Consider the following 72,089-nt stretch of genomic DNA (forward strand, 5'->3'; position numbering starts at 1 on the left):
AAGTATCAAGAGAAACAAAGTAAAGGAAATTAGATGCTGGAGATGGAAAGAATACAAAATTGCATTTGCAATATATTTTCCAAATAGTCTTGTAATGATTTGGAAACTATCTACTGTAGATATATTGCATATTCCACTTCAGAATATATTTAACACTTTGGTCTCTGAACAAATTATAATCTGAAAAATATGGAACATAATTTATAGATGTCACATCTATTTTTAAAGAGTATTTTTGGAGTGGCCTTCAACAAAAATGCAAAGGGTGCCAAATCATTGTGAACTTTTAGATGTAAGATTCCCACACCCTGTGAATCAGAACATGCAGTAGCATTAAATAAGCAAGTGGTCCAGAGTGTTAAATCCCATGTGATTACATTCCACTTCCTCCCATTCTTCAAAAGGAAACACCAGAAATAATCAGAGCAGAGCCATGCATTTATTCAACATTTCCACTTGCAAACCAACTAGGACTTGGAAGTACATTTATGTAATGCAGAAAGCTTAAAAGCGTGAAAAAATGACAACTTTCAACATCACTATTTTTCTGTTTTTCAGCTTCTTTTTGAAAGGTAGGAATGTTTTATTCATAGACTATTCAGATTGGTAAAAAGATAATAGTAAATGTTCTGTAAGTTAGTTTTATATCAACCAATTTTAATTAGCTCCATCTTCAGTGCCTGGGCTTCTCCAGCAGTATTGTTACATGTGCTTGTAACATTTTCTATATTTCTTGCACCTTGAAATGAAAAATTAATTTTAGGTTTATCTCTTCAAAATGTTAATTTGAGAGTGATCTGGAAAATTCCATTGATGAATGAGAATTGGAAGTCTTTGCTATTTTGCTCTGTAAATTTAAAATGCTTTACTTTTACAAGGTAAAATGTCATGATTTTTTTTACCTCTTTTGCACTTTCTGAAAAATATTTTTATATGTCTGCAAAACAATTGTAATGAATGTGCTTCAGGTAAATTTCATTCAGCCTGATTTATTTTTAAAATATTAAATATGTGGCAATTCTGGATTAGGTATGTGCAATGAGCCAAGTTTTATTAGCAAGCTTAAAGGTAAAGGAGTCCTTAGAAATTAGTTATCATAATATGATAGAATTCCCCTGCAGTTTGAGAGGGAGACACTAAAATCAAATGTATTATAATTGATTAAAAGTAACTACAATGGCATGAGGGAAGCTGACCAAGGTTAATTGGAAGGGGACTAGCAGGGTTGATGGTAGAGTAGCAAGATGGAACTTGCTGAGCAACATCACACACAAAATGCAGGAGGAACTCAGGAGATCAGGCAGCATCTTCAGAAATGAATAAACAGTTGAGGTTTTGGGCCGAGACCCTTCTTCAGGATTTCCAGCATTTGCAGAAATTCTCATGCTTATGAATTGCTGAGTAGCATATATGTTCAATAGAGGTATGGGGGGGGGGGGTGATATGTTAGACAAAAAGCAATGATCATTAAATTTAAATAGTTGTATTTATATTCCTCAAACTTCAAATCCAGTTTTAGGTGCGGTTACTATGTGAGCTGAAGAACAATTGAGTTGAATTTAGTTTGAACATTTTGATTGCAGGAGGAATGTTGACCAGAAATTGAAAAGACCTTCCTGATTCCAATGATACCAATATCTCTTTCACGCATAGAAAGTAAGCCTTGGAATAACGTATGATATCTGCTGGGGTTTTGTTCTCCTCTGCCATAAAATTCAAGCAATGTTATATACCTGTTCCTCACATGCAACAAAATGTAAGCAGTGGGGAAGATGCACAGACTTATTTGGTCAATTATCTTTGTACCTGCTGCTTGCCTGGCAGGCATGCATGGATGGCATCCATAAAGAGGAGGAGTCCCAGGAAATGCCATCAGAGTGTTTTTTGGAGCTTTGAACTCACCACAGAACAGAATCCAAAGATCTTGAACTATTGTACCCAGATAATTTCTTGCCCCAATCAGTGTACATACCCATGACCATCCCTGCCCACCCCATCCTTTGCAGCTTGATTGAGTAGCATGATTGAATATGGGAGGTCACTGAAAGCTACCTCATTTTTCATACATTTCTTTCTGCAGAGAAAGAGCAGTTTGCTTTATGTTACGGGATGAGTAATCCAGAGACTTGGATTAACGAACTGGACACAAGTTCAAGTTGCATGAAAATTTGAATTCAGTTAATAAAATTTTAGATAAAAATGACAATGAAAAAAAGTTGATTTAAAAAAAAAACATCTTATTTACGGATATTGCTCTGGGAAGTAGTATCTCCCATCTTTATTCTGTCTGGTCTTTTGGCCATAGACCCATCATTATGGGAATTCCTCTTCTGAAATGGACTATCAAATCTGTCGTTAAAAACAAAATGCAGGGAATGCTCAGCTGATCAGGCAGTGCTTTGAACAGAGAAGCAGAGCTGACGTTAACTCTGATTTTATTCCAGATTTCCAGTATCTGATGATTTCAATTTTGAATTTTCTTTAGAAATTCCATTGTCTAAAGCTGGTCCAAAATCAATACAAGGTATCTACGCCTTGGCGCAAGAAATGGGTTTATACATGGTAAAGGCATGCTGAATACAATGAATCCTGCAAAGTATTCTAGCATGCCCCAGTACCTTGGAAATGTGAAAGATATGGAGGAGTTGGATACCTGCTCATTGGCCTGTTCTTCCTGCCAATGATATTAAAATGACTATTCCAGTTACATTTCCGGGCAATGTCGACCCCAGCTTGTTGATTGTAGGGGAGTTTGCAATCAATGTTATTTAATGCCCGAATGTTATCTAAGTCTTACTTCAAACAGCCATAGACTGCTTCATTGGCTGGGGAGTTGCCAATGGAATTTTAATAGCATGTGACTATAAGAAATTGCCTCACTGCTCATCACTGGTGAAACAGCTGAAGGTGGTTGGGTTTAGGGCGTTGCCCTCAGGAATGGCTGCAGCATGCCTTGGGGCTGAAATGATGAATGTCTGACAGTTTCAAACATCTTCCCCTTTCAGGGTGTGTCTCTGACAACTAGTGCTTTCTCCTGCTCAGTATTTAGATTCAGATTCATTTATTTATCACACATACATCAAAACATTCAGTGAAATGTGTTGTTGCATTAACAATCAACACATTCGAATGAGAAAGAATGAGTTGCAGGACCACAGGGAAATGAGGAGCAGAGAAACGGAACTAATAGGTGTGCTTCTTTGTGAGCTGTCATGGATCCAATAAATTGAATGGATACTGGATGAAGCCAAACAGTTAGGCTGTTTTGTTTTACAATAAATTCCTTTCCTATAGCTCATTCACTTTCCCACCCAACCCCAGTATCTATTGATGAACACAGGGTCTAAACGTCTATCAATATCAACCTGGAATACATTCAGTAATTGTACATGAACATCTCCAGGTTGAGTTTAAAAGGTATTTCTCCTCTTTCCCATCCTAAATGGATGACCTTTAGTCTGAGATTATGACCCCAATTTTAAACTCTACTACCTAAAGGAAAGTGCTGGCAGTATCTAACATGTGAATTACTTTCAGCTTATTGTTTTTCAAACATCAGTAACTCAGCCAAACATTGACCAATTCTCACTATTCTTAAATGAAAACCTCACACCACATTCAGTCTAATAAATCTACATTGCACGACTTCACAGGTAAGTGTATTCTTGTCTAGGTATGAAGTGCTAAACTGCACCAATTGACACATCAGACCGGACAAAGTCCTAAGGAAATTCAACATAGCGTTTTAGACCATAAGACCAAAAGACATAGGAGCAGAATTAGGCCATTGAGTATGCTTCACCATTCAATCATGTCTGATCCTTTTGTCTATATCCTCCTCAAACCTAGTTCCCAGCCTTCTCCACGTAACCTTTGATGCCGTGTCCAATCAAGAACCTATCAAACTCTGCCTTAAATACACCCAACGACCTGGCCTCCAGAAGTACATGTGGCACCAAATTCCACAAACTCACCACTCTTTGGCTAAAGAAATTTCTCCACCTCTCTGTTTTGAAAGGGCACCCTTCTATCCTGAGGCTGTGCCCTCCTGTGCTAGATTCTCCCACCATGGGAAACATCCTAACTACATCTACATTGTCTAGGCCTTTCAATATTCAAAAGGTTTCAATGAGATCCCCCCCATCCTTCTGAATTCCAGTGAGTACAGATCCAGTACCATCAAATGTTCCCCATATGATAATTTGGCCAAGAAATTCAGACATACGGAATTGTTTTGCTTTTAGCAACATAGGTACAAGTCATTCTTTTTATGAAGCACAACTTGATTATGACAATTTCTTCATTGATCATACTAACTGGGCACTTTTGAACCCCTTTAATGTATTTACTAGAATCTAGTCCCTGGGGCTATCCACAGTAGCTTTACTACTCCATCCCCAAAACTCATAACCAAAAGAGACCTAAACTTCTCTCTAGCCTTGCAGACCATGATCCAATCTATCCAAGCAATGATCTTCTGATCTACTCCCCAACAGCTGGGCCTTTCTCCCACATCATTCTGCACAAAAACAAATCCAACACAAATCATGGACTTAGCTGCCATTTTCCTTTCTGTATTCCCAAACAATGTGGAGTGCAGCTAGTCAATGACCCATAAACTATCCACATTTGTCATACTCCTGTATCTTGCCAATGAATTTCTAAACCCTTTACTTTGGATCTTCAGCTTCTTGCAGTAAAAATCAAAATACTACCTGCAGTTCAGATTGCTTACTGCATTTATGTGTCAACTTTGTTTCAAGAATTCAGTACACCAAGATCATCCTGCACACTTACCGGTTTCTAAACATTAAAACTTACAAGGATTGTTTTATTTTCCTCTCTTCATTTGATCAGATAAACTCCCATTATTTCACACTTCTGTAGGCTTCATGCTAAAATAATGGTCCACTGGAAGCAGTACTCATTTATACTCCAGCCCTGCCCTGCTATCTTCAATCTGATGCAGATACTAGTAGCTCTGGGAGCTCATGATCAATTCTCGTATTTTAGCTGTGATTTGCATGGCTGGATTAGAGATAATCTGAATTTACCTTTATCATTAGAGACAAGTTAAGGTTTCCCAATTTCTACCCTGTGACAAAGGTTTCTATCTGAAATTTCTTAGTCATTTTTGTAACTCACACATTCATATGAAGAAGAAGAGTGAATCTGTTTTAGGTTATTCATCCTAACATGATACAGCATTGTTTTTCTTCAAGTATTTAGAGATACTTTCCTTTCCTGTACGCATCTGATGCAAGATGGAATATCCATAAATTGAATCTTCACTTTATAGAAATACAGTATATATAAAATATTCTACTTATTTTCAGGTTCGTGACAATATTGATCTGCAATGCTATTTGGTAGAATACTGCAGAAATGCTTTTCCTATAAAATAAGATGATACCTCAGATGCTTCCTTGATATCCTGTTTTTCCAAATAACTCAGAGACCTGACATTGAAGGATAGATTTTTTCAAGCCTTTCGCTATGGAAAAATAACACACTGCTGGAAGAATCAGAAAAATCTTGTTTCAGCTACCACAGTTTCATAGCCAGTAAATTCAAGGGTGAATAATTATCCCCAGTAAACCTATGAATAATCTTATGCAGAACAAATGGCAGAACATTATACTTTATGGCCTTTTCAAATTTTTGTTTTGCTCTTTGCAACTCAGTGTCAAAATCAAACAGGTACACATTATACACCTCTAGCCTACCATTTTATCTATGTGTTAAGGCTTTTCATTTAGTTTGATTATAGTACAGCTATTTTAGAATGTGAAGTCCTCAATGGAGTGCCCTAGGGCGTGGTATTAAGATTCTGATTGTTCCCAACTTGTATCAGGAATACAATGGAAAATTGCTAAAAATGTCACAGACAGGGAGGGGCAATACTGGGGAAATTATTGAGCAGGGAGTGCATTTACTTTCTGGTTGCAGCATTAATCATAAGCTGGAACAATTTGATTCCAACTAGAAAAATGTTTTAACTACATAATGCCTCATAGGCCTGATTTAATTCTCACAAATCAATGAATCTTAAAAGACTGTATTGTATCTGCTTCCACCACTGCCACTGGCAGTGAATTCCATGCACCCACCATTCTCTGTGTGAAAAACTTAGCCCTGACATCCCCTCGGTACCTATTTCCAAGCACCTTAAAGCTATGCCCCCTCATGTTAGCCATGGAAAAAAGCCTCTTGCTATCCACACGATCAATGCCTCTTATACAAATCTATCAGACCAGCTCTCATCCTCCGTCACTCCAAGGAGAAAAGGCTAAGTTCACTCAACCTGTTCTCATAAGGTACGCCCTCCAATCCAGGCAACATCCTTGTAAGTCTCCTCTGCATTCTCTTTATAGTATCTTTCTTTGCTCACTTCTTTCTGATGGGTTTCTACCAAATTTCAGTCTACCAGCTCAAGATATCTAAAAACAAAATTGGGAAACTTTAAATGTTAGTACTTCTGCTTGCATTTGGTGCGGTGCTGTCTTTGCAGTTTAAGATTGCTTGGTTGGATCAACCAATGAAACCAGTGACTATTTTTGTTCCAAATGCCAACTGACTGTACTGACTTAGGTAAATCTTGAAATTATACTCGTGTTTTAGTTTCAGAAACAGGTATTCATTTGCACAAATTTATTTATAAGGAAATTGCTTTGTGCACTGCAATAAAAGTAGTAACAGTCAATGTAGTTTCTAAAAATTATTTTATTATTTGTAAATATTAATCATGTATAAGTGATTGAACAATTTTCTTTCACAATAAACCCATGCACAGCTGTTTGTTTCAAACAAAAATGTTACCTGTCTGAGAAAGATCATGGATAATTTAAAAAACAAAATAAATGTATTCTATTGCCGACTTGTGAATGTCTACACCTGCCATTCAACATGTTAGAGGTTTCAAAACACACAGTACAGCTGAGACGTGTGCAAGGAAACCTCTAACCACTCCAACTAATGTCATTGTTGTGTGCAATAAATATTCTTTAAACCTCTTCAATGGACCTACATATGGAATTAATTTTCTCAGAAGACAGCAAAATGTTCATTAGCGTAGGTATCATGTCTGCCAGTAAGTAGCTCAGGACACACACCTCAGTTTTGACCCAGAGAGAAGAAATTCTACCTCTACAGCTGCCAGGAAAATGCAAACTATTCAGGGAAGAGATCTGTGTGCAATACACAATAGAGTTGGTGAGGCAAAGATTCCATTGTTTAAGCAGGTTTGGAGCAGTGTTCAATACCATCTGGTAAATGGTCTAAATATGGCTGTACTCAGCAATTTTGAAGTCAGCTGCAGCAGTTCAATTACTCTCAAAAACTCTGTGCGAATCAGGATATGCAAAGAGATGAGTAGCAGTACATGGTGTTCAGTGCTGGGGTCCCAACTTACTTAGCTTGCCCAGCATTTTAACAAGGGATTCACTTCTCCCTCTCAAGGAGGACTAACACTCAGAAATTAAGAGAAAAAGAGTTAATTATTCACATATTCTAATTTAATGTTTTTTTTTACTGGTTCCAAATACAATGTTGGAAAATGCATGGTCATGCACTTTGGTAGTAGAAATAAACGTGCGGACTATTTTCTAAGCAGGGAGAAAATCCAGGAATCTGAGATGCAGAGGGACTTGGGAGTCCTTGTGCAGAACACCCTGAAGGTTAACTTGCAGGTTGAGTTGGTGGTGAGGAAGGCAAATGCCATGTTAGCATTCATTTCAGGAGGTCTAGAATACAAGACCAGGGTTGTGATGCTGAGGCTTTATAAGGCACTGGTGAGGCCTCACATTGAGTATTGTGAACAGTTTTGGGCCCCTCATCTTAAAAAAAGATGTGCTGGGATTGGAGAGGATCCAGAGGAGGTTCACAAGGATGATTCCAGGAATGAAAGGGTTATCATATGAGGAACGTTTGATGGCTCTGGGTCTGTATTTGCTGGAATTCAGAAGGATGATGGAGGATCTCATTGAAACCTTTTGAAGGTTGAAAGGCCTAGACAGAGTAGATGTGGTAAGCAAACTTCTCATGGTGGGAGAGTCTAAAACAGGAGGGCACAGCCTCAGGATAGAAGGGTGCCCTTTCAAAACAGAGATGCGGAAAAATTTCTTTAGCCAAAGGGTGGTGAATTTGTGGAATTTGTTGCCACATGCAGCTGTGGAGGCCAGGTCGTTGGGTGTATTTAAGGCAGAGATTAATAGGTTCTTGATTGGACACGGCATCAAGTCACTTCTCATCCTCTCCACTTTAAAGAGAAAAGCTCCCTCTCACTCAAAGTAACCTCATGAAACATGTGCTTTAACCCAGGCAGCATCCTGGTAAATCTTCTCTGCACCTCTTTAAAGCTTCTACTTTCTTCCTCTAACGAAATAATCAGAACTGGACACAATAGTTTACGTGTGGTCTAATAAGAGTTTTATTGAGCTGCGACATTACCTCATGTTTCTTGAATGCAATCCCCGACCGATAAAAGCCAACACACCATACACCTTCTTAACAACCCTATCAATTTGCACTGCAAGTTGAGGCATCTATGGATATGGACTCCATGATCCCTCTTTTCCTCCACACTCCTAAGAATCCTGCTATTAACCCTGTATTCTGCCTCCAAGTTTGATCTTCCATAGTGTATTACTTCACACTTCCCCATGCTGAACTCCATCTGCCACCTCTCAGCCCAGTCCTGCTGTAACCTTCGACAACCTTCTACACTATCCACCACACTACCAACCTTTGTGTCATCTGCAAACTTACAAACTCAACCTTCCACTTCCTCATCCAAGTCATTTATAAAAATCTCCAAGAGCAGGGGTCCCAGTACAGATCCCTGCAGAGCAACACTGGGCACTAACCTGTAGTCAGAATATGCTCCATGTACTACTACCCTCTGCTTTCTATGGTTAAGCCAATACTGAACCAATATTCCTTGGTCCCATGCCTCCTTTCTGACTGAATGAGCCTACCATGGGGAACCTTGATGAACACCTTACCAAAATCTATATACAGAACATCCACCTTCGTCAATCTGTTTTATCACTTCCTCAAATAATTCAGCCAGGCTCGTGAGGCAAGATCTGCTCCTCACAAACCAACTGACTATTCTTAATCAGTCTATGCTTTACTAAACGCTCGTGAATCTTGTCTCTAAGAATCCTTTCCAACGGTTCACCTATTATTGACATATGACCCATTTGTCTTTTATTCCCAGGATTATCCCTATTAACTTTCTTGAACAAAGGAATAACATTTATCACCTTCCAATCTTCTGGTACTACTCATGCAGCCAATAAAAATGTAGAGGCCATTGCCAAAGGAGCAGCAATCTCTTCCCTCACTTCTTGTAGTAACCTAGAGTAATTCCCATCTGACCCCACAGACTTATCTATCCTAATGTTTTTCAAAAGTTTCAGCACATCCTTTTTTATTATTAGCTTTTTCTATGATAGCTTCACATTCCTCAAGGTCTCCCACACTGGTGATACTGAAAAAATATTAATTTACTTGAACTTCAAGCACATTTCCTTTTTTATCCTGATTGGCCATCATCCTGTTCTTCATGCCTTGTGATTTTCCTTATAATCTTACTAGTCTAGGCATTCTCATGCCCCGTCTAGATATCTTAAGTCACTTCTTAAGCTCCTTCCTGGTTACCTTGTAACTCTCAAAAGCCCTGTCTGATCTTTCCTTCCTAAACCTTAAGTAAGCTTCTTTCCTCCTTGTGATGCCACATCTCTTGTCCTCCATGGTTCCATCAACCTACTATCTTTTTCCTGCTTTAATGGAAAAGACATATCCAAACCCCCATGCAAGAGCTCCCTAAACAACCTCCACATCTCCATTGTGCATTTCCCTGAGCATTCCCATCTGTTTTCATCTATGCTCTCAAATTCCTGTCTGCCCCCTCCTGTTTGATACTTTCCCATACCATCTACTCCTATCCCTGTCCAAGGCTATGGTAAGATCAGACAGTTGTGGTCAAGGTCATCTGACCAATTTCATTGACCATAAGACAAAGGATAATAATTGGGCCATTCAGCCCATCAAGTTTCTCCAGCATTCTATCATGGCTGACTTATTCACCCTCTCAATCCTATTCTCCTACTTTCTCTCTTAACCTTTGACATCCTGACTAACCAAAAACCTTTCAAACTTCACTTTAAATATATCTAATGACTTGGCCTCCTCAGCCATTCCACAGGTTCAGTACCCCCTGGCTAACGAAATTCCTCTTTATCTCTGTTCTAAATGGATGTCTCTCTATTCGGAGGTTGTGACGTCTGGTTCTAGACTCCCCCACAATAGGAAACATATTTTCCACATTGATTCTATGTAGGCCTTTCAATATTCAATAGGTTTCAATGAGATTCCCCATTCTTCTAAACTCCAGTGAATACAGACTCTGAACCTTCAAAGGCTCAGGTGCATGGGCCATTCTTCTTTCTTTTTAAGGGTGGATATTGGCTCTCTCTTTTCATTGGGCTTGCTTTTAGTTCTGTTTAGTGTCCGCATGTCTGATCCAGACAGAGTTGCCATTATTAGTCAGCAACAACCTGTAAATGGAGCAGATTGCTTATGGCATTAGATAGTGTACTCTGGCCTTACAAGGGATACATTAAATGGTCATTGTTAACAGCCATGCAAACAAGAAAAATTGTTGTATATTATATTCATTACTGATCTTAGTATCAAATATTGAGAAATTGTTTATTCACCCTGTAGGACTTGTTGAGTTCTATGTTCATTAGCTTCTTTGTAAAGAGCTTGCTAATGTAAAATCAGAGTGTGTGCTAATATTGCTCAGTCATTGCCCTACTTTAATTGGAGTTCACAACAACCATATGTGAAGGGTGTATGCAAGGAAAGTAAGACTGGAATGCTGTTTCACTGGTCTCTTCTCCCTTCAGCCATAATTCTCTGAGAGTTATGGACTAGCAAATTAAACATAATAGTCATTAAATTTGTCACTCAGAACCATTCAGACAGTTTAAAAGTATTAAACTCATTTATGCAATACCATTACAAACGTGTTAAACTTGCATTCATACATTGGGGAAGAAAATAATAAAGAAACACCAACATGTATTTTAGCTAAAAAAACAATAGCATCTTTTGGGCACTTACTTCTTTTGTATCTAGAGTGTATATTTAGCTCGACTCAAGATAAGTATTAGTTATATAACTTCCAATATAACTCAGAGTCCTGCCATGTGCAGAAGTTTGCTGATGACACGGCCATAGTGGGGTGTGTCAGGAATGGACAGGAGGAGGAGTATAGGAAACTGATACAGGACTTTGTGATATGGTGCAACTCAAACTACCTGCGTCTCAATATCACCAAGACCAAGGAGATGGTGGTGGACTTTAGGAGATCTAGGCCTCATATGGAGCCAGTGATCATTAATGGAGAATGTGTGGAGCAGGTTAAGACCTACAAGTATCTGGGAGTACAGTTAGACGAGAAGCTAGACTGGACTGCCAACACAGATGCCTTGTGCAGGAAGGCACAGAGTCGACTGTACTTCCTAAGAAGGTTGGCGTCATTCAATGTCTGTAGTGAGATGCTGAAGATGTTCTATAGGTCAGTTGTGGAGAGCGCCCTCTTCTTTGTGGTGGCATGTTGGGGAGGAAGCATTAAGAAGAGGGACGCCTCATGTCTTAATAAGCTGGTAAGGAAGGCGGGCTCTGTCGTGGGCAAAGTACTGGAGAGTTTAACATCGGTAGCTGAGCGAAGGGCGCTGAGTAGGCTACGGTCAATTATGGATAACTCTGAACATCCTCTACATAGCACCATCCAGAGACAGAGAAGCAGTTTCAGCGACAGGTTACTATCGATGCAATGCTCCTCAGACAGGATGAAGAGGTCAATACTCCCCAATGCCATTAGGCTTTACAATTCTACCGCCAGGACTTAAGAACTTTTTTAAGCTATTATTAATGCTTTTTGAGATGGTGATTTAGATGCATATCATATTTTTTTTACTGAGTTAAGTATTGTATGTAATTAGTTTTGCTACAACAAGTGTATGGGACATTGGAAAAAAGTTGAATTTCCCCATGGGGATGAATAAAGCATCTATCTATCTATCTATCTATCTATCTAGTTAGATGGGAAGGTGCCAATTATAGAAGAGACCAATCAAAATAAAAACAAAAGAGTGCATTTCTTCATGTGCTGGCATACATAGTCAGATTGTGCCACAATTGTAAAATATTCAGAGCTGTGTTACTTAGGCAGGGAACACCACAAGAGTCATTTTATTCCCCTCATTAACAGAGATATACAGTTTACAAACAGATAGCTAGGAAAAATACATCTTAATTCATTATGGGTATCTTTGTATTGAAGAAGCTTAAAGTTTGCTAGCTGTTGTGATCTGATACATTAACTGCACAATAAAACAATTGGTTCAGCAACTCCAAGTTTAAATAGAACAAATCTTAAAATGTCAATGGGAGTGATAGTAAAAGGCTAGGAGAAATGGAATTCAAGTACATATTCAAGAGTACCACATTCATTTTTGTTTTATTTTAAACATGTACCAGAAATTCAGTAGCTCTTAATGTGGGCGGAGGACTGTGGGAAAAATCTGCTGTTGGTGGGGCAGTGGAAGTTTTGTGTTGCTGAGTGGGACCAGCTGGATGCTCTTGCATACAACATACTGGATGAGCCAATTAGTTTATGTCTATCATTTAAACTCTGTGATTCAGCATTATGCCACTAGATGGCAGATGCTCCCACAAAATATAGACTAGAGTATAGCAACACAACAAACTACCAAACCCTTTCTGCTTCAAGCCTTGCAGTGTCTTGAGATAAGTGAGTGGAAAGAAATAAACCATTTGCTTATTTATGATGGCAGGGGAGGGAAGAAACCCTCCAGACAACCCAGAAGCTTTAAGAAGTAATAACTGCAGCACCTAATGAACCCATCTAATTCCTTTGGCTGGATATGGCTCCAAATCATTACAGGTGATCAAGTGCTATCTTAGCATGTCAAAACTCTCTGGTATTTAACAAATTACATACTTCTATAGTTTGTGTTAATGCTGCCTAAATCTTCACTTATCTAAATCATGCTCTATGTTTGATTCGCATTTTAATCCATAAACTGCAAGATCTTCATCCTTGTACTCATCCAGCTCCCAATTAAAATTATTTGTGGAATTGGTTTTCACCCATATTTTCAGGTAGAGGGAACTAGGACTTTACAAATGAATTGTTATCTCCCAAGGTAAAATGTCCCACTCTAAATCTTTTCTTATATCTAAATACTTCTCAAGTATCGTATTTTCCTCTGTGATTTCCACATATTTCATTACTTCACAACCATGAGTGGTGAATTCTTGGATTGTGGGAAGTAATTTCAATAGCCTGTGGAAACAGCCATGTGGTTTGTAACTGGATTTCAATCTCATTGCTTCCCATGCAATCAGCATGTCTACTTTCAGTTGCTAATTACCATGGTTACAGTCAGAGCTAACCCTGCTGCTGAGTGCCTACATATGTCAACAAAGGCAGATTATTGTCAGTAGCATTACCACTTAGAGCCAGCCTACCTATACTTTTTGAAATAGAGATGCATTGTGGTTTCTGCAAAGTAGTAAAAATTGTTGAGGAGCTTGTACTAAATTAAAAATATATATAATAATTGTATAGCTTGAGACAGCAGTCTCCAGGATTTAATGGTTCTGCATGAATGTTAAAGTGGAAAAGGTGTAGAGGAGAAGAGATATATACAATCTAGAGAGTCAAGAGGCTCTTCATACAGTCTCTATATGACTTGATAACTAAAGTGTCCATTGCTAGGACGCAAGCATTAGATGCTGTATCATAAAAGATCTCTGACTTGAAGATCAGAAAATGCATCCTCAAACTCCATATACCAGCAATAGCACCACCAACTTTGGACTCTGATCAACACACACTCATCTATCAATAATGCCAATTAAATTCTTATTTGGCACTGTATCAAGCCTCACACACATCTCACTGTTTGGACAATCTGCCAGATATTTAACTAGGCACTCATTACTGAAACACTCTGACTTACTTGCCGCTGTCATGTTGAGCAACATGGCATTAACCTGCCAGTTCTGTAGCTGACCTTAGAGATAGTCTTCTCCTTCTTGTAATGTTTAATGGCCATTGGCAGACCAACCTAAGGTGCATTACCTCCATGTACTGTGTTAGAGCGTGAAGCAAAGAGACAGGAAGTATACCTACTGAATTCACCACCTTAAAAATCCCTCAAATAATATCAAAAATTCTAATTACTTTTCAGAAAGTCAAATACTCACATTTTGATGGCAAACATCCTAACAAACCTATTAAATATTGAAAGGCCTCGATAGAGTGGATGTGGAAAGAAAGTTTTCTCTGGTGGGGGAGTGCAAGATCAGAGGACACAGCCTCAGAATGGAGATGAGGAGGTATTTATTTAGCCAGTGAGTGGTAAATCTGTGGAAGTTGTTACTACTGGCAGCCCTGGAGGCCAAGTCATTGGGTATATTTAGGGCAAAGGTTGATAGATTCTTGATTAGTCTTGGCATGATGGGATATAGGGAGAAGGCAGGAGACTGGGGCTGAGAAGGAAATGCATCAGCCATGATGAAATGGCAGAGAAGACTTGATGGGCCAAATTACCCAATTTTTCTCCTTTATCTTATGGTCTTATGGTCTCTCGGAGTACTCAGCTTATTTGAATTAATTGCTCTTCATAAGTTTTAATTCAATTCTTTTTCTAGAAGGGGAACTTTAAATTTATTTGAACCTATTTGTAGGCTGGCTGGTGCCATCAGCGCTGGACTCTGGAGCGAAGGTTCCTGAGTTCGAACCCAGTCAGGCCACTCCCGGGCACACTTTCCATCCGTGCCGGGTTGAGTGTTGAGCTCGCAACTCGGCCTTGTTAAAAAAAAAGCTGTGCTGTGAGAAGGATGTGGGGGGCCACTCACAGAATCTTTCCTCCAAGACAACCACTTGAAAAAATAAGTGGTCGCCGAGGCTCTGGCAGAGTATGGCACACACAAAAAAAATGAAATAAATTTGTTAAAGCTCTGCTAAAGTACAGTAAAAATTCAAATTATACTTTGAATGCAAAGATTAAAATTAATTGTTGAAGAAATTCAGTACAGCTCTGAAATTAGTTAAAATAACTAACACTTCCTTTCCTATTTCAGGTACCATCACTTCTGAAACAACTCCTGTTACCCAGAGAGATCTAAGAAACCACGGTAATTATGACATTGTACAGTTTGTACCAGGTGGATAGAGAGCATAGAGCTTAAAACATTGCAGACAACTATAGGCCCTTTGGCCAATGATGTCATGCTGACTTTTCAAACTAGTAAAAGGTCCTTCCTAGATAGCATCCATCTTCCTATCGTTCTTATACTTATCTAAAGTTATGCTTTAGATAAATTTTAAATCTATCTAAAATAAAATAAAATAAAATATATGTCCCTAATGTATCTGCCTCTACCGTCACATTCCACACACCCACCACAGTCTGTGTAAAGTAAGTTTGCCTCTGATGTTCCACCTATGATTTCTTCCAAACATCCTAAAATTCTTTTTCAGTTGGGAAATTTGCTTTTGTAAAAATGTTGTATGGTAATTATTTTTATTACTGATTGACAGAAATTCACACTTAATAACCATGGCATGATCAGAAAATGAAACAGTTTTGTGTCAGAGTTACAAATTCTCACAATAATTATTTTATTACATCACCTTTAATTATACGTCCAATGAAATTTCTCTTTGTTACTACCTTGAATTACTTCTCTTGGTATTAGCATTCATCCTTGGCCACTATCTGCGCAATATGTTTACAGACACTTTGTTGCTTTAAGCAATTAAATAACAGTACTCACAGTTGTATCCTGCGCTCTGGCCTAAGTTAATATCTGATGCAGATTCAATAAGTTCCTCTTCAATTTGTGTTCTAAATACAGGACTAAGGGTTTCATTTCATTATTGCTTTGCTGTATGTGTTCTGACAGCTTTCTGAGAAACAATTTGCTCTTATGTTTCACTGAAAATCAGACAAATTAAGCTTTTCCACAAATATTTTGTTTCCAGAAATTCTGAAATGCATTGATGCTTATTTTTTTTCCATCTGACTAAACACACATGTCTTTCTCATCACAATTTACTTTATCCCTGCCCAAAATTGGAAGCCTCACAATATAAATATTACTACTCCTTAATTATGCCCAGCAGCAGTATGAGAGATCACCATGGTACTTCCAGTTTTCTTGAATCTTATTTATTTATTGAGATACAGTGCAGAATAGGCCCTTCCAGCCTTTCAAGACACACCACCCCAATTTAATCCTAGCCTAATCATGGAACAATTTACAGTGACCAACTAGCCTACCAAATGGTATGTCTTTGAACTGTCTGAGGAAACCAGGGCAGTTAGAGAAAACCCAAGTGGTCAAGAGGAAAATTCCTAACTGGCAGCAAAGGGAATTGAACCCGGGTTGCTGGTACTTTAAGGCATTGTGCTAACCACTATGCTGCCATGCCCAAATCCAAAGAATTTACTCTTACCCAATCTTTCCATCTCAAATTTGCAATTAGGGAGCATTCTCATTGTTGGCAGGTGCAGAGGTATACCTTCATGAATGTAGTTTGAGTAAATATATAAGCATAATTACATTAATTCCATTTTTAAAATATTATTTCAATAGGCTGAATATAGAAGGGTCCTTTTAGCTCTCTGACTTCAATCCAAATTTATACATCTATTTAAATATTTGTACTAGAAAGCTATTTAACAATATGTTAACTTTTGCCCCCAGCTCCATCCTCATGTTATTGTCCATTTATCCTGCTATTCCTTCTCCTCCACAAGTTCATCCTTCAGAATCAGAATCAGAATGAAAATCAGAATCAGGTTCATTATCACCTGCATGTGATGTGAAATTTGTTAACTTAGCAGCAGCAGTTCAATGCAATACATAATCTAGCAGAGAGAGAGAAAATAAAATAAAATAAAACATAATAATAAATGAACAAGTAAATCAATTATGTATATTGAATAGATTATTTAAAATGTGCAAAAACAGAAACACTGTACATTAAAAAAGTGATGTAGAGTCCAAAGCTTCAATGTCCATTTAGGAATTGCATGGCAGAGGGGAAGAAGCTGTTCCTGAATCACTGAGTGTGTGCTTTCAGGCTTCTGTACCTCCTTCCTGATGGTAACAGTGAGAAAAGGGGCATGTCCTGGGTGCTGGAGGTCTTTAATAATGGACGCTGCCTTTCTGAGACACCGCTTCCTAAAGATGTCCTGAGTACTTTGCAGGCTAGTACCCAAGATGGAGCTGACTAGATTTACAACTCTCTGCAGCTTCTTTCAGTCCTGTGCAGTATCCCCTCCATACGAGACAGTGATGCAGCCTGTCAGAATATTCTCCACTGTACAACTATAGAAGTTATTGAGTGTATTTGTTGACATGCCAAATCGCTTCAAACTCCTTAAAAAGTATAGTCACTGTCTTGCCCTCTTTATGACTACATCAATGTGTTGGGACCAGGTTAGATCCTCAGTGACCTTGACACCCAGGAACTTGAAGCTGCTCACTCTCTCCACTTCAGATCCCTCTATGAGGATTGGTATGTGTTCCTTCGTCTTACCCTTCCTGAAGTCCACAATCAGCTCTTTCATCTTACTGACATTGAGTGCCAGGTTATTGCTGCGGCACGATTCCACTAGCTGGCATATCTTCCTCCAAAAGCTGAATAATTTTTCAATGCAAAACTGGAAGCCAAAATTTTTCACAAGCTGTTGGAAGTTTAAAAGTTGTCAGCTTTAAAACTAATGAACCTGGTAGACCTGATAAATAGTGATTGAAATCTGCTTTATATGTGTTATAAAGCAAACTAACGGAGATGGGAGTAGACTCTCACATGGTGGATTGGATAGTGGACTACTTGACAGATAGACCTCAGTATGTGCGGTTGGGAGACTGTAGGTCTGACACGGTGGTCAGCAGCACAGGAGCGCCGCAGGGAACCGTACTCTCTCCGGTCCTGTTCACCCTGTACACATCAGACTTCCAATATAACTCGGAGTCCTGCCATGTGCAGAAGTTCGCTGATGACACGGCCATAGTGGGGTGTGTCAGGAATGGACAGGAGGAGGAGTATAGGAAACTGATACAGGACTTTGTGATATGGTGCAACTCAAACTACCTGCGTCTCAATATCACCAAGACCAAGGAGATGGTGGTGGACTTTAGGAGATCTAGGCCTCATATGGAGCCAGTGATCATTAATGGAGAATGTGTGGAGCAGGTTAAGACCTACAAGTATCTGGGAGTACAGTTAGACGAGAAGCTAGACTGGACTGCCAACACAGATGCCTTGTGCAGGAAGGCACAGAGTCGACTGTACTTCCTAAGAAGGTTGGCGTCATTCAATGTCTGTAGTGAGATGCTGAAGATGTTCTATAGGTCAGTTGTGGAGAGCGCCCTCTTCTTTGTGGTGGCGTGTTGGGGAGGAAGCATTAAGAAGAGGGACGCCTCACGTCTTAATAAGCTGGTAAGGAAGGCGGGCTCTGTCGTGGGCAAAGTACTGGAGAGTTTAACATTGGTAGCTGAGCGAAGGGCGCTGAGTAGGCTACGGTCAATTATGGATAACTCTGAACATCCTCTACATAGCACCATCCAGAGACAGAGAAGCAGTTTCAGCGACAGGTTACTATCGATACAATGCTCCTCAGACAGGATGAAGAGGTCAATACTCCTCAATGCCATTAGGCTTTACAATTCTACCGCCAGGACTTAAGAACTTTTTAAAAGCTATTATTAATGCTTTTTGAGATAGTGATTTAGATGCATATCATATTTTTTACTGAGTTAAGTATTGTATGTAATTAGTTTTGCTACAACAAGTGTATGGGACATTGGAAAAAAAGTTGAATTTCCCCATGGGGATGAATAAAGTATCTATCTATCTATTCATCAGTGACCACCAGCAACGGAACTACAACAAGCAATTCAAATGTTTCCGTCAGTACTGGAGAGACATGGGTTACGACTGAAGGTAAAAATACTTTTGCAATTCAATGTTCTACTTGAAGTGAAGCAAATGATATCAATGAGTCTATCAGGCGGAAGCTGAATGCCTGTATAGCAAGAATTTTTCTTAGAAAAATAACATTTTTTCTGACTAATGCAGATAATTAGTTCTATATCATAAATATTTTCCATTCATAGTGTCAAACGTTTCTTCACTGACACCATCTGTACGAAGTGAAAATTCCACATCTAATGTAACAGTTTCTGTGACGACTGAATCAACAGGTAAGGTTGTCACTCTATTAAATATTGCCACATTTTTATGCAGACAGATCACAGAAATACAACACGCATGCATGCAGTACGTGCACATAAATCAGAGTGTAATTGTGTGTATAAGAAGTGATATATTACTGAAGTTAATCTGAGTGGGTATAACATAGACAGATACATCTTTAAAGCTGCTTTGATCATTTTTAGCATAAAACACTTTGAGATTCTATTTGGAAGTGGGCATTCAAATCACAGGTTTGAAAGGCTGTATGTTTATAAAGGAGAGGAAAAGAATAAGACTGAAATTGTGAGATATTGTTATCCGTGATATGTAGTCACAAAATAAGAAGCTATTGCACACATCATTGCTGGATAAATGCCGCAGGGTAGTGAAATGGTGAAGATAAAACACATTTTCCCAAAGTGCTAACTTCAAAACTCTCAATAATAAAGTCAGCCACTACTTTTATCACTACTCTGTCCCTACAAATTATTATCGGTCTATATGGCAGCTTCCTTCTGAAACTGAACTACTGAATTACAATCTTCAGTTTCTTTACCACAGCGATATATGCCAAAGATGCGGTAGATGAATAAATGATGAAGAATTGAATGGAAATGTGAAATTAGAAGTATAGGCAGTGAAATTGAGAGAGAGAGTGAGTGAGCATAGAAAAGAAATGGTGGAAAGTGTTGGCAGTAAAGGGAAGAGTGAGCATTAATGAGTGAGTGGATGAGAAGATTGATCGCAGTGAAGGAGAGGAAAGAACCTGAAAGAGAGAACAAATCACTGTGAAAGGTTGGTACTGATTGAGAATGACTAGACATGGATTATGGGAAGAGTACCAACGCAAACTTGAAGAAGAGACCATACTGTCAGGTATCTCCTTTGGGCAAAATTATTGATGGGTTGAAGGGTCCATTCTTGTGTGGTTCAGCACTATGACATTCTAATGTTAAATAGTGGGAATAATTTGTTAAGAAAATATTGACTTGCAAATTCTATGTAGGTAGCATATATTTTTATGAAAAAGGTGTGTATATATATGCACACCTGCAGGTTAGGCATTTGCTCTGGCTCAAACCTACTACTTCTGATGTGTAAGTCGTATATTATTCTTTGATATACTGTACTTCAGAAGACATTTCAGGTCAATGATGTACCAATAATGAATCTGGAGATACCAAACAACCTGAATCTCTCTTTTGGTTTGCTAGTCCTGTCTGAGGATGGTATTATTTAATTACATTGTTATATCGATTTAATTTCTAGTTGCAGTTAATGCAAGCACTGATGATAATTCAACATCTTTCTCGGTGACATCCAGTGGACAGAGTACGTACTCAATAGCAGCATCCAACACAACGGAAATAAATGGTAACAACTCACTAAATTAACTTCAGTATTAAAATGGATAAGTTAGTGAGAATTTCAGCAAAAAAAAAATCACTGGAGATAAAACCAAATTTAAAGTTGAACATTTCTTCCCAAGATTTTATTTGCAATTTTGAGTACGGTTATCTGACCTGTAAAATGATAAAAGGTATTCATCTACATTCATGTCTCTAAACTAGATGGTAAACAAATTCTGCTTTTCATTTATTCCTGCTGAAGCACTTGATTTACAGACTTCCCCATTTTATTGCATCAAGATCTCACCCGCCATGATCTCTAACTTTCCCTCCATCTGCTCATCCCTCTCCTCCCATCCCTCCTTGACCCCGACCACATTCCCTTGCAACCAATGGAAGTGCAACATTTGTTATAAGACCATAAGATACAGGAACAGAATTAGGTCATTTGGCCCATCGAGTTTTCTCAGCCATTCCATTATGGCAGATTTATTATCCCTCTCAACACTTATCTCCTGCCATCTCCCAGTAACCTTTGACAACCGAATCAAGAACCTACCAACCTCTGCATTAAATATACCCAATGAGTTGGTCTCCACAGCTATCTGTGTCAATGAATTCCACAGATTCACTACCCTCTGGCTAAAGGAATTCCTCCTCATCCCTGCATTCTGTAGGTGTAGTCCTGTGTAGGTCTGTAGTCTAGTGTAGCTTTCTCTGTGTTTTTTTTTATTACATAGTTCAGTCTAGTCTTTTGTACTGTGTCATGTGACACCATGGTCCTGAAAAACGTTGTCTCATTTTTACTATGTACTGTACCAGCAGTTATGGTCGAAACAACAATAAAAGTGACTTGACTTGACTTGACTGATGTGGTGCCCTCTGATCCGGGACTCCCCTACTATGGGAAATATCCTTTCCTCTGGACCTTCCAATATTGGATAATCAAATTATTCTTATTCTTTGGATCATTCTTGTGAACCTCTCCTGGACTCTCTTCAAAGCCGGGCTCACAATACACTGACTACAGTCTGACCAATGCCTTATAAAGCCTTAGCATTACATCTTGCTTTTACATTCTGGCCCACTCAAAATGAAGGCTAACATTACATTTGTCTTTCTTACAATTGACTCAGTCTGCAAGTTAACTTTTAGGGAATTCTGCACAAGGAATCCCAGATCCATTTTCATCTCTGATTTCTGAATTTAGTCCCTGTTTAAAAAACAGTCTATGCCTTTATTCCTTCTACCAAAGTGCATGACCATACTGATGCACCATCAATAACTCACTCTGAGACGTAAAAGCGAGGTATCGGCTTTTATTGACTGGAAGAAGGAACAAGCAGTGAGTGACCAATATACTACATCCTGGAGACTGAGAGGCCGGGCTCAGACCTCCATCACCTTTATACAGGGGTCTGTGGGAGGAGCCACAGGAGCAGTCATCAGGGGGCGTGTCCAGACAGGTTTATGTAGTTCACCACACATACCCACTTCCCTACATTATGATCCATCTGCCACGTCTTTTCCTATTCTCATAATTTTTCTAAATCCTTCTACAGACTCTCTGCTTCCTCAACACTACCTGCCCATCCACCCATCTTATTATCATGCACAAACCTGGCCATAAAGCCATTAATTTTGCCATACCTTGACATATAATGTGAAAATAGGCAGTCCCAACACTGCAGCCAACCAGGAAAAGCCCTTTCCTTTATTCCCACACTATCTCCTGCCAGTCAGTCACATTTGGCCTATTTTATCATGTACCTCCACTTTTCTCAAAAACTCTTCCTTAATAATGGACTCCAGCATCTCCCAAACACTGAAGTCAAGGCAACTGGTCAATAATTTCCTGTCTTTTGCCTCCCTTTTTTTTAAAAAGTGGAGTGACTTTTTCACATTTCCTGTCTTCCAGAACCAGTCCAGAATCTAATGATTCTCAAAAGATCACTACTAATACCTCCACAATCTCTTCAGCTACCTCTTTCAGTATCCTAGGGGGTAGTCCATCAATACTATACCTTTACGTATGATTTAAGCTATAGTAGATATGCACTTATAGATGATCAATATGCATCTGCTATAACTTTCCTGTACCTTTTCTCATTCTCCTGGTTCCATTCATGTTAAAAGACTTTAAGGTTTAGTTGTTAAGGGTATTATTGTTAGCTACATTGTCCTTGTTAGGATAAATTAGTTAGTTGAGACTGAGATCAGAACAAAAACCCTCACTAAGAGAGCAACAAACCCTTGGGAGTTCTCAGTCCGAGAGGCTGTGCTGCTCATTTTCTGAATGCACTCCGTACTAAATGAATCAATGATATAGAAAGTCTAGCCCATGGATCCCAAGCCTAAAACACATCCTATATCTTATTTATCACAGTGCTACATACTCGAGATGTTCTTATACAGCGCTGATGTTGCTTCACATGCATATATTGTTCACATTTGTACTGACTCTCGTGTACCTTATTCCAAAGGAGTTATGAAGTTGATTTACAGGATCAACAAGGGCAAACATCATTGGGGCTGGTTGCATTATGTTCCATCTGCCACGTCTTTTCTCATTCTCATAACTTGTCTAAATCCTTCTGCAGACTCCCTGCTTCCTCAACACTACTTGCCCATCCACACATCTTGCTATTGCAAATTCCCCCTTAGTCCAGGGTATCTTTCTTATAAAAAAATCAAAGGGAGAGTTGCTGGGCATGCAAGAGACTAAGTTGCAGGAGGAAGTATGTTGACTGGCTGATCATGGCTTGGTATGGACACATTAATGCCCTTGAACAGAAAGTTCTACAAGAAGTGATGAATAAGATCCAATCCATCAAAGGTAAAGTCCTCCCCACTATTGAGCACATCTACATGAAATCTTGTTGCAAGAAAGCAGCATCCATCATCAGGGACCCCAACCACCCAAGACGTGCTCTCTTCTCACTGCGGCCATCAAAAAGAAGGTAATAAGCCTAATCATAGGACCACAACACACTAACGCTAGCTAGTAGTTCAATTCAGAATGATTGGCTGATTATAGAGTGCAAGTTAACTTGATCCCGATTTTCGCTGGACATATCATCATAGAAATTGGGGAAACTGCAGATCGGAAATTAACACATCCTACTTGGACTCAGGATTGGAGAACAATTATTTCGTATCTGAGAGGCTAGGTTCACTTCACAGCCAGCCCTTAGGTAGTCACTACAGATGGCTGTCATATGTAAGAGCGGGCTCTTTACATTGAAAGGAGGTGCTGATTTTAATTGAGTATTAGGCAGTCTGCTTTTTATTAATCATTATGTTTTTAATTAATAGCTAACATTTGCGGATGTGTTTAAGTATGCTTATTATTGGTAATAGATTTTTAGTTATTGCAATCTTTTGCTTTGAAATGCCTTTAACTTTCAAAAAGTTTCAAAAACATTTGAAAGGCCTATGACAAAAATTGAATGGCTATTTGGGCTCATGGCTTTGGTGTCCACCATGTAAGGCCTAGTTGACACTTGTAGCCAACTCTAATTGGTAGGGTGGTCACACAGCCTGATGTCCAGTATGATGAAAGACACCACAGTGCAAGAAGTGAGACTGTTGGAACAGTGTGGTGGGATTGATTAAGTGTAGTCTGCTCATTGTTGCGACAATGATTTTTTTCAGTATTGGTGAATCATACTTTTTGTTTGTGACTGAAATCTTGGAAATAGGCTATAGAAATCACCAACAGTCAGATTTGAAGGTAACTGTGCATTTACATTAATAGCTAATATTAAACTTAGACCAAGGTTTGTACATTTTTATATCAAATATGTGCAAATAATCAGCATCACATACATTTTATTACTTATTTATATTTTGACAGGTCAGATATCTATGCTAACCCCAACTCCTGCTACAATTGGAACCAACTCGTTGTCCGTAATAGCCTTTGGTAAATCTTTTGCTATCAAATACTGAGTTCTTTCGTCAATACAGCTGCGATCTTGTGACTCCGTTCAGCTCTCATTAGCAATTGATTCCATAGCAGGCAGATGAGTAGTAGCAAAAATATAAAAGAAAAGTGTGAAAATGTTATTGGATATTAATATTGCCTGTTCTCCTTGCTATCGTTTAGGCAAGGCCTTACATCTCATATTAAATCTCAATGGGTGAAATGCAGGCATCACAGCTCACAATGGCATGAACACTGACCCAAACCCATCCATTTTTAGAAGTTACAGCGGAAGTTAATTGCAAAAGTTATAACATAAGAGCCTAATGCATTTCTATTTGCCTGCTTCTGGTTTTAACAGTGAATGAACAAGAGGAACCTACGGGTGGGCCAGTCTGTTTCTAAGATGAACACATGCAAATGCCGGGGGAACAGCAGGTTCGGCAGCACTTGTGGAGGAAAATGACCAGCTGACATTTTAGGTCTAAACCCTACATCGGAACAGGAAAGGAAGGAGACAGAAGCCAGAATAAAAGAGTTGGGGTAGGGGCAGGAGCACAAGCTGTAAGGAAATAAATGAATAGAGTTAAGAGAGATAAAAGGGATTAATGTCAGAAGCTAGGAGGTGGTAGGTGGGGAAGGCTAAAGCCTGCAGAGGAAGGAATCTGACAGGAGAGGAGAGTAGATCTTGGTGTAAAGAGGAGAAGGAAAGTGAAGATGATGGGCAAATTGTGAAGGTTGGGGGGGTGGGGATAGTGCAAGGGTAATGGGGCCACTGGTATAAAGGAAAACAGAGAGGGTGGAGCACATGGTCAAAGAGATGGAGAGCAACAAAATTTACAGCTATGATCTTGTGACTCCACTCAACTTTTATTAGTAATTGATTCCATTGCAGGCAGATGAGTAGTAGCAAAAATATAAAAGAAATTTACAGTTCTTCCCCTCCTACTGAGTACATTCACAAGGAACGCTGCCACAAGAAAGCAGCATCCATGATCAAAGATCTCCACCATCCAGGCCAATCTCTTCTTGCTACTACGATCGGGCAAGAGGTACGGATGCCGTAGGTCCTACACTACTAGGTTCAGAAGATGAAAAAGGAACTGGATGGCACTGTTCCTTTGCAAGAGATAAACAATTCCAAGAACAATCAGGTATTGACTAGTCACAGGCCTTCAGTCGGAGAGGTAACCATCTACCACCACTCTCTGGTTTCTCATACTAAGCCAATGTTGAATCCAGGTTACTACTACATCCTGAACAGAACTCCTGTCTATTCCCCTAAACAATGAACCCCTATCACTACTGCTCTTTCCCCCTTTCCCTTCTGAGTCACAGAGCCAGACTTATTTTTTTGTATCTTTTATTTTAAAATACCTAGTTTTTACACTTTTTGTTGTATTAACTTATATCTAGCACTTAGGCTTGTCTGTTGTATTGAAAAGTACCTTTAAAGACTCGTGACTTTCCTGTTGCAGAAGTAGTAACATGAACTTTACTTGTGTTTTCAGCTGTGATCATCCTGATCATAATCCTTGTGATAGTTGTGGTGATACTCGTCAGTGTCATCACCCTGAGGTTTAAACATTGTGGCTACCAGGAAACACCACAAGGTATTTGAAATATATGTTTTTACTAATGCCATTTAATGTTAATCAAAAACATATCATTGAGAAAGCAGTACATGTCATCATTGGAAACAATCACTTCACCTCCTGCAATTTCCAGAAAGAAATATATATATTAAATATATAATAAGTTTCCATTGAGAAAACTGTTTTATTGTCTGAGTGTATTTTTTTTATTCTTGGATAATTTTGCATTTTATTGTTTAATATCTTAATAGATACAAGTAAGGCACGAAGTGAGGGACCATCAGAAAGGTAAGCAAATATAGTCGGCTAATTAAATCTCATAATTAAGTACTCACTAAAGATTAAAGACTGATAACTGACATGGAGCCTAATAACATTTAAACATTTTCAACATCTGTGTTTTTCCCTCAGCTCTCATGCTAATGGAGAAAAGGAAAGCATCACTTTGGTTTCTATGCGAAGTCTTTACACAGAAGCCGGTCTGTCCCGCTTAATTTAAAGCTCACAGTTTTTACTTCCAATTGCAAATATACTGTGCAGTACTTACACTTAATCTGTATTTTAGGAGGTCAAGAATCATCAGTGCAGGGTTATCTTCAAAATGAGTCCAATGAAATTGATGAGACTATAAACAATTTCAGCAAATAGATGATATCAAGGTGAGATTTTTATGTTTCTGGGCCATTATAATCTAAGTAGCAAATATAGGTAAAATTACTTCCTTCTAAATGACCATTTCCTTAATACTTTCCTTGTGGGAAGCAAATAACTTAGCTTTTAAGTTACTTTATCGCACGTTGTGATTCATTCTTTAATATATTATAGCATTTCCTTGCAGTGTTGGTGTTGTAACAGTCTACATTATAAAACTGCCAAAATTCCAAACTGGAGCAAAGATTCCTTCACAATTAAAAAAAATAAGATTTGTTTTCCTCCTCCCCAAAGGTTTCTAGGTTGATATGGAATCCACAACAACTGTGACATAAACAATGTATACTGATGAGAAAATCAAGTTATTTGATTAGACATAATGTCTTCGTTTCAAGCTAAGACACAGAATGAACTTTTCTAAAAGGATTAGTGGTGCACCAATCCTGCAGGAGAAGTAAAAAAACAAGCTAAATCATGTCATGGCTGTAATTAAATGTGCCTACTGGTGGGGGGCTGGGGTGATACTGACAGGATGGGTTGTGGGACAACAAAAAAAATAGGAGTGAATGTGGAAGAGGAACATGGGGGGGGGGACAAATGTGAGAGGGAGGCAAAGCTAATAATAAAGGTAATATGATAAGGAAGGTTGATGGAGAAAGGATCATTAATTATCAATGAGAGGAGAGAGGATAAGAAGACTGTATAGGGAGCAACAAGACAGAGGCAGCAACATAAGAATCTTTGCAAATGTGGAGAAAATGGTGTGAAGAATAGGAGATAAACATATAACTTAGAAGTGGTGGTGGGGATGTCGGGTAAAGTCTGAGGTAAATTATGACAAGAATAAATGTTCCTGAAATCAAAATCCTTCCAAATGTAGTACACTTGATATTTTCAAAACATTCAGCATTTTAATGTATGATAAATAATGCTATTTAAAATATATATATATATATTTTAATTTTGATAGCTAGCTCTAGAATTGTCTGAAAATCCAGATCAATACAAAGCTGAATTGATGTTTTTAAAGCTTCTTGCTATCAATTTATTTCACTGGCCGAGATAGTATATCATTGCTCTAAAACTATCATGTTGCTGTTATTTGTTGATCTTTCTTTTATTGTAATTTCAGCTGGTGTAAAACGACAGAGGTCAATGCTGTAGATTTGTACAAAATAGAGGAACACGGGAAACTTCGTGGTCATCTTACGGAGTAGGACATGGTTCTAGTTGACACTTGTAATAAAGCAGCTTCTGAAAAAAGCTCCCATGTAGTATCATAAGCTATTTTTCTAAGTGATATAACACTTTAGGTACTAAACACTGAAAAACATCACAAAAGTAACATTTGTACAACTTGTAACTTCAACTAGTGTATCTGTTGTTATGATTATAATTTTGACATTGGATAATGGAGTTATAATTTTAAATATAATTTACTTCTTGAATATAAATGTTACAGAGGAATAACTTAAATTTGAAGATTTGAGTTGATTAGAGCAGGAAGTAAAACTAAACCTCTGTTTTAGATTCTGTTTAGCCATCCTGGAAAAACTATTCATATAGCTGCTCTGTAAGGAACATTGAATATGCATTGCAATTCAACAAATACTCATGTGCGTTCAGGTAATTACTTAACTAATTTACAAATTGATTTCTTACTTTTCTTTTTGTCTTCTACAAGTAAATGAATTCTACAATAAAACTCTCAAATATAATGGAGCCAAAATGTTGGTTATTCCAGGGAACTGCTGTGGTTTTCAGTTAAAAAGCCCAGAGAAGTGACTGCACGTTTTACAAGATCCTTTTTCACTCATCATTCCACTGAGTATTGTGAGAACCAGACTACCCACCAACAGCAATGCAGTGAATATAGGACAGGGATGAGAATAGTTTTTGTTAAGATTTGTTGGACAACCCTGGGTTTTAGCTTGGAGACTGGTACAGACTGGCCTTAGGAAAAAAGAAGAAATGCAACTTCCACTGAAGAACATCAGACCAGAGAAGACTTATGGATCTTTGAAAGAGAATCTAAATATTTTTCTTGGTATGATTCCACAAGAGATTACAGATGAATTTAAATGGAATCTCTACAAAATTATTAGTAAGGCATCAACCCCTGACAATCATGTGCACAAGTTTCTCTTTGTATGATGCAGGAAGGCACTAGAGTTGCATTGTCAGCTGATCCTGATGAGAAATGCTTATCTGCTCATAACTTGCAATTTTTGACTGAACAGAAGTAGAGGCTATTGGTCAGTAGTTCTCACTAATACAGCAAATTCATTTAACTTTATTAGTCATTTAAGTAAGAAATTAAGGTAAACAAAGACACAATAACATAGCAAATTATTTCACAATTAGGAATCTATTTTCTTATTGTTCAGAACCATAAGATTTAGAAAATAACTTCCAGAGCTTTTGCATTTCGAGTTTAGCATTGTATCAAGGTGCTGCAGTGCACTAAAAACAACAGTTTGAAGACTCTGATGGCTAAGTTATCAATGCACGTTTGCAAAAATCCAGAAATTATTGCTGCACCTATTAGTAGTTGCATATTTAAAAGGTTCACATGACATTCACCTGCCTGCTTTACCTGTAAAACATTTAATTGATAATTTTAAAATATTAATATTTTGTCAAAATAATGTACTAATTAATCTTCCCCACTCTACTTTGACTTAATTCAATCCTAGAATGTGAGATGTGTAACCTTTAGGCCAGAAGACCATTTCAATCATCTTTCCGTTATAATCACTGATTGTTTTCTGAATGACCTATCTCTGGCAACCAGTTATCCATCAACATGGTTCAGTAAGCGACACTCTGACTTGCTGAGTATAGTGGTGTGGGGTTCAAACTATCAAATAATTTGAATTGAATTGAATTGACTTCATTACTTACATCCTTCAGATAAACGTGGAGTAAAAATCTTTATGTTATGTCTCCGCCTGAATGTCCAGTGTGCAATTTATAGTAATTTGTAATAAATAGTATGTACAACAGGACAGTCAATATAGCATAGAAATGCAATTGTATCAGTGTGAATTAATCAGTCTGATGGCCTGGTGGAAGAAGCTGTCCTGGAGTCTATTGGTCCTGGCTTTAATGCTGTGGTACCGTTTACCAGATGGTAGCAGCTGGAACAGTTTGTGGTTGGGGTGACTTGGGTCCCCAATGATCCTTCGGGCCCTTTTTACACACCTTTCTCTGTAAATGTCCTGAATAGTGGGAAGTTCACATCTACAGATGCGCTGGGCTGTCTGTACCACTCTCTGCAGAATCCTACAATTGAGGGAAGTGTAGTTCCCATACCAGGCAGCGATGCAGCCGGTTAGGATGCTGTCAAGTGTGCCCTGTAGAAAGTCTTTGGGATTTGGGGACTCATGCCCAACCTGTATAATCAACATCAACAGCACTTCAAAGCAAGACAAAGAACTTTGAAATTGAAGATACGAAATTGCAAAGAGCATATTAATCCAAGTTCCAACTGTCTCTTCCGGAAAGGTGAACCAGTGAAATGCTCCATTTGAAAAGTCTTCAAGTGTCCTGGCTAGTATTTACTCCAGAGGTAAAAAAAAATCAGACCAACCAATCATGAAGTAATTTGCTACCTCTAGAAACAAAGAGGCCATATAGGGCTGCTGTCTGCACTGACATAAAAAAAATGATTAATTTGTTCTGTGTTTCTCATGCACAGGTAAAAGTACTATTTCTTTTATCGAATAGTCTCAATGTAGAAGTAAAATCTCTCCTTATCCTAGTTATTAGACTATAAATTTGACTAGACTTCAGCAAACATTTTAGAATGAATTTCTCTACTGCACTGCAGCGTTCTTTATTAAAGACTGTGCAAACCTGTTGCTTAAGGCTGTACGTTTCTCTCAGGAGCACAACAAAACTACAACTTCCAAGAAAAGTTGTAATTTAAAATTACAAAATTGACAAACTTAACTTGAAATTACAAACACAACATGACATTGAATGTCATCAATTTAATTTCATTTTTTTCTTGCAAACAATCCTGCCTTTCATAGGATGATAGACAAAATAAAATCTTAATAAAACATACCTTTGGACACACTATTTGTGATTTTCTAGGTAAGTAGAAAGTAAATTGATTCTATTATATATTAAAGTCTACAGTATTTGAAGATTATAAACCAGTTTCACTAGCTACTGTATATTTAAAATAAACAAGTACAATCAGTGCCACAGTTTAGATGATTTGAAGAAAGTTACATGTACTTTTTTTTGGGACCCCTGCTCTTTGTGATTTTATAGATGAAGAATTGGAAGGGTAGATTAATAAGTCTGCAGATGACATGGAGGCTGGTGATATGGATAGTACTGAAGATAGTAGTAGGTTACAACAGGACATTGAAGTAATGTAGAGCTGGGCTGAGAAAGTGGCAGATGGATTTCAGGTTCAAGTTTATTGTCATCTGACCATACATATATGCAACCATCAAAATAATGTTCCTCTGGATCATGGTGCACCCATGAAACATATATCACACACAGCATATAAAACAAAATATTACCACAAATAAGTTAATAAAATATCATTCAAGATGGATGCAGTGTGCAGCGCAGGTAAACTGTAAACAATTTGCTCCCTGGTGACGAGACCTCGGTAGTGGCAGGGTATTCAGTAGTTTTGCAGCTGTTGGCCAGTCTGGCAGCCCTGGTCCTGATGCTTCTGCACTCCTTGTTGATGGTAGTGGGTCAAAGTGTTTGTGGAATGGGTGGTTGGCATCCTCAAAAATGCCTTGGGCCCTTTACTTACAATGCTCCTGTGACTGGACAACGTGAAGTGTACCGTTGGGAAGGCCGAACCTGAAGGTGTGATGAGAGACCTTGATGAGGACGGCTTGGACCCAAATGCACGGCAAGGAGCAAGACTCGGTTTTGAACTGGATCGAGAATCTGAGCACAAAACAAACATGAGACAAAACCATGAGAAGGCTTACAACTAAACCTCAAACTTCAGTTCAGATACTCCTCAAGCACCCAAAACATGATTGCCAATTAGCGAGACTGTCCTGAATCTTTAAAGGGGCTGTGCCAGCTGTCCATAATTAGAGGAGTTACAGTGTCTAAACCTTGGAAGCCACATGAATGGGTACATGTTGTAACAGGAAGCAGAGATAATGGTAGGATTCTTAGCTGTGCAGAGGAACAGAGGGATCTTGGGGTCCTTACTCTTAGAAACTTTAAAGTTACCGCAAGATTTTAATAGGGTTGTTAAGATAGGCCATCACTAATTGGGAGATCTAGTTTAAGAACTGCGGGATACTATTGCAACTCTATAAAACTCTGGTTAGATCACTTGTGGAGTATTGTGTTCAGTCCTGGTTGTCTCATGATAGGAAGGATGTATTGTATAAGCTTTGGATAGGGAGCAAAGGAGATTTTTTCCGTATTTGTCTAGATGATGTCTGTATTCGGAAGCATGACTTATGAGGAATGGTTAAATTTTTCTCATTGGAGCCAAGGAGGACGAAATGCAACTTGATAGAGGTGTATGAGATGAGAAGAGCCGTAGACAGGATGGACAGCCACTGCCTTTCTCCCAGGGTAGCAATGGCTAATACATGAGAACGTACTTTTAAAGTGATTGGAGGAAAGTTTAGGGGGGGAAAGATTTTTACACAGATTGGTAAAGTGCACGGAACCCACTGCCAGCAGTGGTGGTGGAGGCAGATACATTCTGGACACTTACAGACTCCGAGATAGGCACATGGATGAAAGAGAAATGCAGGGCAATGTGGGAGGGAAGGGTTAAATTAATTTGGGAGTAGGTTAAAATATTAGAAAAACAGTGTGGGGGGAAGGGCCTGTACTGTTGTCTGTTCTATTTTGATGCGCATAAAGGAAGTGAGTTATCTAAAGCTGTGGAATCTGAGAAAATAGAACATACCCACAAAAGATGAAGTGCTATTTCTCAGACTTATGAGAGTGGAGGAAGTCACAGTCAGATAGTTCAGAATGGGGACGGGGCGGAGAGGTGGCAGGCAACAAGAAGCTCAGCCTCAGGCTAAGCGCAAGTTATCTGCAAAGCCGCCCCCGATCTGTGTATCGTACGGGAGCCCACAATGTGAACACTGAACACACGAAGACTGGAACTGTTTTCCCACATGCCAGCACTGAGGGCAAGAATAGCAGCAATGCTTCCACAAAAAAGTGTATCTGTTGTTAAAATCTCATTAGCCATGGTAGCGTTAGCAGTTAGTGCAATGCTATTTCAGCCCAGAGCGTTCCGGAGTTCAATTCCAGCACTGTCTCTAAGGAGTTTGTATGTTCTCCCCATGATTGAATGGGTTTCCTCCCACAGTCCAAAGACGTAAATTGTCCTGTGATTATGTTAGTGCTAAATGGGTGGGTTGCAGCTCGCTCGGCTGGAAAGGCCATTCCATGCTGTCTTCCCAGTAAAATAAATAAAACTAAATTAATAAATTGCAAAGGATGCTAAGGCTGGTGAGATGGAAAGAGAACATTAGCAGAACACCATTCTAGTTCTACATTAGGAAAAGAGAAGCTAAGAAGGTGCAGGAAATCGATGAAATACAGCCAACAGCTCTGACAGCAATGGTAGAGGAGAAGCCGCAGTTCAGGAAGACAAATAAAGTCTCAGAGACACCTGGGTGGAAAGTTGATGTAGGTGGATGAATTGAAAGAATGAAACAGAACCATTGCACCAGGAGGAAAAATTAATAAAGCTTTGAGACCCGGTAGCATTGATACACTTGAGTTTCTATTTCTTCGCTTACATTTCTTCAAGTATACTGTCTTGCTTTCATTGTTCTCAATGTACTCTTCTGAAGCTCAGAAACCAAACACAAATTTGGTGGCTGCTTTGAAGAGCACTTGTGTTCATTTTACCACTTCCTGTTGCAAGTCACTTTACTTCATTTCACTCCCACTCTGACCTGCTCTACTGAAACGAGGCTGAGGTAAACTTGAGCAGCAGAACTTCACTTTTCATCTGGGATAAAACAGATTCCCCCTAATTCATTTCCTTCCTACCTATGTCCATAACACCTCACATGCTCTTGATCTTTTCAATGATTTCAAGTTCCCTTGCCCCCATCATCTTATTTTTACCATGGATGTCCAGTCCCCATATACCTCTGTCCCCAACCAGAAAGGCCTCAATGCTCTCCGTTTGTTTCTGGACACCAGACCCAACCAGTCCCAATCCACCACCACCTTCCTCCGCCTAGCAGAAATTGTCCTCATTCTAAATAAATTCTCCTTGGGGGTAGCCATGGGTCCAGCTACACCTGCCTTTTTATCGGCTACGTGGAATAGTCTGTGTTCCAAGCCTACACTGGTGACGGTCCCACATTTCTCCTACCCTTCATCGACCGCTGCATTGGTGCTGCTTCCTGCACCCGTGCTGAACTTGTCGACTTCATCCACTTTGCCTCCAAATTCCACCCTGCCCTCATATTCACCTGGTCCATTTCCAACACCTCCCTACCCTTCCTAAATCTCACTGTCTCCGTCTCCCGAGACAGCTTATTCACTGATATTTATTAGAAACCCATGGACTCTCACAGCTACTTGGATTACCTTACTTTACTTTTTTGTCACCAAACAATTGATACTAGAGCGTACAATCATCACAGTGATATTTGATTCTGCGCTTAGCGCTCCGTGAAGTACAAATCGAAGTAACTATAATAAAAATTTAAATTATAAATCATAATTAGAAAATAGAAGAGGGAAAATAAGGTAGTGCAAGTTAGGTCCAGATATTTGGAAGGTACGGCCCAGATCCGGGTCAGGAATCATCCCGACATCCCACCCTGCTACTTGTAAAAACACCATCCCCTTCTCTCAGTTCCTCCGACTCCACCACATTTGCTCTTAGGTTGCAACTTTTCATTCAAGAATGAAGGAGTTGTCTTCCTTTTTCAAAGAAAGGGGCTTCCCTTCCCCCACCATCAACACTGCCCTCAACTGCATCTCTTCCATTTCACATGTCTGCTCTTACCCCATCTTCCTGCCACCCTACGAGGGACAGGGTTCCTCTTGTTCTCACCTAACACCCAAGCAGCCTCCACGTTCAGCATATAATTTGCCGAAACTTCCACCACCTCCAACAGGATCCCACCACCAAGCACATCTTCCCTTCTTCCCCACTTTCTGCTTTCCGCAGGGATCGCTCCCTACACAACTCCTTTGTTCATTCATCCCTCCCCACTGATCTCCCTCCTGGCACTCATCCTTCAAGTGGAACAAGTGTTACACCTGCCCCTACTCCTCTTCCCTCACTACCATTCAGGGCCCCAAACAGTCCTTCCAGGTGAAGCAACACTTCTCCTGTGAGTCTGTTGGGGTCATTTCCTGTATTCGGTGCTCCCTGTGTGGCCTCCTGTATATTGGTCAGACCCGATGTAGATTGGGAGACCTCTTTGCTGAGCATCTACGCTCTGCCCGCCAGAGAAAGCAGGATCTCCCAGTAGCCACTCATTTTAATTCCACTTCCCATTCCCATTCCAATATGTCTATCCATGGCCTCCTCTACTGTCATGATGAGGCCACACCAGGGATATTCCGTTTGGGTTGCCTCCAAGCTGATGGCATGAGCATCGATTTCTCAAACTTCTGGTAATGACCCCCACCCCCACCACCCTTCACCAATTCCCATCTCATTTTCCCTCTCTCACCTTATCTCCTTGCCTGCCCATTACCTCCCTCTGGTGCTCCTCCCCACCCCCCTTTCTCTTTCTTCCATGGCCTTCTGTCTCTTTCACCAATTTACTTCCCAGCTCTTTACTTCATCCCTCCTCCTTCAGGTTTCACCTGTCACTTGGTGTTTCTCTCTCCCCTCCCCCCACCCTTCAAATCTACTCCTCAGCTTTTTTCTCTCCAGTTCTGCCGAAGGGTTTCGGCCTGAAACATCAACTGTACTTTTTTCCATAGATGCTGTCTGGTCTGCGGAGTTCCAGCATTTTGTGTGTGTTACTTGGATTTCCAGTATCTTCAGATTTTCTCTTGTTTGTGAAAAATATTGGCTTACCATTTCTCCCTTCCTTAGCACGGCCTGAACTGCTGGGGATATCCCACTGATCTGCATTTTGAAACGTCTTTAATTGTCCTTATTTCATACATATATCTCCCTTTCTCCCTCTTTCTCTCTCTCACCCTCTCTTGCTCTCTACCCTTGTAGGTTTTCACAAATAAAATGATGTGAGGCGTTCTATGTTTAAGAAAAACCATAGCAACTCACTTATTGTACTCCAAAACCTGATCACAATGCGCGGTAAACAAAATTTACACAAATCATGCAATTATGTCACCATGTTAGAGCAACCTCTTAAAGTGAACACCAACTTAATGTCGATGGTTGTGAATTATGTACATTTCCACCAATCGTTTTACACTACACAGGCCCCCCAGCCCCAGAGTTCACTGAAAGTGGCATTGAGTTCAGTGAGCCACACAGCTTGAGTCCTATGTTCTGTGGGTGGAGAAACGGTGGGTGCCTCTGGCTCATCCTGAGTCGTGTTGACATGCTTACGGTCATGTCGTGATGCCAGGGGCATGGTAGCAGAATCCTCCAAATCTTGGTGGGCTGGTTTAAGGTGATAAACTGAAATACATTTGGGGTTACCCCGCTTTTCTATGATAGAAGTCTTTTCCCTCCTTTCCAAAATGTGGAATGGGCTATCGTAAGGGGGCCTTAAGGGGATGCTGGTATGCATCATGGGGGATGAAAATAAAGGAGGCGGAATGTAGGTCAAGAGGAACCCAACAGGGCTGTATGCCATGAATCTACTGAGGAGGTTGGAATGCTGTTGAGAGGCCAACCAGGCAGTCGTGGTATCAGGAATAAAATCACCTGGCACTTGTAATGGCTGCCCTTATACCAGCTCAGGTGCGGATGACTGCAGATCCTCTTTCTGAGCTGTTCTGAGCTCCAGCAGGACTTCCGGGAGATGATCATGCCAACACTCATCCATCAAGGAAGCTCTGAGAGCAGCCTCTAAGGAGTGGTAAAATCACTCACATAGGCCATTGCACTGTGTAGCCTAATCCTGATCTTCTGGGCCATTACAGCCTGGAAGTCTGACATGAATTGGGGACGGCGGTCAGAGGAAATGTCAGATAGGGTGCCAAACCAAGCAACCCAGGTGCTGATGAACACCCGAGCCATATCTGTGGCCGTTGTCAATGCTAGAGGGATGACCACTGGCCACCTGGTGTTGAGGTCCACCATGGTAAGGAGGTGCATGAAACCATGGGGGTGGGGGTGGAAGGACCAACAAGGTCAATGATCCTTTGGTCTTAGTATCTGAAGACAATATGCGGACTGCCTTCAAGAGAGTGAATCCAAGGAAAACACCCAATCTGGATGGAATGCCTGGCCAAGTACTGAAGACCTGTGCTGACCAGCTGGCTGGGGTGTTCACAGACATCTTTGGCCTCACACTCCTGCAGTGTGTGGTACCCACCTGCTTCAAGCGGGTTTCAATCATATCAGTGCTCAAGAAGAACATGGTAACCTTTCTTAATGATTATTGCCCAGTAGCACTTATGTCCACAGTAATGAAGTGTTTGAGAGGCTGGTGTTGAAACGTATCAGCTTCTGTCTGCGTGGTGACTGAGACCTGCTCCAATTTGCCTGCCGAAGCAAAAGGTCCACAGCAGATGCCATCTCATTGGCTCTTCACACAACCCTAGAACTTTGGGATGCTCTTTATCAATTACAGCTCAGCAATTCATACCTCAAAACTGATTAATAAACTCCAAGACCTAGGCCTCAATAACCCCGTGCTCAATTGGATCCTGGATTTCCTCACTTGTCAGGTCAGTTCAGATTGGCAAAAACATCTCCTTCACAATCTCACAGGAGCACCACAAGGATGTGTGTTTGGCCCCCTGCTCTACTCACTTTACCTCTATGACAGGGGTGTCAAACTCATTTTAGGTCACGGGCCGGATTGAGCAAAATGCAGCTTCATGCGGGCCGGATCAGTCAGACGCGTGCGAACGCAGCTTTCGTTGCCTCCGTTTTTTCAGCCTGCTCTCATGTGTCTCAGTCCCTGCTATAACTACAAAGTGAATCACTTTACAAATTCCGTTTCTTATGAAGAAGACTGCCGAGCAAGACTGCCGAATAAACACTAAAAACCCTGAAAACCTGGTACCTGAATAAACTCAGCATTAGCCATATCATACGCCATAGGCGCTTCGATTACTGGGGCCAGCTTTAATAGAAATTAGATATTATCTCGCGGGCCAAAGATAATTCCACCGCGGGCCGGATTTGACATATATGCTCTATGACTATGTGGCTAAGTACAGCTCTAATATCATATTCAAGTTTGCTGATGCCATCACTGTTGTCGTCTGCTTCAAAGGTGGTTTTGATTCAACGTACAGGAGGGAGATTGAAAATTTGGCTGAGTGGTGTAATAACTTCTCACTCGATGTCACAAGACCAAGGAACTGTTTGCAGACTTCAGGAGCTGCAAACCAGAGGCCCATGAGCCAGTACTCATCAGATGATCGGGGTGGAGAGGGTCAGTAACTTTAAATTCCTGGGCGTCACTATCTCAGAGGACCTGCCCTGGACACATCATATAAATGTAATCACAAAGAAAGTATGACAGCGCCTCTACTTCCTTAGGAGTCTGCAGAGATTCGGCATGACACCAAAAAACTTGACAAACTTTTATAGATGTGTAGTGGAAAGTACATTGGCTGGCTGCATTACAACCTGGTATAGGAACACCAATGCCTTTGAGTGGAAAATCCTACAAAAAGCAGTGGATTCGGCCAGTAAATCATGAGTAAGTCTCTCCCAACTATAGAGTCCATCTGCATGAGACTTTGCCATAGAAAAGCAGCATCCATCGTCAAAAATCCTCACTACCCAGTACATGTTCTTTTTTCGCTACTGCCATCAGGTAGAAGGTACAAGTGCCTCAGGACTCACACCACCAGGTTCAAAAACAGTTACTACCCCTCAACCATTAGGCTCTTGAACAAAAGTGGATAACTACACTCATCTATTGAGATGTTCCCACGAATGATGATCTCACATTCAGGACTCTTTATCTTGTTATTTCATGTTCTTGTAATTTATTGCTATTAATTTATATTTGCATTTGCACAGTTTGTAGTTCATTGATTCTGTTTACAGTTACTGTTCTACAGATTTGCAGAGTATGCCTACAGGAAAAAGTATCTGAGGGTTGTCTGTGGTGACGTATGTACTCTGATCAAAAATCTTACTTGGAATTTTGATCTTCTCCCCAATTATGCTTCTTCTCTTTCACAGTTCTGACAAAGGATTTCCAACCTGAATTGTTAACTCAATTTCTCTTTCTGTAAATGCTGCTCAACATGCTAGGGGTTTCTAGCAGTTTTGGTTTTTATTTCACATTTCCACCATCTTCATTTCCACTGAACTTGTTTGTGATACAAACGGTGGTGAAGCTTTCCAAAGTGTAACTACTTGTTCCTAGCAGAAATATGTTGCACAGAAATAAATTATGATGTAATATAATATTAAAATCATGAAGCACAATAAAAATGAATGTCAAATTCAAAGGTTTCAAAAGGTACATTTAACATCAGAGAAGTGTGTACAATACGCATCCTGAATTTTTTTCTTTGCAAACATCCACGAAAACAGAGTAGTGCCCCAAAGAATGAATGTCAGTTAAAACATTAGAACCCCAAAGCCCCCCCATCAGCTCTCCCCAACCACACACAAGCAACAGCAAGGCAACAACCCCCCACCAGTAAAAAAAGCATCAGCACCCTCCACCGAGGGGTTTTCCTAAAGAATTTAAATGTTGATGCTATTGGAGGGGTTTGTTAAACACGTACACATTATACATATTATAAAGAATAAAACTTAGAAGCAGAAGCTGACCTATCAGACTCCTTCCTGTTTCAACCCTAAGTCCCTCGAATCCTTCACTGCACATTACTCAATTTATTTGTATTTATAGTGTATTTTCCCCATCACAAATATAGATAATAGCTTAAGATTATTCTAGCAAAGTGTCTTTACTTTCGTCATCCAATCCGTTTGAATAAAGATCAACACACAGTTTGCCTTCCTGACTGCTTGCTTTAACTGAATGTTAATGCTTTGTAATTTGTGTACAAGCACACCACGGTCTGTCTAATTACCAACACTGTTCAATCTTCCATTATTTAACTATGTGGGGGAGTGATGAAGGATTGGTGAGTGACAGGGCAGACTGCTGGCCTCTGAACTCTACATGCTCTTGAATAGAAAGCAACTCACAAGTGAACGAGCATAAAAACTCAAGTATGGAATCCACCTTCCATTTATTTCTAATTTACATATCAACAACTTCAATGTTAAAACTATGTTTTATGAACATTCTTATTAATTTAATGATATATTAACACTCACATATTTTAAGAGACGAGTAGATAAATATGTAATTTTAAAACTGATTTTAACTAATCTGATTTTAACTGAATTAAAACTGTTTAAATCTTCATGTTTGATCTTTTTTGTTGCTATAACAGTCATATAGGAACCACGATGGTCAAATGTATAAGGAACTTGACCAGCTGATTGCTGATATTAGAATCTATACTAATGATACCAAAGAAGGAAAAGATTTTTAGCCTACTTTGAAATGGGAAATGAAAACTTCAAATAGTCTTTAAACTTAAACAATTTGTCAGGTTAGGAATCAGATATTGAATTAGGGAAAGAGGGGACTGCAGAACGTGCTGTTATGGTTCCGGTTGGCTGTTCCCCTTTAACACTACTTTCTCACTGATTATGCCCAGTCAATTGCTGTAAGTTACCCAATTACCGTATATCTGGCTTTCATCAGAGACTGGGAAATAAATACGATGGTGACTCTATCACAGGTTGCCAGTTCGTTGGTCAATTCTCATGTGATACTTCATTCCCTGTTCCGATTAGAACCGGTAGTTCTAAGTTCTGCTCTAGTTTCTAGAGAGTCTCTGTGAATCCCGTCTCCTTGTCGAGATCCCTCTGGTTTCCTGCTCTACGTTCTGGTCTACGCCAACCTCCCCCAACTGAGTCGACGTGCCAGTGTCCTGCACTTGGGTTCTCCGCCGTCACCCCCGTGTAACACATGCAGCAAATTTCAACAGTCAATCAGCATACTAGCACCTTATAGCATAACATTTTTCAGTGCCAGCGATCATGATCGGAGGTTAATTCCTACTGTTGTATTTACGGAGTTTATTAGATCTCCCCGTGACCTTGTAGGTTTCCTCAGGGTGCTCCAGTTTTCTCCAACATTCCCAAGATATACGGGTTGGGGTTAGTAATTTGTGGGCATGCTACGTTGGTGCCAGAAGCACGGCGACACTTGTGGGCTGTTCCCAGTACAATTCTTAGAATGCGTTGGTCATTGGTGCAAATGGTGTACTTCACTGTATGTTTCAATGTTTCAATGTACATATGACAAATAAAGCAAACCTTTCTCTTAAATAGCTTATTAAGTGTCATGGCCCCTGTCAGATCACTGTACTTGGAGAACTGTGTTCAGTCCAGTCACCTCACCCCAGGAAGGATGTGGATACTATAGAGAGAGTGCAGAGGAGATTTACAAGGATGTTGCCTGGATTGGGGAACATGCCCTATGAGAATAGGTTGAGTGAACTCGGCCTTTTCTCCTTGGAGCGACGGAGGATGAGAGGTGATCTGATAGAGGTGTATAAGATAATGAGTGCATTGATCATGCGGATAACCAGAGGCTTTTTCCCAGGGTTGAAATGGCTAACACGAGGGGGCATAATTGTAAGGTACTTGGAAGTAGGTACAAGGGGGATGTCAGAGCTAAGTTTTTCACACAGAGAGTGGTGGGTGTGTGGAATGCACTGCCAGCAACAGTGGTAGAGGCGAATACAATAGGGTCTTTTAAGAGACTCTTCTATAGGTACATGGAGCTTAGAAAAATTGAGGGCTATGCAATAGGGAAATTCTAGGCAGTTTCTAGAGTAGGTTACATGGTTAGCACAACATTGTGGGCCGAAGGGCCTGTAATGTGCTGTAGATTTCTACGTTCCATATTCTATAAATCTTTCTTTAGCTTATTACTACAGAGCTCCTTCAGAGCAGTTATACAGTGGGAGAATGTTTTAGTATGTTGTGGCCAGCTTTTTCGCATATCATATTCGCATTGCAATCATCTGGACCTATTGCAGCATAATTGCTACATTACTGAAGCACTATCTAGAGACCTAACTAAAATAGAGATCTAGATAAATTTTGGATTCCAGCAATAAAATTTTCATATCCTGTATCAGTAATAGTGGTCAAGAAACTACCCAAATGTCACTAAAAAAGGCTATCTGATTCATCGGGATCTTTTAAGGAAGGAAGTCTCCTACTCTTACCCAGTAAGTGTAGCTCCGCAGTCAGCAGTGTAGTTGACTTTTAACCTCTTGGCATAGACACCGTGGGACGAAGGGCCTCTTCCTATGTTGTACTGTTCAATGTTTTATGTTCCAAACCATTTCAGGGCAATTATTGATAAGACAGTAAATGTGGGATTTACCAACAGCATCCATCCAAATTCCTCACTATTTAATGATCTGATTATAATGCAGTTTTTTTATCTACTGGAAATTAGATCTGTACATAATCCTACTTAGAGCAAAAAAAAATCAGACTTCAGCAAGGGAGGAACTAGATGGTGAATACAATATTAACACTTATAACGAGTCAGCCATCAGTACATGGCTTGCACACGTATCATACTAACCATAAGTTAAAGGGAAGGCAGCTGCATTTGTGAATTCCAAGTAAGCTGTCACCAGTAAAAACACCATGTTCAAAGAATATATCAGGTGGAGAACTCATAGCCCTTAGCTTCTGGTCTCAATGTGTTTTAAAGAAAATTATTAATATGTTTAATAAATAATTAAGATTATATCTGATGTAAATATAAAATATATGCAGTAAGTCTTGACATCATCTTCTCCCCGATAGTCGGTGCAAGCTGTTGAAATGATAACCATATGATCCTCACAGGCTGCATTTCATATGGGCTGATCAAATGACTGTCAGGTGACTTGTGCTGTGAATGACTCACCCTGAGAAACTGGGACAGTGCAATTGAGAGGATGTGTTACATCAGCTGCTGTTAAATCCTCGTCCCTATCAATCAATGTTATTCTTCACCACAGTACAGGCCTGCATGCTCAAATGAAATGTATCACATGCAGACTTGATGGCACTATGTCTTATTAATCTACCTTAAGAGCTGATTTACACATATTAAAATAGGTTAAAAAAAGAATTGAGAAGATGAAAAGAGACTGGAACTTTACTCCATGTTCAATTACAGTATTAGTAAATGACTCACTCACAACATTTTAAATAAACTAACACTTACAACCTAAGCGGCAATTCTAGACAAGATAGTGTCACTTAACAAATAATATTTCTCTTTACACTGGGAGATGAAAAGCCTTGCTTTTAACATCCAACTTACTCAGGAACTTCCCTTGGAATTTTACAATGTTTCTATAGTATGAGAGTGATGGCATGTCCTATTCATGTGCCTCAGACCTTCACCACAGATCCCAACCATTCAACCCACAGCCTGGTCCTGCCCTTCACAACCATGCCACAACTTCCACAAGAGACTTGTTGTGCTGAAATTTTGAAATGAGTAGTTTTCCTTTCAGACAGTTCTAAGAAGCCTCCACTGAGATTTTCTGCTATTTATTTACATAACCCTGTCTCAGACAAACGATCAGTAATGTATTAAAATAAATGTATGCCTGAAGTATGAGGACCCTCGCTGCAATTAAACGAAGCTGAAGCCTCAGTGCATCTAGAATCTTTCACAATACTACAGCTCTAGATGTTCAAAGTAGTTGAATGGCCTCCCCCAAATGAACACTACTATAGGATACAAAAACAGAATAAGAAGAGGAGCTATCGGGATAAGCATTATTGAGGAAAGTCATAGACAATACTCTAGCCTATGCTATAGCTGCCTCACTGACTATTGTCCAGTAGTATTTACAACTTCGGTGATGAGAGGTTGTTCATGGCTAAAATCAAACCCTATCTCAGGAAGGACCTGGACCTCTGCAATTTGCTTATCACCAAAATAGGTCAACAGCAGACACAATCTCAATGTGTCTTCATGCAGCCTTGGATCACCTGGACAATGCAAACACCTATGCTGTTTGTTGACTATAGCTCAGCATTTTTACACCATCATTCCTACAGTCCTGATTGAAAAGCTACAGAGTATAGGTGTCTGTACCTCCCTCTGCAACGGGAACCTCGACTTCCTAACTGGAAGACCACAACCTATGCAGATTGAAGATAACATCTCCACCTCACTGACAATTAACATTGGCACCCCACAGGGATATCTGCTCAGCCCACTGCTCTCCTCTCTCTACACCCATGACTGTGGCTAGGCATAGCTCAAACAGCATCTGTAAATTTGCTGATGATACAACCATTGTTTGACAGAATTTCAGATAGTGACAAAAGGGTTTACAGGAGTGAGATATACCAGTTGGTTGAGTGTGTTGCAGCAACAACCTTGCACTCAATGTCCGCAAGACCAAAGAGCTGATTATGGACTTCAGGAATGGTAAGATGAGGGAACACAATTTAATCCTCATAGAGGGATCAGAAATCTGAAGTTCCTGGGTGTCAATATCTCTGAGGACCTAACCTGGACTCAACATTTTGATGCAGCTATAAAGAAAATCAAGACTGTGACTACATTTCATCAGGAGTTTGAGGAGAGTTTGTTTGTCCACAAAAACACGAAAACTTCTACAAATGTACTGTGAAGAGCAATCTGACTGGCTGCATCACTGTCTGGTATGAGGGGGCTAATGCACAAGATTGAAGTAAGTTGCAGAAACTTGTGAAGTTAGTCAACCCTATCATGGGTATTGCCTCAGTAGCATCCAAGGTATCCTCAAGGAATGGTGCCTTAGGAAGGCGGTGTCCATCATTAAGGACCCCCATCACCCAGGACATGCCTTCTTCACATTGTTACCATCGGGAAGGACATACAGAAGCCTGAAGGCACATACTCCATGGTTCAGGAACAGCTTCTTCCCCGCTGCCAATTTCTAAATGTACAGTGAACCCATGAACACTATCTCACTACTTTTTAATTTCTGTTACTTTGCACTCCTTATTTTAACTTCACTATATAATTGACATATATACTTACTACAACTCATTTTTCTCTATATTTATTTAATATATATACTGCTACCATAAAGTTAACAAATTTCACGACAGCCTGTACTTACTTGCCTGAAATGCTGCTGCAAGCAAGTTTTTCATTGTACCTCGACCTGACTGTACATGTGCACATGACAATAAACTTGACTTGACCTCTTATTTTTCCAATCAGCCCTCATTGTTTTCAACAATGAGTTTCTCATTGTTTAAGCATTGTAAATTATTTCATTGTGTGTTTCTTACTGTTCAACTTTCTGCTTTATTAAACTGCATTTAATCTCAAATGCCAGGAATTTACTGTCTAAATTTTATATCTCTCAAATCTGTTTCTTTCTTTATATCCAGACTCCCTTTTCTCCCATCTCTATGAATATTTCTCCTATTTTAACTATCCAGATTCTTAAAAAAATGGAAACTATAAATTATGATGCACAGTTCTGAAAGCAAATGGTGTTACACATTACTGAAGGGACTCTGTAGAAACTGCTCACACAAGCAAGCAATTCTGTGACTTGCAACTGCAACTTATTTTGAAACAATGTCTCAGCAAGAATTAAGTTCTTTGAAAAAGAGAGGGAAAATGACTCTGAAAACTGTTTATTAAACAAAAAGAATATATCTTTTTGATCATGATAGATTTTTGTATTCAGCAGATGGTTGAAATGGAAGTACTTAAATAAGGACAATAATTTTTCCCCCAGATTTCTATCCACATAGTAACAAATTAAACACATCAGCAAAACTAGACTAATCTAATAGCAGAATGCAGTTGACGATTGCAAGTAGAACAAATAGTTCACTTATTTGTTTAGCAGAGTGGAGAAACCTTACCATGTAGTATAATCATTCATCAGCAATTTTATTTCACAATTACTCAAAGTTTAAGCAGTCAGTTTACCATATTTCAAAAACCATTAACTTTAACAGGAGCAGCTGTAAATTAAAGTGTTACTTTTCCACAAACAGCAATGATTTCTCAATCATTCAATGCAATTTTAAGGAAGAACAATGGAAATACTAGATATTAAGTATATCAGAAGAAATTATAAGGAATCAGAGCATCTTTCATATACTTTGTCAAAAACAGCAGTAAATTACAGGCAAATTGGCTTTCAATGATTTTTTAAACCAAAATTTTAAATGTATTTCTTTATCTCAAAAATGTTACTGAAACTCCATATAGGTTTAGGATTAGATGCTGGTATGGTATGCTAATATTGTTGCTTCATGTTATAAAATTGTAGATTACTAGTATAATTTGTGATACAATAAGTAGTCCTCAGGACCAAAAACAAAAAATTATGGAAGAATTCAGAGGTCAAGCAGCATCTATGAAGACAATAGGTTAAAGCCAATGTTTCGGGTCAACGAGCTACATTGGAACTGAAATGGATAAGAAAAGATTGCCAGTATATAGCAGTACAATGCAGGGGTGGTGAAATAAGCTGGTATAGAATAGGTGGAAGCAGATGGGAGGTGATGATGTGCAACTGGAACTGGGTGGGGAAGGGGGAGGGAGAGGTGAGCACAGGGAGTAGCTAGACAGGTGACTGTGAGTGTGTGTATGGGAGAAGAACATGGGGGTAGGTGTGGGTGTGGATTACCAGAAAGTGGAAAATTCAATGTTTCATCCATTGGGTGGAATATGAGATGTTCTTCTTCCAATATGCGCTTGTCCTCTCCACAGCAATGGGAAAGAAGAAAGACAGGTTGTTGTGCAACTAGGAGGGAGTGGAACTGAAAGCTCAAAATGGCTGTTGCTGACTGAGTCCAGGTGCTCTGCAAAACAGTTAATTAGTCTAATTTTGATCTCACCAAAGCAGAGGAGGCCACACCGTGAGTACTAAGTGAAGTAGGCCTAATTAGAATGTTAGAAGAAGTTCAGGTGGATCTCTGGCCCACTAAAGAAGTGCTATTTTGACCCTTGAATGGCGGCATGGGAGGAAGTGAAGGGAAAAGTGATACATCTCTGACGCTTGCAGGGGTAGTACCTGGGGAGGAGGAGAGATAGATATGGAGGAATGTGTGGACCAGGAAGTCACAAAGAGAACAGTCCCTGTGGAAAGGGCAAAGAGGATGAGAAGGAAGATCTGACTGATGATGGGATTACGCTAGAGCTTGAGGAATTGGCCATAAATGTTGGATGTGAATGAATGTTGCTGGGGTATAACACGAGAATCAAGGGAACTATTGTTGTTCGGTCTGGGGAGAGGTTGAGGGGAGGCAGTGAGAGTAGACACATGACAAATGGAGGAAACACGTATGAGGACTCCAACTGTAGCAGAAACATAGAAAATCTACAGCACAATACAGACCCTTTGGCCCACAAAGTTATGCCAAACATGTCCCTACCTTAGCAATTACTAAGCTTACCTATGGCCCTCTATTTTTCTAAGCTCCATGTATCTATCCAAAAGTCTCTTAAAAGACCCTATCGTATCTGCTTCCACCACCGTGGCCAGCAGCCCATTCCACGCACTCACCACTCTCTGAGTAAAAAACTTACCCCTGACATCTCCTCTGTACCTGCTCCGCAGCACCTTAAACTGGTGTCCTCTTGTGGCAACCATTTCAGCCCTGGAAAAAAGCCTCTGACAATCCACACAATCAATGCCTCTCATCATCTTATACACCTCTATCAGGTCACCTTTCATCCTTCATCGCTCCAAGGAGAAAAGGCCGAGTTCACTATTCTCATAAGGCATGCTCCCCAATCCAAGCAACATCCTTGTAAATCACCTCTGCACCCTTTCTATGGCTTCCACATCCTTTCTGTAGTGAGGTGACCAGAACTGAGTGCAGTACTCTAAGTGGGGTCTGACCAGGGTCCTATATAGCTCCAGAGGGGAAACTATGTCTCCAGAACTATGAGAACATTTCAGAAGTCATATGGCTGAAGGCCTCTTCTTGAGAAAAGATGCAAAAGAGCTGAAAATGAGAAAAATGGCATCTTTATAGGAGGCAAGGTGGGAGGAGGTTTAGTTGAGCTAGCTGTGAGAATTACGAGAAGACATCAGTGGCAAGTTTACCCCCCTGAGATAGAGACAGAAAAATCCAGAAAAGGAAAAGAAGTGTCAGGGATAGTCCAGGTGAGTTTCAGACAGGGTGGAAGTAGATTACAAAAATAATGTAATTGATGAGTTCTGCACAAGTGCAGGAAGCAGCATCGATTTAAATGCTCTGATCTTCTTTTTATAGGGGTTGTTCCATTGAAAAACTACCCCGTATGAATAACAGAATAACATAAAAAGGTCATTTTAACAAGTAAATAGCATTTAATTTAATTTTTTTATTTTTTTAAAGTTAGTTGATAAAGCTTCATCTTTTCTGATTGTGGGAAAAATTACCTGTATCATTATGAGGCCCTCTATTAGTCGGGGTTGACCATGAGTATTGCATCCTAACTGCCTATGTGATACGCAAGCCAATAGACAAGGCAAGGCAGAACGACATGGAGAGCAAGCTGTTGCCCATGCAGCAGGCTCCCCCTATCCATGTAGACGATGAATCCAAAGGAACAAGTGGTGTCCTGCTGGTCTTAGTAGCCACCTGTGAAGGCCAAGTGCTCAACTTGGTTGTCAGAGGCTATTTGAGACACACACCATTGGGAGCATTTAATAGGTAGTGGGAGCTTATCCCCATTACTACCCCTGGCTCTACCAACCTTAAGGAGGCTGTATCATTTATTAATGGTAAATGAAGAGATTGTTGCTATGCAATCTCTTGCAGTGAAATGCACTTATGCATTGACAAATACCTTTTACCCTGAAGTTGTATGTTGGTAAAACAAATTGATTACAAGAAAGAAAACAGTTATTACTACTTCATAGGTTTTACTTAGTCAATGTTCATGAAGTGAAACCGCACTATGATTTCAGCTGCCTTGTCTCTCTCTCCACGCAGGAACATGGTGTACTTGCAATACTTTTGCAATTTACGATGTACTTGCAATACTTTTGCAATCCATTCTACAACAGATGATTCCTATTGCATCCTAACATGTTGCAAGTAGTATAAATGTCAGTAAATATAATCATTTTATAGCTCCATTAGGCCAAGGGCTTTGAATAAAAATCTCACATTGTTGCAAGAAATCAAAGTTGGAAAAGATAACAAAGAGAGATTCTGGCTCTTTACAGCTGGATATCCAGAACAATGTCATAAAGATGTCAACTATCTTTCAAGATAATTTATTGACTTTAAAACTAGATCACAATCACTTCCTTCATCAGTGGTGGTGTTCTTCAATTTGCTCAAAAGCTTACGAACGCCTGGTGCAAATGCTTTTGTCAGGTATGATAGCATGTTTCCCATTGGGTTAACAGCAGAGTCACACCACTTTATTGTAACAGCTGTGCTTTCTAATCATCACCAAAGACTTCCCAGAAATTACTGCAGTTTGGATCAGCCTGTCACACAGTTCTTTGTCACCAACCACAAAATTTCCAGTAACAACGCTGATTTTACTGAGTGGTCATAGGGATCCTGTTTCTCAGCTGGGCCTTTGCCAACTATAATGCTTATGTCAAACAATCACATGTACGTGTAGAGGTACCAAAGCTTTTCACGTACTTCCTATAATATACAACCTTTTCATGACTGTTGTGTGAAGAAGAAGGGGATTAGGTTCCCTCCCAAATAAAGTGCAGGAACTACTCAGTGGAAAACAAGCCGTTGTGTATTCTTCGAACGTGAGGTGGCTGTTGCTCACCTGTTACTACACAGAATTGACAGTGCAAGGTTTTGATCAAATAGCAATGATGTCCAGGATGTTTGGACAGCAGGTTCTGCTGCACCGACTTAGCAGACACATAAATGTGGATGCTCGGAACAGAGCATAAGAGATCGGAGCATTTAGTTCCTCAACCTGCTCATTCAATAATTCCTAGTTCAAAGATTTAAATTACATTTATTATCAAAGTATGTATACAGTATGCAACCCGCAGATTCGTTTTCCCCACTAAACAGAGAAAACCATGGCACCTGTTCAAAGAAAAACATCAACCACAACCAACCCCCTCATGCAAAAAAAACGATCGCACAAATGGCAACAAAAAAGAGCATAGAACACAGAATACAAAAGCACAAAATTGAAAGAGACCAAAAAAATTGAACTTTTCCCTGCACTAATGACATTATCCCTTGATTCACTTAAGGTACAAAAAAAATTGTACCTCAAGGTGTCAATTTTTGCCTTGAACATGTTCAGTGACTGAGCCTCCGCAACCCTCCACATTCAGAGAGCCACACAACACAGAAACATTCCCTTCCCCGACTGCCACATGCCAACCAAGATCCCCACATTAGGCTCATATACCTCTGAACCTTCCCTGTCTATGTACCTGCCCAAGTGCCTTTAAAACACAAAAATACAACTGCAGATGCTGTGGATCAAAGAATACGTAACATGTACGTATTCTCAAGTGTTTTTAAATGCATGAGGCAGAGAATTCCAATCACAATATGGGTGAAGAAATCTCTGCTCAGCTAAGTGCAGAATAGCCAACCCATAACTTTGAGACTGTAAACCCTGGCACTTCAGGCAGTGGATACAGAAGCTGTGCATCTACCCTCTCAATCCTGCAAAAATTCTGTGTCTTTCTTTAAGATTATTTATCAATCTTCTAGAGTCTAGAGAGTATACACCCAATCAGCTTAACGTCTCCTCCTAGGAGAGAACCCCACATGCCAGTAATCAGTCTGGCGAATCACTGTTGAACTTCTAGCACAAATTTAAGCTTTTCTAGATCGGAAAACTGGGCCTATACATATTCAAGATACAGTTTCGTTAACACCCTAGATCGTCCCAATATGGCCCGTTTACTCTGACACTGAAAACCTCTTGCAATAAATGTTAACATACAGTTTAGCTTCCAGATTGCTTGCTAACCCTGTACTGTTAACTTTCAGTGATTGATAAAGATGAGAAAGTCCGCAGATACAACACACACAAAATGCTGGAGGAACTCAGCAGGCCAGACAGCATCTATGGAAAAAAGTACAGTTGATGTTTCGGGCCTGCCAAAGGGTCCTGGCCTGAAACATCAACTGTACTTTATTCCATTAATGCTTCCTGGCCTGCTGAGTTCCTCCAGCATTTTGTGTGTGTTTCAGTGACTTGTGTATAATTTTACTTGGGTAACTGAACATATTGAAATCTGTCCCCATTTAAAACATTTTATTCTATTTTTAATGGATAACCTCACACTCTTCTTAATTATATTTTGTCTGCCATGTCCTCATTGATTTAGTTAGTGTGCCTTGATCCTTTTGAAGCCCCTCTGCAACCTCCTCACAACCAGCACTACAAGCCAACCTTTTACCATCAGCAAATTTGGAAGATCTGTAAAAGCTCTCTCATCCAAATCAATAATAAGCAGACAATGAACATCTGAGGCACAGTCTCTCAACCTCAGTGACCTGGTTTCCCTACTCTGTTTTACAGTACTTCAATCTGACTCAGGGGTTAGAATACTGTCAACTAAACCATAACTCGCAATACTAGCTCTGACTAATCGTTAATCATCTGTACGTATTGTGACATGCAATAATTTTAAGAATGAAGGATTGCTTTGTGAAACATTGATGAAATATTACATTTTTTGGGTATTTCCAACATGTTGGCCATCACGTTTCTCAACAAGTAACCAACACTATCATTGTTTTTGCTGATTCATTCTGTCTCGTTTTCTACAACATGAAGGTCCACTGGAAGCTCTAAACTTCTTTTGAATTAACTTTTCATTTAAATGAACAACAACTTCTACACCCCATCCAATTTGATATATATGTATTTTGTAATTATTGGATACTCTCATCACTACCTTCTTTACTTTGTGTAAAACGACCGTTGTGATTTACTCTTCTTTCAGGTTGAAGATTAAAGATATTAAATAGAATCAGAGTTAGGTTTACTATCACCGGCATAAGTCCTGAAATGTTAATTTTATTACAGGAGTACAATGGAATACATGATAAATAAATATAGAAAAATAAAAACCTGAATTATATATATAAAATAAGTAGTGCAAAAAACAGAAACTTTAAAAAGGGAGGTAGTGATCATGTGGGCACAGTCAGCATCGGAGGGAGGAACATCACAAACCTAAGATTTGCTGACGACATTGATATACTTGCAGGAAAAGAGAATGAACTGGCCAAACAGGTCAGCCATCTTGACAGAGCCTCCACAAAGATTGGAATGGAAATAAGTGCCGAGAAAACCAAGCTCATGGCGAATGCCTACAGTGTCATCACAACAGACATCTCAGTCCATGGTCAGAAACTTGAGACAGTGCAGCAGTTCAAATACCTGGGGGCAGTCATCAGTGATGGAGGATCAAGACCAGAAGTCCTGGCAAGAACCATACAGACAACGACTGCACTATCCAAACTCAAGACAATATGGAGGGACAGTAACATCACCATGAAGTACAAGATCAGACTCCTGCGTGCATTGGTATTTTCCATCTTCCTGTACGCATACGAGACATGGACCCTCACAGCAGAGATACAGAGGAAGCTACAGGCATTGGAAATGAGATGCTATCGCAACATCTTGGGCATCTCATACTTGGAACACACTACAGATGAGCAGGCCTGCAAGATCATCCAGCACCACATTGGCTCCCGGTAAGACCTTCTCACAATGGTGAAGAAAAGAAAGCTGAGATGGTACGGCTACGTAACAAGATCCAGTGGCCTTGCAAAGACCGTTTTACAAGGAACTGTGGAGGGGAAAAGGAGAGGCAGACAGAGGAAAAGATGGATGGAAACATTAAAGAATGGACAGGGAAAACATTTGTGGTGAACCAGCCCCTGGCACACAACTGCAACAGATGGAACAGATTGGTTCCATCTGTTCCAAGCTTTCCATTACAGTGCCCCGACAACTCGAGCAGGAGTTAAGGGCGCAAGAAGAAGAAGAAGAAGAAGAAGCGCTTATAGGTTCAATGTCCAGTTAGAAATCTGGTGGCAGTGGGGAAGAAACTGTTCCTGAATTGCTGAGTATGTCCCTTTTGGCTTTTGTACCTCCTTTCTGATGGTAATAGCATGAAGAGGGCATGTCCTGGGTGATGTTGATCTTTAATGATGGATGCTGCCACTCCTTGAAGATGTCTTGGATACTACAGAGGTTAGTATCCATGATGGAGCTGACTAATTTTACAAGTTTCTGCAACTTCTTTTGATCTTCTTAAAGAATGCTACTTAACCTGAATGTCTGTGAAGGGTCTCAGTCATCCAGGTCATTGTATATCAAGGCAACTGGACTTGAGCTATCTAGAAGATGTTTTGCCACTCATCCAAGAGGCTTCTTCAGTTCTGATCCATGGTGAATAGTTTTCCAGCTTTTAAACTCTGTGAATTGTTGAACGCTATAGCAATCAAATGAGGGTCTTAGATGTAATGAGAGGGTCATTAGTCTTATCTTTGCATGAATGGAGGTGTGAACTGTCGTGGAGACGCAGGGGTAGTGATGTTAGGACTGCTTTGTAGGTAGCTTATAGGTGGTGTTGTACCCCACTTCCTCTCCTCAGGGATGGGTTTTCCAGTTTGACAAAGATGGCTTCTTTAACCCCTCTTTCAAACCACCTGTCCTCCCTGTCCAACATGTGCACATTGTTATAATCTGTATATCTACATCTAAAGAACAAGGGACATTCCTTTGACTATAACAACATACACATTTTGGACAGGGAAGTCAGATGGTTTGAAAGAGGGGTTTGTCAAACTGGAAAACCCATCCCTGAATAGAGGGAGTGGGGGTACGACACCACCTATCAGCTACTTACAACCAGTCCTAACATCTCCACACTGGCATCTCCACAACAATTCACACCTCCATTCATGCAAAGATAAGACTAATGACCCTCTCATTACCTCTATGGCTCTTAACGACCCTCATGTGATTGCTATACCTTTAGGCAACTCACAGAGTTTATAAACTGGAAAGCTGCCCATCATGGATCAGAACTGAAGAAGCCTCTTGGATTAGTGGCAAAATGTCTAGACAACACAGCAAATCCAGTTGCCTTGATTTACTTCTGCTTGATATCTTAAACTGAATGTTTAAAATATTGCTGGAAACTAGCAGAAGGTAGAATTCTTCAAAACATAAAGCAGTGCTCCACATTCTGGTTGAAAAGGCACATTAGAAAAATGCTAGTTGATAACCATGTCCAACAAAAAATTTCTAATTAACTCTCAATAGGCAAAGTGACTACTGTCTTGGATATCCTACGCCATAATGATTTCTTCTCTGTCCTCAAGATCAACACCCTGGAAGTTACCATTGACTAGAAGATTAACAAGCCCACTACCTAATTGCATGGCTGGAAGGACGAAAATACAATGGTGAATTTTTCTTGTGAATCCCTAAATCCTCTCCACCACCAACAAGGTCAGAAAAGTGACTGAATAATCTCCACAATTATGCATTGCATTTGATAAATATCTATCCAGCTGACTAAGTATTTACTGTTTCTCCCATGAGCACATTGTGTCCAACAGATCAGCAAATAATAGCTGATATTCAATAGCAACCAAGAACCTACCCACAGCAGGAAGTCTGAGATCATCGCACGGGTGAGGAATGTTTGGGACTTCCTAACCCTGTACTTCTTGATAAAGCCTGATACACTCCTGAGTATCAAATTATATCAAATTTATACAGATGTACCATGGAGAACATTCTTACTGGTTGCATTACTGTCTCATATGGAGGGGCTACTGTACAAGATTGGAAAAAACTGCAGACAATGTAAACCCAGCCAGCTCCACAATGGCCTTCCCAGCATTGAGGACGTCTTCAAAAGGTGATGCCTCAAAAAGGCAGGATCGATCATTAAGCATCCCTAACACTCAGGATATAGCCTCTTCTCATTATTACCATCAGAGTGGAAGTACAGGAACCTAGGGACACACGCTCAATGTTTTAAGAACTTCCTCCACTATCAGATTTTGGAATGGACCGTGAATGTTTGAACACTAGCTCACTGTTTTTGCAATATTTTATATATATATATAGTTGTAATTTATAGTATATTTTATTCATTGCACTGTACTGCTGCTGCAGAAGAACAACAAATTTCATGACATATGTCAGTGATAATAACCCTGTTTCTGATTCTGTGCACAGCAGGGATGCCACTGGTTAGCTTGTACTACAGAATGGGTCTTGGAGGTTACTTGACACATTATTCTGTAAAGGTTACTGGGCTCTGTGATCAGTGGTGCTGATCCCAATATACAGTATATACTTTTACTACATGCTCCATGATCAGCCTTGTACAAATTCAGGCCTCAGCATCCTGTGGGAACAGCCTTGGGAGCTACCATGAGATTATCTCTATGGTGCACATTCTTACAAACATCCCTCACAAATTAGGTCAGGCTTACTTGGTGCAGTGGAGACTCTTCTGATATACACTATGCTTTATAGTATAATATATATGTTAACCCTACATAATATTCCCCATATCTATGATTATGTATTTAACATTGAATTGAAAACTGGTTGTAACTGGCACTGGAAATGGTGAGGCCCATACTACAAAGATCAATGGAATCTTATGGATAGTTTTTAAATATATACAGTAGTAACAATATACGAGGGATTAATGATGCATCAGTTAAATGGTGACAAGTGGTTAGATAATTGGCAGAGCATGAGATTAGAGACATAAAAGTTCTCAATTGGAGTTTAGTAATTGGAGATATCACAACTACTCTTACTTCCAACAGCATGATAACAAAAGCCTTATCTGAACAAGGGGATGTTTCAGGCGTAACATTACCCATCCCTGAACAGAGGTACAAGAGGTCAGTAGTAACTAACCACTTGCATTCTGGATTTGAAATGGTTTTGACTGTATTTGAAAATCCTAATTATTATTATATATACATATATAATTTTATTTGGCTATTTTATTAGGTACACCTTCTCACTAATGCGAATATATGATCAGCCAATCATGTGGCAGCAACACCATGCATAAAAGCATGCAGACATGGTCAAAGCGTTCAGTTATTGTTCAAACCCAACATCAAAATGGGGGAGAAATGTGATCTAAGTGACTTTAACTGTGGAATGATCAATGGTGCTAGATGGCATGGTTTGAGTATCTCAGAAACTGCTGATCTTCTAGGATTTTCACAAACAACAGTCTCTAGAGTTTATAGAGAATGGTGTGAAAAACAAAATAAAGATCCAATGAGCCACAGTTCTGTGAGTGAAGGCATCTTGTTAGTGAAAGATGGCAGAAAAGAATGGCCAGACCAATTTAAGCTGACAGGAAGATGGCAGTAGCTCAGCTAAGCAAGATTACAATATTGTAGTGATGTGCAGAAGAGCATCTCTGAATGCACAACACATTGAACTTTGAAGTAGATGGGCTACAGATGACCACAAACATGCAGAAAAACACTCAGTGGCCACTTTATTAGTTACCTCCTATACTTAAAGAAGTGGCCACTGAGTGTATATAGAGGGATAGGAGTGAGGGAGAGAGAGAGGCAGGGAGAGATGGAGTGAGAGGGAGGGATGGTGGGAAAAAGAAAGAAGAAGAGATAATGGGGCTCTCTTCCTTCTCAAAGTGAAAGATCGATTAAATAAATCCATCCCCCTTTCACCTGAGAATGGATGATAAATGATGAACTAGCTCCGTTACAATTTGCGCTGTCAACATGACCTACCAAAAGCGTAGACTCGTGGGGAATTGTTCAGAGCAGTTTAAAGGCCAACACTTGTCCATTTGATGTAAATTGATCGGCAATTACCAGTGGGAGTTCTGTACTTCAGAACTCTTCGAGGCAAAACAGATTTGCATTCACCTGCATAACAAGAAAATCATGCATACTACACAGCCAAACAGGTCTATGAGCTTAAAGTGATGACTGGGTTGTGCAAAAGTGGTACAAAGAATCACAATGACAGTGTTTTGTGGAAAAATCTTCTAGTTATCAGATCTATGACAAAAAGGCAGGTAGAACCCAAGAAACACACACAAAATGCTGGAGCAGTTCAGCAGGTTGCTTGGATTTCCAGCATCAGCAGATTTTCTCTGGTTTGAGGTAGGACACAAGATATGATCCTGAAACTTGAATAGAATAATGGGACAAGCAGCACAGAAGTAAGGGAATTATGTTGATAATACACAACTTTATATACTTGGATGGAACAAAACTATGTTGAAGAACTGAGAAACTTGTGGACTGCTATTTAGTAGCAAACCAAGAACCCATTCACAAAAGGGAAAGGACCTGAGATTATCTCAAGATGGGGAACTATGGGACTTTACGTCCTACAGCCCACAGTAAAGCCTGACTCTCTTCCAGCAAAGAGGTGTCAAGGTCACTAGCAAACTCAACCGCAGGAATGACAGAGACTTTGGCAACTGAAACAAAACTAAGATATGTTACAGAAATTAATCAGCATAAGTAACAGTATTCTAATGAACTTGAATCTCTCACGATACACAAAAGAACTCGCTCTGAGTTTCACCAGAGAAGGAGCCACAACATCAAGCAAAGACGGGTTGGCATCCCCTCATCCCCTGAAATGCACTCTGGAGCACATAGGACAGCAAGACATTGAAAACACCGAGCTTATTACATCATACTAAATTGAATTAAAGTGATAAATACAAAGAGAGCCTAACAATCCCCATGATACCAAATGAGAGACCTGCAACACAATGTGGAAAACCAGAGCTAGTCCAAAAACAATCAGGCATAAAAGGCTAACAATCCAATGACCATGTGTGACACTGATAAAACACAGTCCACATACTAACTGACAAATAAAAACCTCTCTTTCTTTAAAAAGACCCCTGGCTGTGACAGAACTCTTCTCTAACCACATCCCCCCCAAAAAAAGCTGACTCCTGGTGGCTTAAGATGATCAGGTTTATGCTGATGTAAATCAGTAATCAGATCAGGATGCAAAATATGCCAGACCAGAACCCAACTCCTCTCCTCTGGATCACAACTGTCCCAATTGACCTAATTCTGGAACTGCCACTTAACTCGCTGGGAGCCAGCAATTTGCGGATAGTGTAAACATGTGCTCCATCTATGATTCTAGGAGGATGTTTGAGAATAGGGGTTAATAACTACAGAACAAGAGTTGAAGTTTAGACACATGAAAGGTGGGTTGGGTTCAGAGAGATCTGGGAAGCTGTAATCTACAATCTACAGGATTGATCCTAAAGGGCCCAATAAAGTGAGACGCTAGTTTCCACGATTCAATTTTAAGGGGGAGGTCTTGGGTATAGAGTCAAACCCGCCATACCATGCAAAAAGAAGGATTCAGATGCCTTCTCCTGTTGGCATGGAACTGCTGCCTCAGCGAAGCAAGTTCCAATGTCCTCTTGACTTGAAGCCACCACTGACTGCCTACAGCATTTGATAAACTGTTTAGCAGACAAAACATCACCTTCCACTTCCTGCTTGGGAAAGAGAGAAGGCTTAAACCCAAATTGACATTCAAAAGGAGACATGCAAAGCAAAGAATAATGAAGGGTGTTATGAGCAATCTCTGTCCAAGTTAAACTGTTACTCCAAGAGGATATTTACCAGAAACAAGGCGACAAAGAGTGCACTCAAAATTTTGGTTAGTCCTCTCGATCTGACCACTCGCTTGTGGGTGAAAACTGGAAGCAAGGCTAGACGTAGCTCCAAGAATTTAACAAAATGCTCTTGCCAAAGCTTGGATGTAAATTGAGGGCCCCTCTTACAGACAATATCAGAAGGATATACATGTACCCTAAATGCCTGCAGTAATAAAAGATCTGCCGTTTCACAGGCTGTGGGCAATTTAGTAAGGGGGAAATATTTACAAGCCTTGGAAAATCAATTAATATTGGCTAAAGGAGTGTAAGCCAGTGATAAAATCCAGGTGCAAAAAGGGATGGAGAAGACCCTGAGGAGGAGAAATGGAATCTTTGGAACAGGCACAAACGTCACAGGCTTGGACAAAAGACTTGATGTCCCTATTAATACCAGCCCACCAAAATCATCTTTGTATGAATTCCAGAGCCCATGAAATCCCAGGATGGGCTGTTATCTTCGATGCATGTCTCATTTGATGAATCCTGACCTAAGTTTAGGTGGTAAAGAAGGAAACCTAGTGAAACATTCTTGGGAACTTGAGTGCTTGCCTGACTTGGGAATCAATATTCCTAGTGATGGGAGTCAAAAGCTTATCCTCCAAAAGCATTGACTCCAGTCTATCTATCGAATCTGACGGGTTCAATTTGCCAAGATAGGGTGTCAAGCTTTAGGTTATTGGAACCTGGATGATAAATAATGCCAAAATTAAAATGGTTAAAAAACAATGCCCAACGGATTTGTCATAAGTTAAGTCTCTTGGCATTCTGGATGTAAGATAAATTCTAATGATCCAGCAAAATTATAAACTATATTTCTTATGCTCTGCCACTTCCAACCAGTACTACCACTCTTCTAATACCAGTTTAATGACCAACAACATTTTGAAAAGTAAGCACAGTGATGCAACTTTCTATCAGTGGTGGAATGTTGGGACGAGACTGCCCCAACTCCAATGTCAGAAATGTCTACCTCAACAACAAAGGGCAGATCAGAGTTTGGTGGATGCAATATGGGAGCAGTGACAAAATGATTTGTTGAAGGGTGACTTTGCTCCTGCTGTCCAACAGATACAACCCAACCTTTTCTTGGTATATTAATTAGGGGAGCAACCTCTGAGCCGAAATTCCTAAAAAATCTCCTATAAAAATTAACAAACCCCAAGAATCTCTGAACCTGCCTTACAGAAGTGAGAGTGGGCCAGTCCCGAATAGCAAATCCAAAAATGGAGACTTTAGGAAGCTGGATTTCACACTTTACTAGCTTGACAAATAACTTGTTATCTAATAAACACCGAAGAACCTGACAATCATGGGATACATGTTCCTGATAAGAAATGAAAAAAAATCAACATGGCATCCAGGTACACAAAGACAAAACTGTTAGCATCTTCCTCAGAACATCAATAATGAATGCCTGAAAAGCCATGGAGGTGTTAGAAAGCCCAAAGGGCATAATGTGGTAATCATTAAGCCCTGTGGGGCATTAAATACCAGCTTTCATTCATCACCCTGATGAATCTGAATTAAATTCCTGAGCTCCAATTTAGTGAAAATCTTGTCCCCTTGCAGTAAGTCAAAAGCTGAGTTCATTAATAGTGAGGGGTGATGAGTTTTAACGGTAATCTTCTTAAGATCCTGATATTCAATACAGGGTTTCAGGCTGCTGTCCTTTGTGACAAAGAAAAACCCTGCCCTTGCAGGAGAAGCCGAGGGTCTGATAAACCCTGCTGCCAGTGCCTCCAGCCCCTCTCTCAGGAGAACAGCCTCCCTTGGGAAGGGCAGGAACCCGGCAATAACTCAATGGCACAATCATAATTACAGTGGGGTGGCAGCGAGATAGCTCTTTTCTTGCCAAAACCTTCTAAGAGATTTGAGTACTCAGGAGGGACTTTCTTAATCTCATTAATAACTTCTAACACAGGAAGGTCAGACATGAGTTCAGGGATCTTCGCTTTGATGTCAGGTGTTTGGGACGCATACTCGTGATTCCAGGAAATCACTGAAAAACAAACATTCTGGCAATTAGGGGACCCCCAGACCAGTCAAACACAAGGACATGCTGAGACAACTATGGGTACCCAAGAATAAAAAAGATCCTTGTAGAATGAATCAACTTGTTTCTATTTCAATATTAACAGGTTTCATTGCCAAATATCGGCGTAAAATATCTCACTTGAGTTCATCTACAACATTTAAATATATTCATACTGGAACTTCTGAGGATCTTGCTGCAAACCAGACATTAAACCTTTTTAAAGTAAGCTTTTTCTTAAGAGGCAGAGTTGAGCAACCCAATCTGATGTCAAAAAGATATTTATTTGTCACAAAGTGAGCTCATCACTGAACATTGACATTGCTGTCTCATTTTGATGATAAATAAACAGACAGGAACCACAGTTGGTGCACTCCTGGAGCTGCATTCTGAAATGAATATGATATATGTATGAAGCACAGCCTTACATGTTTGAGGTCTTACTTGATTGCACTGTGATTTTAAAACATGGAACATTAAGAGGCCAAGTGTCAAACACATGCGGTGAATACGTTTCCAAAGCAATTCATCATTTTTGATGTCAAATCTTGGCAGTGAACCAAGTAAAGGGAAAACATTCTACAGGCTTAACTTGTTGGATCCATGTGAGATGGCAGGTTTAGTTATGCTTTGGGATATTTCCATATTATTTCTATCAGAATATTGTTTGAACTAAACCACGTTCTCATCATTTAAAAAAAAATTAGGCACACAGATACGTTATTGTTAAAATTCTAATTCTGATGTCTTTTTCTCCCAAGACAGAGAGCAAATTATCTGTTAATTTTCTTTTGCAATTAGTAAACATCTCTAGCATGTAACCCTGGGAAATGTCCAATTCCTTGCTCTCAACAGGGTTCATTGAGCAAACACGAGGAAATCTGCAGATGCCGGAAATTCAAACAGCAACACACACAAAATGCTGGTGGAACACAGCAGGCCAGGCAACATCTATAGGGAGAAGCGCTGTCGAAGTTTCGGGCCGAGACCCTTCGTTGTGAAGGGTCTCGGCCCGAAACGTCGACAGCGCTCCTCCCTATAGATTCTGCCTGGCCTGCTGTGTTCCACCAGCATTTTGTGTGTGTTGTTCATTGAGCAACTGTTTTCTTCTGACTGTAAATACAATATGATAAAAACTAAAAGCACCAAAGATATCAGTCTGATTTATAAAACTAAAGGCAAACTTTGACCAGATCAGAGAATTTTAAGTCCAGTAGGATGAATCACTAGTGTACTGTGCATGGTGTGTTCATTGTTCTGTGGAGGCAAAATGCGTTAACTATAATTATCATTCTGTACGTTCACACATAAAAATGCAATAGGGAAGCAATTTGACTTAACTTAATCAATGACTTCTCAGCACAAACTTATAAAAGAATGAAGGAATACATACGTAAATAAATATATTATACATATATATATAATATGTAAAAACACAAAATTGAAGTTGTAGTTAAAGGTACTTGCATTTTTTTTATAAGTGTAATGGTTATTACTTCCTAACCTCAGTTAATTCACTCAAACTTTTTATAGGGCTTTTCTGGATCTACATAGACAGAAGCTTCTCCTAGGTCAGAATCAGTGGAAGGGGTTGGCCCTTTTCGATTTAGAAAAAGCGAAACTTTTTCAGTTGGGAGTGAGTGAGTATTTCAAACCCTTTGCCTTGGGGGGTGCTGCAAGCTCACTCACTGGGTTTGTTCAAACTAGAGACTGATTAGCTTCTGGATGTAGTGCTTGAAAATGAGCTGTAATAGAAAATCAGCAATGATCTTTAGGAATGGTGAAAGAGACTTAAAGTACCAGATTGTCTACCCTGTTCCAGCTTTCTAATGTTCTGATGTAAGAAACAAGAGGCTAGAAGTTTGTTTGGAAAAACTAAAAGAAGTGCTACTTAATAATGAACTGCACTCAAATGGAGTTAAGCAATTGTGTGTATGTACATTTCTAGGAGCTTATCACTATGATCATCTGTTCATATTTGAGTGAGATTTTTGTGTTTTTCATTACCAAACTCAGCCAAGTAATAACAGTACTCTTATGGCCAAAGTTTATCTTCAGCAAAATTTTCACCTACATTGGTTTAAAAAAAATTACAGTTCTCGTTCACTCACATAATGCTGAATTTTCAAAAAATGTTAACAGGATGATCACACCAAACCTACAATCACAGACAAATGATTATACATGACTCATGCCCACAGCTTACTCTGTACAGTGCACCCTCTGAAGCCTGACTTTCCTTCATTTGTTGTACCCAGAACTGATTTACAATGCCCATTATTTCTAGCCCTTACATTCCTTTATGGATGAAATGAGGGCAAACTCCCAGGCACCCCAGTTAAGGACAGGAACCAACTACAAAAGGGCTCAGTACCTAACATTTCATCCACCAAAGCTTCATCAGGAGTCACACCCTTATCTACATTCATTGTAAGAGCAATCACGAGAGATTGAGAAGCTAGCTATTCACAAACGCAAGCCTGTCTGGGAACAGACGTCCAGCAGAATGCTCCTGACCCTAATAATAAATGGTTGATGGATAGAGAACAGGAGCTCATAAACTTATTAACTGCTTTAGCACTATCAGGACCATCTATGATCCAAGCATCCAAGGTTCCACCCACTGAAAGCCAAAACCTGAGGAGACTGACCATTAAGAGAGGAGGTCCAACCCTGCTGCCCTCCTGACCAATGAGCTCAAAAAGATTTCAGCTCAGCTCTTTATTAAGACCAGAACAGAAAACAAGTCCAATTAAATTCTAAAATTTGGTAGTGAAGAAGTTTCAGTTACCAATTCATATTTCCTATGTCTCCACCTGGGAAGAGGAAGTCATATCAGGGGATTTCACAAATAACACCAACCACTTGTAACTGCAATTCATGATGTCATCAAACAGGAAGGAGCTTGGAGTCATTTCCTCAAATTCAGCTGCCCAAGGAAATTCATCTCCATGTTATACTAATTTCATGATAGTGCATAATCCATTATCCTAAGCAAAGGATCCCCAACAGAGTCAATTATAGTGAAGACCAATATCAAATTAGATTTTGCCATTGGCCTGAAAATTCTTTCAATCATTCCACTGAAGGGTTGCACCTCACCTGCAAAAAGTTTCCGCTGGAGAAGCTCCATTGTAAAGCACCGTCATTAAATTAAACTGATATGATTACTGTATACCCAATGGCTTCCTCCATGCAAAGCTATGCTAAATTGTTAGAATCCAGCAACTCCAATTCACATTTTAAGTTTTGTTCACATGGATGTTTCAAATATATTTAACACTTAATAAACAGTTCCATTTGAATAGATTGCACATTAAATAGAAAATGATGCAGAATACACCTTGGCCAATGTTTCAACCTATGTGGGATCTACTTACCAATGCACTGAAGAATCAGCCTGAATTGCAAGCCCAGGAGACGGACATGCAACTTTAAAAAACCGTGTTGCTCTCCCTATAGGGGTGAGGTATTACCATTCATTAAGCTTTTCAAACTTGTACTATGGTAATGTAGCCAATTTCATGAAAAAGTAACATCTTACTTGGAGAGGCATTAATGAGGGATCAAGAAATGGTGGATGATCGTAAGTATTTTGCATCAGCCTTCATTGTGGAAGGCACTAACTGTGTGCCAGTAATTCCAGAGAGTGCTGGGGACAGAAGTGGGTGTAGCTGCTATTACCAAGGAGAAGATGCTTGGGAAGCTGAAAGGTCTGTAGATAGATAAGTCACCTGGACCAGTTAGATTACACCCCAGGCTTCTGAAGAAGGTGGCTGAAGAGATTGTGGAGGCATTAGTAATGATTGTTCAAGAATTACTAGATTCTGGAATGATTATGGAGGACTGGAAAATTGCCAATGTCATGCCTTTCTTTAAGAAGGGAGAGAGGCAGAAGAAAGAATACAATAGACCAGATAGCCCAAAGTCAGTGGTTGGGAAGATGTTGGAGTTCACTATTAAGGATGCGGTTTCGGGGTACTTTTATTTTTAATTAGTGATACAGTGCGGAGTAGGCACCTCTGGCCTTTCGAGCCATGTTGCCCCAGCAACCCCCAACAAACCTGGTTAACTCTATTCTAATCATGGGACAATTTATAATGATCAATTAACCTACTCGGTACAGCTTTGGACTGTGGAAGGAAACCAAAGGACCCTGAGAAAACCCACACATTCCACAGGGAGGGTGTACAGAGACTCCTTACAGAATGGTGCTGGAATCGAACTCTGAACTCTGGAACACTGAGCTGTAATAGTGGCGCGCTAATTGCTCTGCTACCATGGCACCCAGCTTATTGTGAAGCACTCCAAAAGATAAAAACAAAGACAAGAGAAAATCTGCTGATGCTGGAAATCCAAGCAACACACACAAAATGCTGGAGGAACTCGGAAGGCCAGGCAGCATCTATGGAAAAGAATACAGTTGACGTTTCAGGCTGAGACCCTTCATTAGGACCCTTCCTCAGGGTCTCGGCCCGAAACGTTGATAGTATTCATTTCTGTAGATGCTGTCTGGCCTTCTGAGTTCCTCCAGCATTTTGTGTGTGTTACCAATTATTAAAATAATTTCCAAAATTATTTTAATATATATAAAAGTTTTAAGATTTGTAATTCACTTAATTACTATAGGGCCTTTTATAAAACAAAATCCTAGCTTCTTTAAAGCTGCTGATATATTTCCAGTCTGTTATTGCTATCTCAGCCAAATACCTAAATTAATTTTATTTACAAGTCAGCACGCAGGGTATGAGCCTCTTGATATCTCAGGAGCTAAATGGAAAAACAAAGCAGATTTCAATTTGTAGCTGTGAGTTAAGAAATATTTTTGAAGAATGTTGTGCCTTGTTTTCAGTGCCTTTTTTATATATTTAAAATTCACTTGTTTAGTAACTGCACAGAATAACAGATGGTATGAACACCATGTTTGTAAAAAAATCTGCAGGAAGAATGTGATTAAGCTAGAGAGGGTGCAGAAAATTATTCATAACGATGTTGTCAGGATTGGAGAACTCGGATTATAAGGAGACATTGGATAGGTTGGGACTGTCTTCCCTAAAGCAAAGGAGGCTGAGGATTGATGTTGATAAAACCAAGAGGGCCATCGATAAGGTGGATAGTCAATGTCTTTTCATGAGGTATGGGAGCCTGAACAGGAGGGTATATGTTTAAGGGGAGAGGAGAAAGTTTTAAAGGGATCATTGAGAGGGAGGATTGTCATGCAATGGGTGTTGAGCATATGGAAAGAAGAAATGGAAGAGGCTAGCACAATTATAACATTTAAAAGGCATTGGAAAGGTTGTGAAGGAGATAGGCTAAATGCAGGCTCAGGATTAGCTCAGGACCGTACCTTGACTGGCATGGACATCCTGGGCTGAAGGGCCTGTTTCAATGCAGTTTGACTACATGATACGTAACTATACCAGAGGGCAAAGTCAAGTTTATTGTCACATGCACATGCAGTCGAAATGAAAACTTAGCTGCAGCAGCATCACAAGCATATAGCATATAGCATAAGCAACATTCGTAAGAAAAAACATAAATTATAGACATTTTTACAAAAGCACAAATAGAACAAAAACAGTTTAGTGGTCATAGTATTTTAGTGCTTATGGTTGTCTCAGTTAGTACTGAATGGTTGAAGGGGAGTAGCTGTTCTTGAATCTGGTGGTGTGGGACTTCAGGGTTTTATTACCTTCGGCCGTTTGGTGGTTGTGAGAAGATGGAGTCACTTGGATTATGGAGATTTCTGATGATGGTCGCTGTCTTCTTGATGCATCCTGTAAATGCGATCAATGATGGGGAAAGTTGTCCCCATGATGTATTGGCTGAGTCCTAGCTCCAGATGAAAGAAAATAATATTTAAGTTATCATTCACCAAGGAAGTGATAGAATTTGGCTCTAGATGTCAGGCTGAAGGCATTCCTGGAATTATGATAATATGATATCTGATTACATATTGTCACCAGGTGCAGATATGGCCCAAGTGCGGAGCGACAGACTTAGAAGCAGGTCGATGGTTCACAGACTTTAATGCAAAGGGGAAAGCATTATGTGTAGTAGAAGAAGGCAGAATCATGAAAAGAGGTGATAGGCAGCTGGAGGAGGAGGCAGAGTGAAACTGGCATGGGGGAAGGGAGAGGGAGGGAATTACCTACTAGCCTTCTCCTTCCCACCCCCCCCAACTTCTTTATAGGGCCCCTGCCCCCTCCCTCTTCAGTCCTGATGAAGGGTCTTGGCCTGAAACATTGACTGTTCATTTCCACAGATGCTGCCCGGCCTGCTGAGTTCCTTCAGCGTGTTGTACGTGTTTCCATGGTGAATGTTTGAAGTAAACAATAGGATATTAATTAAACAAATTATAGTTGATATTGATAGATCTGCAATCATTCAGACACTGGTCTTGTCCCTAGCTCCCAACTCCGCTCTAGCCCTCAGCTTGTTCCTGCTCCCAGGCACACATGGGCCCAAAACTAACATCCTACCAGGGTCTTCCTCAACAGCTTTCTCAGTGGCCAAAGTTCTCTGAGTCACAGTGTGGATTCTGTCCTACTAGTGATAGTGAATATAATATTTACAACATGATGACTACAAGAAGAATTCAGGGAACAGTACCAATCGTCTTTTTCAACATGACTAAATGTTTTCACTCTGCCAGTCGAGCAGAGTTGAAGAGCATCTGCCTCAAACCTGATTGTCTGCAGAACTTCCGTTCCATCTTATACGGTATTGGATTCATAACAACATACAAGCCCTGATCCTAACTGATAGCTCTAAAATAGATTCATTCTTAGTGCAGATTGATGTCAAGCATTATCACTGCACCATTTTTTCCAACTTCCTTGCACCAGTGCTGCACATCAGCTCCCACAGGCTTCCTGATAGATGAGAGCAAATCTGAAACTGTTGCAGACTGTAAATGTACATTTGGAGACAAAGTTCCAGGACATTGTATATAGCAGTCATTTACTGAAGTCTATCAATGAATGCAGTTAGCAGAGCACAAAACAGAGCCCTCTGCCACATTATAAATGAGAAAATCTGCAGACGCTAGAAATCTGAGCAACACGCACAAAATGCTGGAGGATCTCAGCAGGCCAGATAGCATCTGTGAAATTAGTACAGTTGATGTTTTGGGCGAAACCCTTCAGCAGGACTAGAGACAAAAAGCTGAGGAGTAGATTTTAAAGGTGGGGGTGAGGGGAGAGAGAAACACGAGGTGACAGGTGAAACCTGAAGGGGGAGGGATGAAGTAAAGAGCTGGGAAGTTGATTGGTGAAAGAGACAGAAGGCCATGGAAGAAAGAAAAAGGGGGAGGAAGAGCACCCTTTTTAATCTCACTTCCCATTCTCATTACGATATGTCTATCCATAGCCTCCTCCACTGTCGTGATGAGGTCACACGTAGGTTGGAGGAACAGCCTCTTATATTCTGTTTGGGTAGGCTCCAACCTGATGGCATGAACATCAATTTCTCAAACTTCCAGTAATGCCTCCCAACCCCACCCCCTTCTCCATTTTCCATCCCTTTTCCATCTCTCACCTTACCTCTTTGTCCACCCATTACCTCCCTCTGGTGCTCCTCACCCCCCCCCCCCACCCCACTTTCTCTCCTCCATTGGCCTTCTGACTCTTTTACCAATCAACTTCCCAGCTCTTTATTTCATTCCTCCCCCTCCAGGTTTCACCTATCACTCGTGGGTCTCGTTCCCCTCCCCCACCTTTTAAATCTACTCCTCGGCTTTTTTTTCTCCAGTCCTGCGGAAGGGTCTCGGCCCAAAATGTCATCTGTACTTTTTTCCATAGATTCTCCCTGGGCTGCTGACTTCCTCCAGCATTTTGTGTGTTGCCCTCTACCATATGTTCCCTCCATACAAGGCCATCAATCAGCAATATAGGATAAGATCCTGGTAAACATGAATTACTTCCCATATCTTAGGAAGTAAAGGGAGTCATTGCTGATGAAGTTCCCCACTAGCAGCCAAGTGTCAGCATACCCTTTGGCCATCTGAAGAAGAGGCTTTTAGAAGATTATAATTGCACACATAATGTACAACACAAGATCAAACAGACAGCAGTGATCCTTGCCCTCAATACTTTAAGACATGCACCTTTGACAGCAAGCAACTGAAAGTACCAATAGACACTGCCAATGCTTCCTCCACAAAACCTTCCAAATCGAACAGCAGGATAAAGACATCTATATTAGTGTCCTTGACCTGGCCATTATCTCCAGCCAGGGTGCCCTAGTTTCTACGTGTGAGCGTCAATACCCATGTAATAGAGCTTGGTCTTCGGTTGACTTAGACTTCAGTGCTAGTAGATCAGGACCACCTTCCTGTCATGTCATGAGGCTCAAGCTTAGTTGCCCTTGAGAAAGTGATGTTGAGGACTTGTTAGAGGACTGCATTCCTTCTGGCATATGTACAATTGCCATGCTGTTCTGTAGGAAGTTCCAAGATTTAGACACAGAGACGTGAAGGACTGGTCAAGTCAAGTCAAGTCAAGTCACTTTTATTGTCATTTCGACCATTACTGCTGGTACAGTACATAGTAAAAATGAGACAACGTTTTTCAGGACCATGGTGTTACATGACACAGTACAAAAACTAGACTGAACTACGTAAAAAATCAACACAGAGAAAGCTACACTAGACTACAGATACATTATATATATATTTCCAAATCAGATGGTGTGAAACTTGGAGGAGAAACAGTTGTTGCTCCAATTCATCTTCTGCTTTTTTGTTGCCCTTGTCCTGTATATAAGAGAATATGTGATCAGATATCATATGGCCAGCTCTAAGCCAAAGCTAACAGCACCTACAAATCCTATCACTTCAAAGGTGAATTATGGCTGAACTATTGTTTCCTTTCAACTTGAGATAGGACTCAGCCCAGTATATCACAGGCACACCCCTCACCATGATCACTAGTGTCTACAGGACTACTAAGAAGTTGTGGATTTGGAAGACGCTGTCTAAGTAGCCCAGGCAAATAACTGCAGTGCATTTTGTAAATTATACATTCTGAAGGTTCTGTACACTGACAACAGAAGGAATAAATCTACATATATCCCAGCATATGAAAGAAAGTGGCTTTGGAAACAGGGTATACATTGGTAATCATCTTCCAAAATCAGTCTCTATGGATTTGAGGATGGCAAATGTAACCAACCACACTATTTAAAAAAGGAAGTAGGGATAAACAGGATACTGTAGTTCTGTAGGCTTAATGTAGAATCTATTAGAAAAATACAATAATAAGATTTTTTTATATTCATTCAACGAATACAACCTTTACAGACTGAGCCACCATGCAATTGTCCATCCCTAGATGCCCTTGAAAAGATGGTGGTAGGCTGTCTTCTTGAACCACTTTAGGCTTTGATGGGTTTTGACCCAGTGACGGTAAAGTAATATATTTACAAGCCAGGACGGTGTGGAGTTTGGAGGCCAACATTCAGGTGGTAGGCTCCCATGATTATTATTGCCCTTTCCTTCCAGCTGGTAGAGTTTGTGGATTTGAAATGTAATGAATTGGACAAAGCCAGGAGATGTTTTTTGAAAGGTGGGGGGAGAGGAATAGACTTAAGCTATAAGTGGTGAGGAGGATGCAAAGAAACTCAATTTAATTTAAATCAGTTGGGTGAGCATGCAAATGCACAGCAGATGCAGTTTGGCATGGGTAAACACAGTGTTAGTCACTCTTGTTCTTGAAGCAGAAACACAATTATGATTTGAATGTTGACGGATTTGGATAAGTGCAGGTGCAATCAGACTTAATATCCTTGAACACCAGTCACTGAGCATACATTCAGGTGCAGCAAGCAGTTAGGAAAATAAATAGCAATTTGTCCTTCATTGCAAGTGGTCAGTTAGAGGAACAAGGATATCTTGCTGCAGTTGTAACACCCGATCTGGAGTCCTGTATGTAGTTTTGTTCTCCTTATCTGAGATGATTTTGCATATAACAAAGTGGAACTAGACTGATTCCTGGGATGGCAAGTCTGATTTATGAGGAAAGATCGGGCTAGCATATAGAAGAATGAGCAGGAGTCTCACAAAAGCCTATACAATTCCAAAAGGTGTAGTTCAGGATGATGTGCCTGATGGCTAGATAATCCATAATCAGGGTTTACAGCATTAGAATACGGTGTATGCTATTTTGAACAGAGACATTTTACTGAGAGGATGGTAAACTCATGGAACATTACAACAGAAAACAAATAAATCAAATTCTTAAGTATATTCAGGAAGGAGGTATTTTCTAATGCTCAAGAGGTGTGTGAATGAAGCAGGAACTGTCACAACCAGGGTTGGTTTTTAAAAAAAAGAAAAGACTGTTTTTGCAGCTAGTATGTGGCTTGTGTTTTCTCACTGTGTCCTCATGGGTAGCAGTTTTCCTTGGATTGCATACCTTCTAAGTCTCATTGTTCATCTTCGTACGAGCTCTGGGCTTTCATCTTGCTTTGCAGGTGTCTCATTTAGTATCATGGGGATTTTTAAGCTCTCTTTCTATTTATTACTTTTATTCTATTTGGGGTAATTGAATTAGCACGGGATTCTCAATGTCTTGCATTGTATGTGTTGTCTTTGGGGGTGATTGCTATGTCTAAAGACCAGGGCTGTCTGATCGTTTCTGAATTCTGGTGGGCTCCAAAGTGTATTTCAGTGGGACTTGCTGACCCCTCTTTTGCTTGGTCATTGTGGATCCTTGTCTAATGGAGCTCAGATCAAGTTCTTCTGTGTATCATGAGTGATTTCAGTTCTTCAAGATTCTGCATAGTTTGCCTGAGTTATTTTCAGTTTTACTGGTTAACTTCTGTAATAAATATTTTGTTTTGTTTGAACTGCCAGAATCTCTGGGACTCCTGCACTTGACTTTGCTAGCAAGCCTGACAGGAAGAATGTATTGCAGTAGATGATCGACTAGATCTAATTAAATGGCTAAACTGGTCAACTGCCCTGCTCCTGCTCTCTATGAGTGGTTGCTGGAGGTCATTATCCCAACCAAGAACATAATTGCAGAAGTTACTCATAACAGTGTTCTATCCCAACCATCGTCAGCTGTTTCAACAATGACCTTCCTTCCTTTATGAAGTTAGATAGATGCTAATTGCACAAAATTAACTCAATTCACAACTGATTGACAAATACAGCATCACATGCCTGTATGTGGCAAGATGTAAATGACATTGAGCATGAGCTTTCTGTTTTTGATCTATTTCCTCCTCCTGTGCAACAAGGAGGTATTTCCTCGAGTTCTTAATTATCCTCACAGTTTCTCTTCCATTATATCTATATTTATTAAAGATGTTTGTGGACTGTATTTTTGTGTATATACATATAACTTTGGATTCAATTTGCCATTCTTCTTTGGATGCAGTCAAT

At 40.0% G+C, this 72,089-nt stretch overlaps 1 protein-coding gene across 3 annotated transcripts; it reads left to right on the top strand.

Moving 5' to 3' along the window:
• The first annotated feature begins 418 nt into the window (after nucleotides 1–418).
• LOC140739352 (uncharacterized) lies at nucleotides 419–28,556 on the top strand. Of its 3 annotated transcripts, XM_073067573.1 has the most exons (12): nucleotides 462–572; nucleotides 1,584–1,656; nucleotides 15,190–15,243; nucleotides 18,989–19,066; nucleotides 19,240–19,326; nucleotides 20,588–20,692; nucleotides 24,524–24,592; nucleotides 26,104–26,205; nucleotides 26,439–26,475; nucleotides 26,599–26,666; nucleotides 26,753–26,846; nucleotides 27,971–28,556. In XM_073067573.1, the coding sequence occupies exons 2-11, from the start codon at nucleotides 1,626–1,628 to the stop codon at nucleotides 26,833–26,835; spliced, it is 714 nt and encodes a 237-aa protein (XP_072923674.1). In that variant the 5' UTR covers nucleotides 462–572; nucleotides 1,584–1,625; the 3' UTR covers nucleotides 26,836–26,846; nucleotides 27,971–28,556. The 3 variants fall into 3 exon arrangements, with proteins under 3 accessions (XP_072923673.1, XP_072923675.1, XP_072923674.1); XM_073067572.1 differs by lacking the exon at nucleotides 1,584–1,656 and having other exon boundaries at nucleotides 419–572; XM_073067574.1 differs by lacking the exons at nucleotides 1,584–1,656; nucleotides 20,588–20,692 and having other exon boundaries at nucleotides 419–572.
• The last annotated feature ends 43,533 nt before the right edge of the window (nucleotides 28,557–72,089 follow it).

Source organism: Hemitrygon akajei, chromosome 15 (assembly GCF_048418815.1).
Source record: "Hemitrygon akajei chromosome 15, sHemAka1.3, whole genome shotgun sequence".
In the NCBI taxonomy this organism is placed as follows: Eukaryota; Metazoa; Chordata; class Chondrichthyes; order Myliobatiformes; family Dasyatidae; genus Hemitrygon; species Hemitrygon akajei.

Excerpts from the sequence above, each read along its gene's own strand:
- LOC140739352 (XM_073067572.1), top strand. The coding sequence starts at position 521 with ATGACAACTTTCAACATCACTATTTTTCTGTTTTTCAGCTTCTTTTTG. Across the intron at positions 15,244-18,988 it reads GAGAGATCTAAGAAACCACG|TGACCACCAGCAACGGAACT; the intron begins GTAATTATGACA and ends TCTATTCATCAG. Across the intron at positions 24,593-26,103 it reads GTTGTCCGTAATAGCCTTTG|CTGTGATCATCCTGATCATA; the intron begins GTAAATCTTTTG and ends TTGTGTTTTCAG.